Raw genomic sequence first — 71,202 nt, forward strand, 5'->3', positions numbered from 1 at the left:
ATAAATAAGTAAATAAATCTTTTAGAAATGGTTCTAAAACACCAAGAGTAAACTCTAAATATATTTCTTTTTAGAGCTGTCATGTGGAAGGAACTCAGAGGGAGGTGTGATCCCTCAGATGGCAGGAGTAGTTCAAGGCACTCCGGAGAAGGAACCATTTGAGTTCGGCCTTGAAGAATGACTGAGAGTCCATGAGACAGAGAGGGATTTGGAGGTGTCTGGGTGCAGAAGTGAAGGAGCCTAGGGCCTCCAGGCTGTGGCTGGAACAGGGGAAGCCGGGGAAGGGTAGAAGCCAGCTGGATCGCAGTGATGGACAGCCAGGAAGCTTCAGAGTCAAGGAGTAGAAGGAGGAGGAGGAAGAGAAGGGAAACCCCCTCCCCCCAAAAACCACTATGCATGGATCTCAGAACTTTCCCGCACCAAAATAAAACACTATTTCTTTCTTTCTTTCTTTTTTTTTTTTTTACAAAAATAAACTTGCAATTGCATTTTCCCATGAACCCTCTGAAGCATTTCCGTATAGTGGGTCACCCTTGGGGGGTCTTGGAGGAGTACTTAGGAATTTGGATTTGAAGTTGGAGGTGGTGGAGAAGCCGTGGGAGCTTGAGGCTCTGGTATCTCAGAGTGCTGAGAAGGTTGGCCAAAGGACACGTGCAGTGTCCAGTGGATCAGGGGCTGTATCAGGGGCTCCAGCAGAGGGGTTCCCAGAACTCACATGGATATGCTGACGCTGCTGTTGCTTCATGTCCTTTGGGCCAGGGAACCTGGAGACCAAGACTTGGGAAATACGCCATGGGGAAGGAGGAGTGGGGGAAGGAAGGAGAAAGAGCCTCAACTCCACCTGTGCCGATTTATGAGATGAAAGAGTAGGCACTTCCTAGTTAAACAGTCACAAAAATAAAGGTCTGTTTGTGCAGGGTGGACCGACCGGGGCAGGAGAACCATAAATGATCAAAGAGCAACAGAATAGAAAAAATAAGCAAAAGAGGGAAGAATATTAGGGAAGAGAACAGAAAAACAGGAAGACAGCAGGCAGTGGTTCCCCCATGGGCCACTGGCAAAGAACCAGGGCCAAGGCGCTCCTGGGACTGAGGAAGTTGGGCTGCAAGTAGGTGTTTCTCTTATTGTCTTGGGCACTGAAACAGGCAGAACGCAGGAGCAAAGCCAGACACACCTGGAAAATTCCAGCAACTGCTTCCATCTGTGGGGTGTGTGGGGTGATGCTAAGGCTGCCAGGCTGGACCTAGGGAGGAGAGGCAGAGGCAGGGGGCTGGTTTCACGTTTGGAAGCTCAGTCCCAAGTCAGGCTGTGCTGCTCAAGACCCTATGACCTTGGTCAAGGCCTTACACCTTTCCTGGGGTCTATGTCTCCAATCTGGGGTGCATGCAATTGGCCAGCTCTGCCACCCTCAGTCCCCCAGTGTACAGATGGCTGGAGATGTGATGGCCCAGGCACACACCAAGCCCCTCTGACAGTCCTCCACTGAGGCTGACCCCCTAGCTACCCAGAGGGAGCAGTTCCATTCACCCCAGACCTGGGGGGGGACTAACACCTGTGGGGGGAGTTGGATGGGGTGGATTTGCAGCAGGGTAAGATCTGAAATAGGAAGCAGGTACCAATATATTTCTGAGTTGCTCCCTAAAACCTGGGCCACAGGTGCCATGGTTCCTATGGCCTCTCTCAGGAACAGCTTGATGCCCGAGTTCATGTACATCTTGTGTGACCAGCTCAGGAGTTCACTGCTTTCCTGCCCGTACGTTCACTGCGCTAGGGCCAATAGCCTCTTTCATGAAGCTTGGGGAAACGGGCCAAGCCACCTGGCTCATGGTGACACAGAGCTCAAGCTAGCTTGCTGACCTAGCGAAGCTGGTTACACCGACAATGTGACTTTTCCTGTTCCTGGTGTGGTAAGACACACCCCTACCCATGTGAAGATTTGGACAATAGAATCAAGAGGGCGTGGAGTCTCAGGGTCTGACGCTATCACTCAGTAGAGGTGAACCAGGGCCAGCACCATGGTGTAGTAGGTTAAACCTCAGCCGGTAGCGCCTGCTTGCTAAATGGATGCTGCTTCAAGTCCCAAACCATTGAAAGTGGCTGCTCCACTTTCAATCCAGCTCCCTGCTTTTGGCCTGGGAAAGCAAAAAAAAAAAAAAAATAGCTTAAGTGCTTGGGAGCCCGTACCCGTGTGGGAGACCCAGAAGAATGTCCTGGCTGTGGCTTTGCACCGGTCCAGCTGCAGCCATTGTGGGGTGAACCAGTTGGGAAGTGAATCAGCAAGTGGAAGACTACTCTCTATCTTGTCTCTATAACTCTGCCAATCAAATAAAAAAAAATAAATCATTCTAAGAGAGAGAGAGAAGGGACAACAGCTTGGTCTTTCATTCCACGTTTCTTCCTTCCTTCCTTCCTTCCTTTCCTTCTTTTTTTTTTTTTTAAGGTGACCTATTTATTTGAAAGGTAGAGTTGGAGGAAGAGGGGGAGGAAAAGAGATGTCTTCCATCACCTGGTTCGCTCCCCAAATGATCACAATGGCTGGGGATGGGTCAGGTCAGAGCCAGGAGCCAGGAGCTTCTTCTGGCTCTCCCATGTGAGTAAAGGGGCCTGGGCAGTTGTATGCCATCTTTTGCTGCTTTCCTGGGCGTAATAGCAGAGGATTAGCTCAGAACTGGAGTAGCTGGGGCTTGAACCAGCACCCCTGTGGAATGCTCGGCATTCCATGCCGCAACACCAGCCTCAACAGCTTGATTTCCCCAACCCTGAGCTTCCTCACCTCGAGACATGATTAAAACTCAGCATGCGGAGCTGATGGTGATCAAATCAAGCAGGCAACGACTGTAGGTTGCTTAGCACTCCCCTGGCTGCCCAGAAAGAGTACAGGCGATACTCTTCTTGCTGTAACTGTGAGGGAGTCGGACAAAGAGGTACCCAGGAGGTCTTGAAGTTGGCACCCTGATAATGGCCATAGCAGAGAGAGATGCGCTCCGGCCCATGGGAGGGGCGTGACTGTGGCAGCCATGGCCTGCTTTCTCCTGTTCTGGCCTTAGCAGGACACACAAAACTGGTCCTGTCCTTATGTAGCAAACTAGTGTGTGCTTGGCCCAAACCTATCTTTTTGCCATAGCAAGTGTTCAGCCTTCTGGTATACAAGGAGCAGAGCACGTTTACAGTGTCCTCATCTTAAAGTTTTATGATGCTCTCACATTCAAAGATAAGGGGATGAAGATAAGAGCCAGGAAAAGCTCCCCAAGGCTGGGTTTTCTGTGTGTTGGCAGAATCCTGTTCTGTAGAGCTCAGGTATGTCGCCATCTCGTGGTGGAAGTGGGTACCTGCCTTTTTACCGTGTCTCATTATTTCAACCAAGGCTGTTGGTCACCTCTTCATGTCATGGTAGTAACTGCTATGCCAGTCTTTTCACAGTGGCTCCCTCGTGTGGGATTCTAAAACCTCCACTCCCCACCTCCAACCCTATTTTAGGTTTCACCCAGAGTCATGGGACCCTGCTGCCTTGTGCTGCAGAATTCATGTCAGGTGCAACACCACACCATCTCTGACAACTACGCTCATTTCCACTCCAAGCCAAGTCCCCCGCAGATGGTGCTGGTGCAGTGATGTGCTGCCAGGACTGAAAGATGCTGTGAAAGTTAGGCCGCAGGGGCCAGACATCACCACTTTATATTACTGTGGTCACTGGAAGAATGACCCCAAGCTTCTGAGGCAAGCTGAGGACCACATGGCACACCCTTTAAGAACTTCATTGCGGGCCCGGCGGCGTGGCCTAGCGGCTAAAGTCCTCGCCTTGAAAGCCCCGGGATCCCATATGGGCTCCGGTTCTAATCCCGGCAGCTCCACTTCCCATCCAGCTCCCTGCTTGTGGCCTGGGAAAGCAGTCGAGGACGGCCCAATGCATTGGGACACTGCACCCATGTGGGAGACCCGGAAGAGGTTCCAGGTTCCCGGCTTCGGATCGGCGCGCATTGGCCCGTTGCGGCTCACTTGGGGAGTGAAACATCGGACGGAAGATCTTCCTCTCTGTCTCTCCTCCTCTGTGTATATCTGGCTGTAATAAAATGAATAAATCTTTAAAAAAAAAAAAAAAAAAAGAACTTCATTGCAACTTCACTCTTTGAATGCTGGCATCTTCTCTGAGCGCCGGTCCCTTCCCCAGATGCTCCACTTTTTTTTTTTTAAAGATTTATTCATTTTATTACAGCCAGACATACACAGAGGAGGAGAGACAGAGAGGAAGATCTTCCGTCCGATGATTCACTCCCGGGCCGATGCGCACCGATCCGAAGCCGGGAACCAGGAACCTCTTCCAGGTCTCCCACGCGGGTACAGGGTCCCAATGCATTGGGCCGTCCTCAACTGCTTTCCCAGGCCACAAGCAGGGAGCTGGATGGGAAGTGGAGCTGCCGGGATCAGAACCGGCGCCCATATGGGATCCTGGGGCTTTCAAGGCGAGGACTTTAGCCGCTAGGCCACGCCGCGGGGCCCAGATGCTCTACTTCTAATCCAACTCTTGGTTACCTCACCTGGCAGAACAAGGGATAATGTCGTGATGGCAGGCACCCCTACTGTCCACATGGGAGACCCTAACAGGGAGTTCCAGGCCCCTGGCTTCAGCCTGTTCCAACCAAGCTCTTTGTCTCTGTCTGTCTCTCTGCCCCGCTCCCTCGAACTCTGCCTTTCAGATAAAATTAATAAGTTAAAAAACTTGATTTCTCTCCCACGTTACAAACAACACGGGAAAGGTCATATTTATTCCAAACACACAGGCCGACACAAAAGCAGTCATTCAGGTTACAGCACACAGTTCTCTACTTTGTAGATAACAGTGAGGGATTGTGGTTTTGACAGCAGCTGGCTGTTCAAGTGACAACTTCCTCTAGCCCAGGGGACAAGTATGTGTGGGATGTGTGTGTGTGTGTGTGTGTGTGCGCGCGTGCTGGGGGAGGGGGAGTCCTTTAAAAAGTTCATAGAAAATACAGATCCTGCAAAACTACTGGTAGTTTTCACACTTTATTTTTAGCACCCAAAGAAACATGCTCTGTTAATTCCATCATTCTGTGGGATTTCTGGAATGTCCTCTTCGTACATGGCAAAAAGAAAGCAAAACATTTCAAAGCACCTGGGTCATGCAGGCCCTGCAGGCATAGCCATAGAGAGCTAGACTACGCTCCAGCCCTGTGTGCTGGGCTCAGAGGGGTGGCGGAGACTACCAGTGTCCCCAGGCCTGCAGAATAATTCCACCTGTGGCCCACGGCTTGACCCCACCTCTCCAGATTGTTGCCAGAATCTGGCTTTTGTTTTCGATTTTCCCAGGTGTGGTGTGGGTTCCGGTCATTTGAGCACTGACCACACTGACCCTGAGAGGCAGCCCGTGGGAAATGCTGGGAGACTCACGCTTTTCACTGTGGAGTTTCTGGTTGCCAGCAAAAGATCAGTTTCGTTATCTTCTTTTTCGGGAATGACCCATGTTTGTGTAGGCAGAGGGCTAAATTCTCCCTTCTGTTTCAGTTTTATTCAAAGACTTCAGGAACTACCTGGGCAAGGGGTATCAAATGGTTTGCATTTAAAAGGCAACTTGAAGTTAAGCCATGGAGCTTGGCTGCGATCCTTGGGCTGAGGGATTCTGACAGAGGCAAGGGCCCCACACTTTCACTGGGACATGTTTTCCTATGACCGAGGTGACCGGGGCTTTGACACAGACAGAAGAGGTTGGTTTCTTGCTTTCTCTCCACCGTACTCCCCTACCCCGACACCCTGCCCCTATGGATTAACACTCATGCAGCCATTTAGCTAATCCAGACCTGGGTCTCTGAGTTGGCTGCTTTGCTTCCAGCCGAAAGGTGCAGCAAGCAGACACCTGTTTGGAGCTCAGGTATCACTGTTTCTACAGCACCAGCTATTCTCCAGGCTCAGACTTGGCCACCTAGGAGACCCTGTGCTCTGTAGTTACACTTCCTTGGTCCACCTGGAGTTCACATGGCATGCGCAGCGGTGATGGGAGGTGCCTCCATGCACCCAGACCTCCTCCTGGGTATGCTGATGGCAGTATGGGCCGTGCTGAAGCCTGGAGCCGGGAGCTGGGAGCCAGCTGGCCACAGGACTCAGGCCTGGATCATGTCACCCTGCACCTGGGACTCTGTGCTTGCTTGCTCTGAGTCCAGGAGAAACACTGGGAAACAGCCAGGCAGACAGACCAACAGGGCTGTTTAAACCACATTTTAAAGCAAAAACTGTTTTTCTTCTCCCCCATCCACCCCAGGTCTCATCTGGTGTACAATGTTCCATGTGTTTGTGTCTCTGGTTTTGAGATGCGATAACTTTCCCACTTCCCGCTTTGCTTTAAAAATGAAAATAAATAAATCTATAAATAAAATAAAATAAAAATGAGAAAGTGCTTTTCCCACAATTCACTTTTGTGGCACATTGGCTCTCCACATGGCAGCACGGATTCCTCTTCATGCTTCCAAAACACCAGGGCTAGCCCAGCCCGCCTCTCTGTTCTCCTGTGGACACCCCTCTACCTGGTTGTGGGATACTGCCCCCTCCATCCTTCACTGTGGGGTGTATCACCCCAACTCACTGTGAGACACACACCCCTCAACACACACTGTGGGATACTCCTACCTTGCCTCATTGTGGGACACTGCCCCCACCTCACTGTGGGACACTCCCCCCACCTCACTGTGGGACACTCCCCCCACCTCACTGTGAGAAACTGCGCCCGCCTCACTGTGGGACACTCCCCCCGCCTCACTGTGAGACACTCCCCCTGCCTCACTGTGAGACACTGCCCCCAACTCAATGTGGGATACTCCCCCCACCTCACTGTAGGACACTCCCCCCACCTCACTGTGGGACACTCCCCCCGCCTCACTGTGAGACACTGCCCCCAACTCACTGTGAGACACTGCCCCCGCCTCACTGTGAGACACTGCCCCCAACTCAATGTGGGACGCTGCCCCCACCTCAATGTGGGACACTGCCCCCAACTCACTGTGGGACACTGCCCCTGCCTCACTGTGGGACACTGCCACCGCCTCACTGTGGGACACTGCCTCCGCCTCACTGTGAGACACTGCCCCCGCCTCACTGTGAGATACTCCCCCCACCTCAATGTGAGACACTGCCCCCACCTCAATGTGAGACACTGCCCCCACCTCACTGTGGGACACTCCCCCCACCTCACTGTGGGACACTGCCCCCGCCTCACTGTGGGACACTGCCCCCACCTTGATGTGTTACACTCCCAACTCCTGGTTTTGGTGTGGAACACTGTCCCCTACCTCCTGCTCCCACTGGGGCACACTCCTTTCATCTCTGACTCACTGTGAGATACTCTCCCCCAGGTCTTTGAGTTCCTAAGACAATGACCTTTGGTTCAGCCAGCAAGCACTCTAGAGTCTGGGATTTCATAAGAACATCAGACTACACACTTGCCAAACCTACCTCTGTTTTTTTGCTACATTTAAGTTTTCATAAACAGCTCTTGCTATGTGCTGATCTGTAGGGCATATTATAAGCATGGATTCTGCTACCTGAGTGATTTGCAGTTGGGGACAGTTTTTAATAATTTTACTAGAATCATTTGTATGTAGTTTTTAGTTATCTGTAATAAATGCAGACAAATAGGATTGCTGGGTCAAATGGGAAGAATGTGTTTGCTTTTTGTAAGAAAATGCCAAACTTTTTCCCAGAATGCTTACCTTGAAGCATAATTGCTATTCTTGTCAGGATGTGGATGACTTATACAGTCACTGCAATTTGTGTGGTTTTTTACACAATTTTTTATACCAATGATTTAATTTTTTTTTTAATTTCAAATTTTATGGTACAATTCCATAGGGTCTGGGGTTCTCCCCCAACAAATTCCCACCCCTGACTGATTTTCCCCATATTATTACGATAGTATAGTCCTTATAAGGAGCTGTGGTTTTAGCAGTCTATTATTTAAGCGTGTCCCAATGTTGCTGATACAGACAATGTTAGTCCAGCATCCCCATTGTCTAGATAGGTCCAACGATTTCACTAGGAGTCCATCTTCAATTTGGAAGTAGGGATGTATATTGCCTTATATCTTCACATCTGGATATGGTAGTCTCTATTACTTCATCACTATACATTCTCTTAAATTGGAAGCCATGAAACAAAGTCAACAACAGGTATGAACCTGAAACAACAACAAAATCACAACACCATAGAGTCAAAAATGTGTCACTACATACCCAACGCATGGGTGATGAAGAGGAAATGCTAAAGTCTCTTGGGTAAAATGATGCCACTGTCCGATCCTTGAGCCAGCAATGAATTCGACAAGAGAAAAGAAACTATTTGCAAAAAAAAAAAAAAATGGAAAAGAAACCAAAAATATCAAGACACATAGGATGCAGCAAAAGCAGCATGGAAAGCATTATTGAGCTTACAACTTGCATGATCAGCCACAGTAATTTGTTTGGAATAAGAGCTCATGGTTCTCAACCCAGCAAGTGCAACCACCAGCTGAATGGGGAGATGGACTGTGCCAAGTCCCGTACTTGCTAGTACATATAGGATTCTGGTCTGGGAACACCTCAAAGTTTCTTTGGGGACCCCCTCAACCGCAATAGCGGACTTAGAACCTTAACCAAGAAAAGATGGAAGATAGATTAGGTCAGCCAACCACCTCAGCTATATGTTGGCAGCGAAACACTGGACAAAGGGAGACTCTATGATGGACTATGTCAATCAGTAGATTATTCAACAGCCTCATCGTGTCTGGAGTGGCGAGCTTGGCAGCAATGCGTAACTGGTGAAATACTGGGACCACTTGAGCAAGGATCTCAGAGCATGCCCTACATCCGGAACCTGGGGTGGATGGGAGACTGGGTGGGGCTTCTCCTCAATATCCCCTTTAACCCTTGTAACTTTTTACCCTAATCAACAATGTAAAGATTGCCAAAATATATGTTAAAAAAAAGAGCTCATGGTTCTTAAATTGACCTTTCCTAATAACTGGTGATATTGAACAGTTATTCTTTTTTATATGTGCATATCTTTATTTTGATAATCTTTACATAGTTGATTAGGGCACAAAGGGTCCAAGGGCTACAGGAAAGTGGGTAAGACCACTGTTTCCTCATTAATGTTATTATTTTTTTTTCCTGTGTCTGAGGTAAGGGGAGAGATAAAGGGAAAAGACCCACACAGCCTCAAAGCCATCCCAGGTCCCCAGTGTGGAGCACGCTCCAAGGGTCCTGCTCAAACAGTTTTGATAGTTCAACATTTCTGGATTGCTGCCAATCTCACCATTCCAAGCACAATGAAATCTCTTCAGAATCCACTGGCTGATATAGTCTCTTCATGGTTGGGGTTCTGAGATCAGCAGTTCAGTTGGAGGGATCCCCAGAGAAACTTAGTCTGGGATCATCCCCAGACCTGATTCTAATGTGTGTTTGCCAGTACAGGGTCTGGCACAGTCCGTCTCACCAATCAGCTTATGTATATGCTGGTTGTTGCAATTGCTACAATCGGTTCTGTTTCCAGACCTGTGTTCCACAAGAACCAATGGTTATTGCAGTCCAGTCCGAGCCTACCCACTTCACACTTGGCCTTCATGCAAACCAGTGGGAGCTGCAACCTAGTCGGGGCGACCCACAATAACTCCCACCAGGCCTGCCCCTACCCTGGTATGTACCTCAGACTTGTTCAGTCTGTCCCACATCCCATTCACCTCTCCTACATGTCAATGGGCATTGAAGCCTAGTTCAACCCAACCAGCCCTACTTTCCAGCCCACACACATGCTGGTGGGTGCCATTATGTCTAGCCACCCTTGCCCCAGTCCTGGTTCTCATGCTGTCTAGTGTGAATGGTAACCCAAGAGGGAGCTGCCAACTATTTCTCTCCTGAGACCACTCGCAGTCCTGGATCATGCACTCTCCAGGTTGTTTAGCAGTTTAATTTGACAGAATTAGCCCCCAGTGTAAGCCTCTGCCAGCTGATGCTGTGGAAAAACCCACTCTGACTTATGCTTGCACCAGTCGGAACAATCAGCCCAACCTGGCTTTTCCCTGATCTAGCTCACATGAGGTCCACAGGTGTTGTAGCCCTGCCTGGTCTGGTCTGCCCCATCCCAAATCACGCTGTCCAGTGGGAGTGGTGGTCAGGCAGGTGAGCCCTACACATTCCCCTTGCTGGCTTTGCCCCCATCCCTCCTTGGTTCTCAAGTATGCTGGTTGGATGCTGCGTTCCAGTCTGGTACAGTCCACCTCACTTTGGCATTTGCCAGTGGGTGCTGTAACCTGGCCCGGCCCACCCCTCAATTCTAGCTGGTGGGGATTACAGCCTAGCCCAGTCCAGCCAACACCCCATCCTAGCTGTAATGTGCACCGGTATGTGTTGACACCGAACCTGGCCTGACCCACACTCTGTTCTGGTGCTTGAATTTGTCAGCGGGTGATGTCAACTGGTTCAGCCTGTTCCACCCCTGACCCATGCCAAATGTATGCCGGTGGGTACCATTCCCTGGTCTGGTCTGGGCTTTTCCCTCTCATGCTTCTTATGCGTACTTGCAGGGACTGTGCCCCAACACAGGAGTTTCCCAGGCTCCTCCATCAGAACCTCTCCCAATGCCAGATCTTGCGCATACCGGTGCATCCATGACCCAGCCCTACTTAGTCCACCTCCTGTCCTGGCAGGAACTGTGACCTTTTCTGACTGGCCTTCAACCCATTCCAGCTGTTACTGTTGGATGTTTCAGCCCAGCCAAGGCTCATCCATACCCAGAGACTGCTCACACATGGCTCAGTAGGGGCAGAGACCTAGCCTTGTCCATCCCACATCTACCCTGGTCCTCCAGAGCACCAGATGGTGCTGGAGTCTAGCCCGACTTGGTGTGCCCAGCCCCACCCCACACTTGTGCCAAGGAAAACTGTACCCATATCCAGACCAGAACACACCCCTGAATCCAGCTCATGCACCCCTCAGTGGGAACCCCAACACAGCTAGGATGTTTCCTTAGCTCCCCAAACATGCCTGTTCCCAGCCATGGATCATGTGCGTGCCAATGCTTGCGCTGACTCAGCTTGGCCTAGCCCCTCACCTGTCTTGGTCTTTGCCTTAGATGCTGTGTCTAAGTGTCCCTGGCTCATGCAGGGCAGTAAGTGTAAGAGCCTAGTTCGGCATGACCTGTGCTTCATCCTGATTTCTGTTCCTGCTTGTGAGCTAAGGTTTGCTCGGCCCTGCCCAATCCACCCACTTCCATAACCAATCCACACATTAGCCAGCCTTTGGAGCTACTATGTCCTGTTTGCCCGACCCCCATGTCTGGACCATATGATCATCAGTGAGAGTTCTAACCCACCAGGGGAGTTTTCCAAGTTCCCCCACTTGACCCACTCCTAGATCCAGATCTCATACATGCCAGTGGGTGTTAGGCAGGTGCTCGGCACAGTCTGCCCTTCCATTTTGGTCTTGTCTGAGCTGGTGAATGTTGCAGCCTGGTCCATCCCACTTTGCTATAGAATGTACATTCGGGTGCTGCTGCCTTGACCAGCCCAGACTGTTGTCAGTTCCTTTACCAGTGAGTGATGGCAGGCTTCTTGGTCACATCCAGCTCAGCCCATCACCACCCCAACTTATGAGCTAACCAGCAGGATTTGTATTTCCACAGGGTTTGGCCCACACATCCCCCACAGAATCTCCCCCTGGACCTGGTTCTCTCGTGTGCTGGTTAGTGTCTTGACCCTGCCAATTGTGACCTGTCCGCTGTTCCACCACTCAGGTACTGGTACCTAGCCCTGCCAGACAGGCACCCAGCCATAGCTTTCATGTGGACTGGTGTGTGGCAGTCAGTGATGCCCTACACTAACAGTCAATCTCAGGATTTCCATTTGGGCTGGTGGATCAGTCTGGGCCAAATAGATCTTATGGGACTCTCCCCTCCAAACCACCAAGTCTCAGTCTCCACACTTGCCAGCAATTTCCATGACCCCATCGCTGGAAGTCACATAGGGTTCATCCCTCACCTACACTCACATTGACCTTATCCATGGCTGTCCCTAGGAAGCAATTACATGCCCTAAAACCCTAGAGTTTGCCCTTGGGCAACAAGCAGGCAGAGCCTTGTGCCCATTGGGCACACTGGCCACCCAACAATCTAGGACTCGTTCACCATGTGCAACGGTGTCCTTGGCCCAAGTCCGAAGCATTGGGTCTGACCTGGCTCAGGTACCCTTCGCAGCTGCCACATCACAGAGTTCCTTTTGTCCCAGCTCCCCACCTGCCGAACACTACCCAGACTCTTCCTGCCGCAAGATCACAGTTATTCTCATATTTGTTTGCCTTTGTCCATCTCTTTCATGAAGTATGTATTTATGTCTTCAGCCCATTTTTTAAAAATTAGATTGCTTTCTTACCATGGAGTTTGGCAAGCTCTTTGTGTATTCTGGGTACAAGTGCCTGGTCAGATATGTGGTCGACAAAAAATGAATTCTTCCTCTAAGTCTAAAGTACATCATTTTAATAAGATTTATCAGCATCTTTGACACACAAAGGCTTTTAATTCAATTAATTCCAATTCTTTTTTTTTTTTTCATTTAAGGATCCCATATGGGCACTGGTTCATGTCCTGGCTGCACTTCCCATCCGGCTCCCTGTTTGTGGCCTGGGAAAGCAGTAGAGGACGGCCCAAAGGTTTGGGACCCTGCACCTGCGTGGGAGACCCGGAAGAAGCTCCTATCTCCTGGTTTTGGATCGGCTCATCTCTGGCCATTGCGGCCACTTGTAGAGTGAACCAGAGGATGAAAGATCTTTGTCTCTGTCTCTCCTTCTCTCTGCAAATCGATCTTTCCAATAAAAATAAATCGTAAAGAAAAAAAGAAATGAATTTAGTTGTCTGTCTCCTTTACTTTCTTGACTGTGAGTGTGTGGACTGGTGGTATTAGAAGAATAACTTCTGGATAAAGGGTTATTTGTGCTGTGACAGTCATGGTCTCTTGTTGGCTGAAGTGGACCACAGGGTCAGTTTGAGATGATAAGCTGCAGTCAAGTACATGTGTATAATTATACTCATGTGTGCACTTGGGAATTGCTTGGAAGTGTGTTCCAGATCCTTCAGGATGGGACCATCACTCTTGCTTTATACATGAGAGGGGCAGTGTAGGGGTCTCCTGGGCCCTGACCTTCGAGAGGGCTCAGAGCTTGGCCCTCCCCGCTGCAAACTTTTCCCAGGTTCCTTTGCCACACTTTATGATGAGTCCTGGGATGCCCCACAGTGCATTGCAGAATAGAGAGAAGTGGCCAAGAAATGCCAGTTAAAGGAGCCTGCGTATGGGTTTGTAGGGATGGGCCCAGTGCAGTAGACTAACAGCTAAAGTCCTCACTTTGAATGCGCCAGCATCCCATTTGGGCACCGGTTCTAATCCCAGCGGCTTCGCTTCCCAACCAGCTCCCTGCTTGTGGCCTGGGAAAGCAATAGAAGATGTCCCAAAGCCTTGGGACTTTTCACCTGCACGGGAGAGCTGGAAGAGGCTCTGGGCTCCTGGCTTCAGATCGGATCAGTTCAGCTTGGACTGCTGCAGCCGCTTTGGGAGCGAATCATCGGATGCAATATCTTCCTCTTTGTCTCTCCTCCTCTCTGTGTGTCTGATTTTCCAATAAAAATTAAAATAAATCTTAAAAAAAAAAAGTCTGTAGGGAAAGTTGGCAGCACTAACCAAGGGCAAGACACTGTTAAGAGGTGTTGAGATACATGGTCCCCGGCCACATGGTTGTAATCCCATTAAAGAAATGGGTCCTAAATGATTGATGTAGCATGCCAGGATGGGGAGACCGATCTAGAGGGCTGGCTTTCCCACCCCGCTTAGGAGAACAAGTGAGAGCAGATGCGCAAACAGGGTCTCGCTGCCCACCCACAGGTGTGCCCGCTCTAGCGTCGGGTTCCCATGCACTTGGACACTAGAGGGCGGCGCAGGGCAGAAGCTGTGGGAGGGGAGGAGGGAGTGGACTTCCAGAGCTCCTCACCCTTCCTGAGCCACACAGCACCCGGGCTTCCCAAATTCGGTCCGAAGGATGCAATGCCTGGGAGTCTGGATCCTGGTGCCTTGTGTCTGAGCCCCTGGCAAACAGTGCATCTCTGACCCAAGGCGCTCCACGAGCCTGCACGGGCCTGGACAAGCCTCCTATGCTCACCACTCAGGCCAACTCCAGCCAGGGGTCGCGCTCCAGGTGCCCGCAGCGAGGTCCGACAAGTGCCCCCCGCGACCCGCTTCACCAGGCTATTCTTCCATTGGGGAAACTGGGAAGCCAGGCCAGTCCTTGCGCCTCAAACGTCACTCCCGCCCCCTATCTTAGAGCTTTGTGTTGAATTTTCTTAGAGTGCCTAAGGAACAAAGCGCATAGGTAAACATGACTGGAAAGAACCAGCCAGCTCCTGTCATTTGGGGGTTAAGTGTGTTTCCAAATCCTCGCAGAACCAAGTGTCCTCAAAGAATGCTCACCCGCCCTGCGTTCACGTGTTGTGCGTGGGAGAGACCAAGACAGCTTTCCACCCAGCTCCGCCCTGGAGTGACGCAACACAGGAGACAGAAGCAGGCTGCGTTCCTGGGAAGCCGGCTGCCACCCACCAGTCTGTGCTCAGAGGCGCATTGGCTCAACTGCCTGGCCACAGGAGGGCGCTCCCTCCCAGGTGCACAGCACAAGGAACAGGCATTGCGCGGGAATTGATCCATTTAAATCTCAGACATGGCAGCAGGGAAACTGAGACGTGGAGGTTACTTCTGTCAGAGGTCCCTAGGACTCCACCACCTGTCCTCCTTATACTCAGCAGACCCCAGAGAGCCAGGTGCGTGTGGGGGATGGGGCAGAGGCTTGAGTTGGCAGTTGGGGGTGCTCTCTCAGCACCTCGAGGGTAAGGGCATCAGTGGGTTCCATGTCCCAGCCTGGAGAGGGAGCTGGCAACCATTAAAAGTACTAGAACATCTGGGAAAATAGCAAAACATCTGTAAAACATTATACTGGCTGAGTTCCCTCGTCTAGTCATTCAACAGAGGCAAACAGGAAGCTGGCGCCCAAGCTGAGGCTTGGCCCGAGACGCACAGCGTAGGTTCATCCAAAGGGTGCTGGGATCCCTGGAACATGGCAGCCATCACCTGGAGAAAGAGGCATGGGGACAGCCAAGGCCAGTCTCACAACAGGGGCAGGGGACAGCTGTCCCCAGGAACCTAGGCTCCCTGCAAAACTCAAACAGGAGCAGCCTGGGAGGGCCACCAGCAGCTTTGGAAGGCTGTGAGGCCAGGTGATGGGGAGGGCCTTTCTCGAGGTGGAGGAGAGACTGTTGAGTAAGGATCACCATGCAGTTCATAAAGAGGGTGTGACCTAAGGGACACACCTGTCTGATCTAACATGACCATCACCCATTGATTGGTAGGGAATCCAGGGGCCAGAGAGAAAGGAGCCTTGACTGGAGAAACCTCTGTGAGAATTCAGATCTAGGGGTCCTCAATTAGGTACCCCTCCTCTTACTATGGCTCTTACATCAAGGTGAGAACGTAGGCAAGCGTGACCCATAGGGTTCATCTGAAACAAGTGCAATGTACGCCCTTGGAAAGCATGCTTGGCCAGAAACCAGGAAGGCTGGGGTGGAACCTGGGTGTCCAGACAGCAAGCCACAGCAGGAGGGGGTCCAGGCAGCCAAGGTTCAGGCCTGGGGTCTGCACTCCAGGTCCCCATGACAGCAACCTCACAGTGCTGACCGGGGCAAAGCCAACCAGATTTCTGGAGGCACTTTTTTTTTCCAGTTACAAACCCATCTTACACACCTGACAGTAATCACCTGCCAATTTCTGGACAGCAGTGCACACACATCACCTCCTTTCTCCTTACCTGGTGGGAGGCATTATTGACAAAACATCAAGGGGAACCACAGGGGATAAAGCAATGTGTCTAGCAAGATACCGAACACACGAGAATGTGCTGAGCAAATGTTAGTGCCTCCTGGAGGGGTTTCTTTGTGTGTGTTTAAGCAGAGTTACAGAGAGAGGGAGAAATGGAGGGAGATCTTGCATCATCTGGTTCATCCCCCAGATGTTTGTAATGGCGAGCCAAGCTGAAAGCAGCAGCCAGGAATCATGAACTTCTTCCAGGTCTCCCACATGGATGCAGAAGTCCAAGCACGTGGGCTGTCTTCCGCTGCTTTGCCAGGTGCAGTGGCAGGGAGCTGGATCAGATGTGGGGTGGCCAGGAATTGAACCACCATCTATATGGGATGCAGCAGGTGGAAGTTTAAAATGCATCGCCACAGTGCTGGCTCCTCCCTTATGTTTTCTAAAGATTTATGTGTGTATGTATGTATGTATGTATTGGAGGAGTTCATACACACACACACACACACACACACCTTCCATCCATTGGTTTACTCCCCCAAATGCTGGCAACAGCCAGCGTGAAGTCCGGCTGAAATCAGGAGCCTGGAACTCCAGTTCCCCATGTGAGTGGCAGGTACCCATCTTCTGCTGCCTTTCCAGGTACAGTCACAGGGAGCTGGATTGGAGGCAGTGCAGCTGGGACTCTAACCAGCACAGTCTGATATGGGCCAGTGGTTCACGGGGTGGCTTAATGCATTGTGTCACGGCGTGGGCCTCTTGTGTGCATGTGTGAACGCAATGAGGTTCAGAAACGCTTAGCACTCGGCAGCAGCCTGGACTGTGAGCCCCCCTAGTGCCAGCTGAGGAACTAGGACATATCAGCTGTACATGTGGGATTCTGCTGCTTCAGCAGGAGAGAGACACAGGTGCCCACTGCTGCCCTTGGGGTCCACCACTCTGACTTCAGTGAGGGTCAGAATCACCCGCAGGGCTTGTTCCCTGGAGTTTCCCGCTCAATAGGACCAGGGTGGGCCCTGGGAACCAGCATTATTCTAGCCCATTCCTAGTGAAGGCGATGCTGATGTAACCTGGAGAGTTACAGGCTTCTACTGAGCTGTTCCCCTTGCCTGGTGGAGTTCTCAGACAGCCAGCGGCCCAAGGAACAGCCTCTATTCCCCCTGGGGCCTTGTGGACCCCCCAGGCGTAGCGTGTGACCCCTCAGCCAGCACTCTCTGTCAGTTGTTTTATTATTTATTCACTTGACGGGTAAGGGAAATCTGGTCCAAAGGACAGGAAGCTTAGCTTTTGCCTCCCTTCCATGTGGCACAGTGGAATTCTGGGCTCTGGGAAGCCCTCCCACCAGGTCTGTCCATCAGGGACAGCACAGTCACTGCATGAGAAACACCCCACCCTGAGATGACACAGGCTTGCCCCAGGGAGACACAGCTGCTGCTCGCACAGGCCAGGCACCGCTCACACCAGCCATGCCGCAAGGCAGGCCTCCTGAATGTGGGTGGACCACACAATATACAGACATGACAAATATATAAATTAATGAGGTCTACACGTATACAAAAGACTTCAAAGGGGACGTATTGCCATTCCAGGTCATGCCAGGCGTCTGTCCGAACCAGGGGAAGGGAACTCGGATGTCTCCTCCTGTGCAGGGCGTAAAGTCACACACAGACCCTGCTCCGGGCACGGCCACCCTGGAATCCCCGGGTGCTGTCCGGACCCCTGGGCAGCCTCAGCACTCCCACAGGCAGGCCATCTGCAGTCTGCACCTTCCCAGACAGCAGGGGACTGGCTCCAGGGCTCTTCTCCTGGGTCCCCATCTCAGCTTGGCGTCGCCGCCGGCGGACCCAGGGACTGCCGGATGGGGTGATGCTGCTGTCGGAGGAGTAATCCACCCCCGTGCGTGGAGCTTCAGGGCCAGTGCTGCAGCCTGACCGGCCCTCCTCGGCCAATGGGGACTTCCTGGACACACCCTTGCGCTGTGCCGAGGGGCTGCTCCAAGGGCTGGAGCTTGGAGAAGCATTGGGGCTCAGGAAGAGATTCTGCGGGCCGGAAGGGCTGAGCCTGCTGGTGGCCGCATGCCGCCGGCCAGCCATGGGGGACGTGGGGTTGCTCTCTGGGTCGGAGGAGCTGTTGGCGGAAGATTCGTCCCCTGCGTACTGCAGCTCTTCTACCCGTTTGTTGAGGGATCTGTTCATTGGGGCTCCGGCGGGGTGCTCCCTATCCTGGGGCTTCTCCTTGGCAGGTTTCTTTTTCGGGGGCTTCATCCCAATCAGGAGGGCCTTCATGTGGTCTTTGCCCTGAGACTCGGTAGCCATGAAGCCATGGGCTCTGACGGCCGCCTCCACCTCCTCGAACTCCACAATGGCACACTCCTGGGTGCCCACCTGGCTGTAGCGGCTGCTGAGCCTACGGATGTCGGGGGGCAGCTCCCGGTCTGGCTTCAGGATTCGCACGGAGGAGATGACCCCAAAGGTCCCGAAGAGTTGGAGCAAGTGCTCCATGACCCTCTCTTGTACCCTGCCATTCTGAGGGTTGGGCGCTAGGTGGAGATCGTAGACCAGGAGCATCTTGCTGGGAAGATTCTCGTTGGGAAACAGTGGGACCGGGGTGGTCCGCCTCACCTTCCGTTGATCCTCATTCAGTTCCAGGATCCCCGAGAACTTCAAGGCGTGAGCTGTGGTTCTCCAGTCTCGAGTAAGATGTTTTACCTGAAGGACAGAAGCGAGCACGCCTGAGATGGTGCCCAGAGCCTAGTCTGCATGGCGTAGTGACAGCCCCTTCCCTCTCCTTAGCATGCACTACTACTGGTTCCTGGAACCACAGGGACACAAACAGCAGAGCTTCCCCCAGGTTAAGAGCCAGGCCACTGCAATCCACAGCAGCACATCCAACACAGCTCTCCCTGGCAGCCAGAAGATTGGATCCAGCACAAGTTCAGCGGTTAGAGCTGCAGGTTCTGGGGATGCATGTAGCCCAGGTCAGATTTCCTTGACTCAAGTCTCGATTCCAGCTCGCTGTTAATGCACGCCCTGGGAGGCAGGCAACAGGTGATGCCTCAATGCCTGCCACTCATGTGGGAGACCTGGACTGAGTCCCAGCTCCCAGCTCTGGTGTGACTCAGCCCCGGCTGCCGGGGGATGGGAGGCTGTTCTCCCATTCTTTGCCTTTCCAACAGATAAGAAACAAATGAGCCCTGCAGGTTTGGGAAGAAACCCGTGTACTAACAAAGCCACTGCCCACCTCAAACTGGCAGTAAGACCTGCCAGGTTGTTCAGGAGAGCCAGGATGGTAACCACAGGGTGGCCCAGGCTTCAGGGAGGCAGGGAGAGCTCTAGGTGGGAAACAAGGTGCTGCCACAACCGGAAGTAACAGAGGACACCCAAAAGGACCCAGTGACGTCAGCGTGGAAAGGAAAGGGACACAGGCTGTCCCCCCTGGGTACTTGCAGGTGGGATGGCTCCTCACCCTGGCTGCCTCACGAGGGGAACCCTCCACGTGCCTGCCCCCTCACTGTTCTCTGCGCGTGACATGCCCTTGCCCGCTTCTGCAATTCCTGCTCACCCTCCTGTGCCCATGTCACCACCTCAGGGAAGCCCTCTCAGCTCTCAGGCAGGGACCATATGAACCAACTGCCCCAGTAGGACTTAGGTCTCTTAAGCTGCAAGACCCACCACAGAAAGTCCCCTGCCCCCAATCTCTGCTATTCCAGACTGTGGTTCTGTTGATGGGTAGGCAGTTCCATACTCATGAGGGACACCCTGTGCCAGATGTAGCATCCAGCCAACAGAACCGGTGCCTTCGTGATGGAGAGAGGGGACAGAGTGCAGGCTGGGAAAGGCGGCGATGCTTTCCCTTCATAGACACCTGTAGTAACACAGTGCATTGGCAATGCCACTGGGACCCACTGGGTCCTATTTTGTGTCACATGCACATGGTCATTTCCACCCCCAGTGGATGCCCAGCCCTAAAGGACTCACTTGTTTTGGCTGTGCTGCCAGACCTTGGATCAGTAGGGAGGACATAGCCCAGTTAGTGCCCAGGTAAGGGGCTGGCAGCAATCATAGTGGGCAGGCCACCAAGAAGGCTCAGCCCTGCTTCTGGGGTGAGGGAGGGGCTCATTCCCTCCTCACAGCTTTATCATCTGACTAATGAAAAATGTACATTTTGTATAATTCCTGGCCTCCCAGGTGTCTGTCTCTCAAGACCTCAAGTTCCCTTGTCTTGGCATTGCATCCTCTCAGGCACCCTACACCTGGCAAAGCAGCTGGCACCTATGAGTGGCAGCCAACAGCGGCACCTGGGCCTCGTCCCCCAGGCACATCCTCACCAGTCACCCACATCCCTTCATGCTTCCAGCCCCCAACCCTCCCCGCCGGCCCCGAGCGCACCTTTTTGAGTGACGTGAGCAGCTTGACGCTCACATAGCCCAGGCGGTTCCGGCGCACGTGCTTCAGCAGGAAGGCGTCCCTCTCCAGGTTCTCATCGGACAGGTAGAACTCAATCTGCTCCACCAGCTTCCTCACCAGCTCTGCGTCCGGCGGCGTCCACTCTCCCTCCGGGCCCTCATGCTCTTTCTCATCCCCGCTTATGGTGCCACTGAGAGAGGAGGCGAGAGCATCATGCTGTAGCTGCATCTCTCCCCCAGCCCCACCGAGGTCCTGCCACCAAGGCCCCAAGGCACAGGTGTCCCCGACCGTCAGGTAGCTAAGCAGTCAGGTGTGGGAAACCAGGAAGGTCCCAAGCTCTGACCCAATGCGGTCATGGGATGCTTTGCGAAAGCTCTCCACAGGAACCATCGTCTTCACGGCTCCCCGCCCGATTCCCAGCAGGTGGAGCAGCACCTTGGAACAAGACTCCCTGCAGCAAACCTGACTTCTCAGCTGGCTGGGAACAAAGCCTGTCCTTTGGTGGCTGTAAGTCTAGATTGGAGGTGGCTCCAGTGCTGCCAGCTCTGAGGACTTCAGCACGGGTCATGCCCCTGTTCTTTTTTTTTTTTTTTCACCCCCTCGTTCTAATGTTGGTGCTGCCACTCAGCCGGGGGGGGGGGGGGAGTTCAGAGTCACCATGCTTTGGCCGTTTTCCTGCAAATCAACAACTCTGACAGGGCGGGAATCATGGCAGTCCCTGGCCTAGGATACAACCAAATCAATGGGTGAATGTGTGGAAATTTCCAGCAGAATGCCCGGTGTGATTTGAGAACTCAGGCATTAGCAGGTAAATGCCTCTGCTTACTCCTAAGAGGCAGGAATAGAGCTTGAAGTCAAACCTTCTGTCTCCAAGGCTAGCGCACAGAATCACCTTGAGGATGATTCGGATGAATCAGAAACACACAGGCCTTCCCAAGTCCTTCTGCGTGTCACCTGGGAGCAGCAGCAGCTCACAGGGACAGACAGCCTTGCTCTCCCTGACAACGGGGAATATGGCACAGCCAGGGGGACTGCTCTGTGATAAAGCCATGGATATTCAGGGAATTTGTGATTATTCACTTTGCAGTGGATGTGTTTTTATAGTAAAGATGAGTTTCCTGCTTAACCAACACACCAAGTTAAATATTACATCAGGATTATATGTTGTTTAGGAGTACAGCCAGTTAAGCCACATCTTACGGTGCCAGCATTCCATATGGGCTCTGGTTGAAGTCCTGGCTTCTCCACCTCAGATCCAGCTCCCTGCTAATGCTACTGAAAAAGCAGCAAAGATGTCCTGGATTCTTAGGCCCTTGCACCCATGCAGGGGACTTGGATGAAGGTCCTGGCTCTTGGCTTCAGTCAGACCCAGACCTGGCTGCTGTGACCATTTGGGGTCATAGTGACCATTTAAACAGATAAAATTCATCTTTTTTTTAAAAGATGATATTTTGGGCCCGGCGGTGTGGCCTAGCGGCTAAAGTCCTCGCCTTGAAAGCCCTGGGATCCCATATGGGCGCCGGTTCTAATCCCGGCAGCTCCACTTCCCATCCAGCTCCCTGTTTGTGGTCTGGGAAAGCAGTCGAGGACGGCCCAATGCTTTGGGACCCTGCACCCATGTGGGAGACCTGGAAGAGGTTCCTGGTTCCCGGCTTTGGATCAGCGCAGCACCAGCCATTGCGGTCACTTGGGGAGTGAATCATCGGATGGAAGATCTTCCTCTCTGTCTCTCCTCCTCTCTGTATGTCTGCCTTTCCAATAAAATAAATCAATCTTAAAAAAAAAAAGATGATATGTTGTTCAGTAGAGGCTGATGTGGAGTTTCGTGACCACGAGGCCTGGAGCCCCACTAACTTGCTCTGACCAAGAGATAGCAACCTGGGCGTGGCACACTCCTAGCTCTCATGTCCACCCATGCAGCCAGGGCTGGGAGAGCTCACCTGCTCCCCCAATGCCCACCAAAAAAAAGGCTCAGAATGTTCATAGCAGCCAATGGGTGAAGAGCCCGAGACCCATGCCGGGTGAGAACAGGGAAACAACAGGCTGAAGGTGCATGGGAGGGGATTCAGGCACAGAATGCAGCATGCGTGGATCTGAGGGCCTGTACTGGGGGACGGAAGCTGAACAGCACAGCACTGTGTTTCCTAACCACAGTCATATAACAGCAACAGCATGACGGTGGGGAGCGACGAGGAAAATGACCTGCACACATGTGGAGTTTGGATGGGAAGAAGGAAAAGCAGCACCAATGATATACCAGCTAGGAGTGTGTCACTACCACACTAAGGGGCACGGTTATACTATGGTACTAACCAGGACAGTAGTAAGGCTACAGTACTAACTAGGAAGGTAATGTTAGGGTACTAACTGGACAGTAACACCACAGTCCTAACAAGGAGGGTAATGTTACAGTACTGCAGTACTAACTAGCCGAGTAACACTGCAGCAATAGGGAGGAGATGGATGCTACAGCATTAACGAAGGTATTACTACAGTAATGAGCAGTAGAAATGCTGCAGTGCTAACCGGCACACCAACTGCAGCAATAAGAGTAATGCTGCACCAGGAACCAGGAGAGTAGCGCCAACTCACAAATGAGGGCCTCAAACATGCCAAAGGATGTGCAAAGGGGGCACAGATGATGCAATCGGCCTCCCCTGCACCAGGGAAAGTCGACACTGTAGTAGCTGGGATCGACTGCACGGCGGCAGACAGGGCCGTCACCTGCGAGGAGTTCCGGGAGGAGGGGGGAGGGCAGATAGGTGACGGCCACCGCAGAGTTGGACAGACCAAAGGGACCCACAGACCGGTGTGTCCTACCTCTGAGCGCAGCTGACGCCAGTGTGAACACAAGCCAAACGTGGTGGGGTGCAGGCTGTTCGACCTCTTCGTTTGTCCTCTCTACAGCAAAGCATCTCTGAGCAACTCCCCAAGCCCTGTGCTCTGCCTCTCCCAACATCCACGACAGGCCCAGTCATCCACCCAGTGTCCCTGCCCCAGCAGGGTCAACACGGCTGCCTCCCTTTGTCTCGGAGCTCTTCCTAGACTCTCAGGATTTGCTCATTCTTTTCCCTCTGCTTTTTCAAATAAGTTCGAGAAAATTCATTTGAGTGAGACACAGAGGAAGAAAGCACTAGCTTCATCCACTGGCTCGTGTGGTCTTGGGATGGGCCAGGACCCTGCCGCTCAGTGCAGCTCTCCCGTGTGGCTGGCAGGCACCCATCCACTTGGCTGTCACCTGCTGCCTCCCAGGGAGCTGGGGTCAGGAGCCAGAGGCCACCAGTAACATGGCAGTCTTAAGAGCTAGGTCAAGTGCCAGTCCTCATCGCTCCACTGACTAACTGCCCCATCAGCCTGCTCTCTCTCCCCAGCTCAGACACAAGGATACTGCAAACATCTGTGCCTGACTCTGCTGCCTGTTAACCCGGGTAAACTCACCTCAGCTACATCTCCCCTGGTTGCCCACCTTTCTCTCCCCAAGCTCCAGCCTTCATTTCTTAACTGCTTGCCAGACACTCCCTCAATGGGAATCTGATGTCACTTCAAATGTGCCACAACCTCAATTGCACCTGTCACTTCCTGTGAAGCCCCATAGCACACAAGACTGAAACCTGGGGCTGCCACGAAGCATTTCTTTTGGAATGCCAACCTCGCTTTCACCGCCTCACAGGAAACGGCACATACAATGTGCTCATCACTATCTAACCCTTTCTTCTCCTTTCCAACTAGATTTTATCAGAGGCATGTTTATTCCATTTTGCGGTGGCTCTTAATGTTTTATTCTGTTCTGTAACTAATACTGCACATCTGATTGATAGATATCAATGACTGAAAGTCAACTCATTGTGTTTTATTGCTTTGCAAACATTGTACCCTGAGGGCAAAACCATTTCCTAGGATTCTAAGAGGGCACTTCAAAAAGTTTGCAGAAGATAAAATGAACAGCTTGTTTTGGCCCAAATGGTGTTCAAATTCATGTGTACTTTTTCCACAATGCGCCTTTGTCTTAAGCGCATCATTTGCATGAACTTCAAACAGTTTTGCACCAAACTAAATCCTGAGCTTAGCTTCATTATTTATGAACAATGTGAAATTCATATGTATTTCTTTTCTTAGAAGTGTATTATTTAATGGGCCCACCTTTCTGGGTCTTCTCTGTTCAGCTTCTCACTCAACTGATCTGTTCATGCTTTGCATTTATGAGTCGCAGGATTTTATTGGTGCTACCTCCCAACTTGTCCCAGTGAATTTTATTTTGTATTTATTTTTTAAACATTATTATTATCAGGGCCCAGCATGGTAGCCTAGTGGCTAAAGTCCTCACCTTGAAAGCTCCGGGATCCCATATGGATACTGGTTCTAATCCTGGTGGCCCCACTTCTTCTCTGTCTCTCCTCTTCTCTGTGTATCTGACTTTCCAAAAAAAAAAAAAAAAACACCCACAATAAATTTAAAAATAGATTATTATTATTTTAAAGATTTATATATTTTTTATTGGAAAGTCATATTTACAGAGAGAAGGAGAGACAGAGAGAGAGATCTTCTATCTGGTTCATTCCCCAAGTGACCACAATGGTTGGAGCTAAGTTGATCTGAAGCCAGGAGTCCGGAGTTTCTTCCAGGTCTCCCACACGGGTGCAGGGTCCCAAGGCTTTGGACATCCTCAACTACTCTCCCAGGCCATAGGTAGGGAACTGGATGGGAAGTGGAGCAGCTGGGACATGAACCAGCACCCATCTGGGATCCCGGCATGTAGACTTCAGCCACTAGGCTACCATGCCCGGTCCCCAGTGAATTTTAAATCTCAGTAGGTTTTGATTCTCAGACGGTTCCCTTTTCCAAGGACCCTATTCTTGCCTTCCCCCTCCTTGAATCCCTTACTCCTTCCCTCTCTTCCCTTTGCCTGTCTGTCATTCAAGGCAAATAAAAACTTCTTTTCCCAAAAGCATTGTATATTGGGAGTGGTGGTCTGTTGTCTGATTCTAGCTTAAACAAGCTAGAGATGGAAACCAAGGGCAGAAACAAGGGAGGACACGGTGTATGTCTCAGAGCAGAACACTGGTCTCCACCAGTCAATGTGTAAATAGCTACCGTAATCTCACATGAAGATTGCGGGGAAAAAGTGCCTTTTCTGCATAAAACATCTAGAGCAGTTTTTCTTGTACCAACACCAGCTGATCTGAAGGGGCTGCCTGAGCGCTAACCAAAGGAAACGCTACGCAACAAGGCACACACACTAACACAGCAGAGCCACAAGACCCTCGCTGTGCTGGGGACCCATCAGCCACCCCTGCAAGGGTCTAACACGACGCCTGGCTGTCAGGGTCAGAAAGCAGTGGACAGCAACAGGAGCATCTGCCACACAGCACAGAACAGACAGTGGTCCAGAAATGGTTTCCAAGGGGCCGCCCAACTGCAACTGCAACGCAAACATTTGACGGCATGCTCCAAAGGTAACAGCTCCTTCTTTGGGACAGGCTGAAATGAAAACAGGTTCCTGACACAAGAGAAGGAGTTCAGGAAACCATTGTATCTCGGAGGCCACTTAGCTCAGGCTGGGTACCGCCTCCCTACGCCCAGGCTCTCACAATGAAGAATCCTCCTTTCTGCCCCAACACCTCCTGTGGGAATGCCTGGCTGATTCTCCTTGTGGCATGGAGCACAGATGAGGCATAGAAGAATCTGCTTCCATCCCCCACAAACACAAGGCCGGAACTCACAATGGGGACTCCCACTGCCAGCAGCCAGCAGCCAGGGCAGGCATGGAGCAGGCCTGTCCCTGAAATGCCTAGAAGAGGAGGAACTTGACATTACTCGTTGCACTGACAACAAGGAAGCAGGTGTGCTCCCGGTCAGCGTTAAGGTTCTGAATCATCTGGACACACTACAAGGCAAAGAAAACAAGTCCGCATGGTAATGCTCTTAGGAACAAAGCTTTTCCATGTTTAAAAAAATGAGAAAAATACTGCAGTTTTCTTAAATATGAACTGGAATGATCCATTTTACCTTTAAAAAAAAAACATACTTCTTAGGCCTGTCCTTTCTAAGGCCCTAAAAGCAGCTATATTCAGTAGTACTCTGAATTCTTTATTAAAAATTAAAAAAGATTGATTTACTTGAAAGGAAGAGTTACAGAGAGAGACGGAGATAGGGCTGCTAAGACCCAAGAACCTCCTTTGGGTCTCCCATATGAGTTCAGGGCCCCAAGGTCTTGGGCCATCTTCCACTGTTTTCCTAAGCCATTACATTAGCAGGGAGCTGGATTGGAAGTGGAGCAGCTGGGGCTTGAACTGGCACTCATACAGGATGCCAGCACTGGCAGGTGGCAGCTCAACTTTGCCACAGAGTTGGCCCCATCACTCTAAATTTTGAATGTTTGCATCTAAATACTTTCTCACATGCATTTGAGAAATCAGGGACCCTGTGGAAACATCTGGGTTCTGTGACTGCAGCAGGATTTCTGGGAGCAGGAACCTCAAAGATTTTATTTTTCCACAAAGATGTACTGATGCCATCTTAGTGGGGATCCCTTGGCCATACTGTAGATGCCAAGGCACCAAAAATAAGGACTGCCATGATGATGGGAAGAAATAAAATGGAAAACCACACCAACGGGACTTTCTGAACATTGGGACCACAGGAGGAAGCACTAGGGATCCATTTCCTCTTGCCTTTCTGGGGTCCTTCAATGATGATGACCTAATGACAGGCAGAGTTCTGAATGTCAATTGAAAAAGGTTACAAAGAATGAAAGAATTAGCAAGCCACAACAGCTCAATCCCCAAGAAGTAACTGACTCAGGCAAGCTCAGCCAAGTAGAACTGCAGGGACTGGGCACACCAAGTGACTCACTCCTATAATGACCACCTCTGATGCTCTGACGACCCAACACATTAGTTTTGTAAAATGCACTTTTCCATTTTCCCCATCTCAATTGGAGCTCTTTACATGTGCTCCACAATTGGACAATTTTTGGGGTGGGGAGAACCCAAATAAATTCCTGAAAATGATCTACCAAGACAAACTCTGAAGACACAGAAAGTCTGAACAGACCAACAGTAAGTGAGGAGAGGGGGTTAGTCACCAGAGCTCCCCCATCAACAAGCCCAGGATCAGAGGACTGGGTCACTGCTGGGTGAGAATCAAGCCAATCCCTTCCAGGTCCGATGCACAGAACTGCAGAACAGAGAGGTGCTTCCAGATTCATCTCACTGCCCTGATATCAAAGCCAAAGGAGGACCCTGTGAGAAACTCATAGATCACTGTCCCTCGTGACCACACAGAGGGGAATTCAGAACATCCGTGCATAAATGGAATTACTGTTCATTTTATTTGGAAGCCAGAGAGCATTCTCCCATCTGCTGACTCAACCCCCAAATGCCCACCATGGCCAGGATTGGGCCAACCTCAAGTCAGGAGCCTGGAACTCAGCCAATGGGTTCAACAGACACTGATGAGCAACAGCGAGATCAGACAGGGCTTGGCAATCATGAAGAAAAGGATGCAACCTGTGAGACAAAGACATCTCCCCACCCAAATGGTCAAACCCAACACCACCAACATTGGGGGCATCCCAAATGTAGAGTTCGGGCATGTGTGTACCACGAAGTAGTCTCATCAAGATTTTATCAACTTCCCATCCAGCTCCCTGTTTGTCACCTGGGTAGGTAGTAGAAGATCGCCCAAAGCCTAGGGACTCTGCACCCATTGGTGAGGGACCCAGAGGAAGCTCCTGGCTCCTGGAATTGGATCGGCTCAGCTCTGGCCATGGTGGCCACTTGGGGAATGAACCAACGGATGGAAGATCTTTGTCTCTTCTTTGAATTTGATCTGCCTTTCCAATAAAAATAAATAAATTAAAAAAAATGTTTAGGCCTGGTTCCTACCTCCAGTTTATGGGCGGTACTTGGAGCAAAAATAGTTAAAGCAGACAGCATGAACATAACCACATAATCTTAAAAGCAAGCGTGCAGTAAAAGTCTGGCCTCTGAGAGGCAAAACATCATGGGTGGGGGTGGGGCACAGAAAGAGAATGTTCTAGATGAAGATATCTGAGTGACACAAAATGTAAACTCCTGAACTTGGACTGTGAGAAGAAAAGGCAGCAGCTCCAAAGACAAATGGGGATTTTGCCAGGTGATTCTGAGGGAACTGCTGCCAAGTATTACTATTATTATTTTTTTTTCTAATTGCAATAATAGTATTGCTGTTTCACAGGGAACATCATTCTGAAGAATGACAAAGTATTCAGGTGTTAGTCCTACCAGCAAGAGACTTGCAGGTGACTTGGAATGAACCACACACCTATACAAGGATACTCTGAAGACCCACGCATGGGGCAGGCATTGTGGCACACCTGTTCCGCAACCCCACGGGACACCTACATCCCATGCTGCAGTGCCAGATGGAGTCCTCGTTGCTCTGCTTTGAACCCAGCTTTCCAGGAGCGCAATGGGAGACAGTGGATGACGCCTCCAGTGACTAGGCTGGCACCCAGTGCCAGGCCCCTGGGCTTAGCCCGCCTGCTGTAGGTATTTGGGAGGAATGAATCAATAGATGGAACATTCACGATGCCTTTTGCTCACACTTTCTTCACTTGAGAATTTTTGTTTAAAAGGTGACGATAAAAGGAAAATTAATGGGACCAGCACAGTGACATAGTAGGCTAATCTCCTGCTTGCTAATGCCGCCATCCCATAAGGGCACCGGTTTGTGTCCTGGCTGCTCCGCTTCTGACCCAGCTCCCTGCTAATGGCCTGGGAAAGCAACGTAGGATGGTTCAGGTCCTTTGGTTCCTGCATCAAGCTGGGAGGCCAAAAGAAGAAGATTTATTTATTTTATTACAAAGTCAGATATACAGAGAGGAAGATCTTCCTTCCGATGTTTCACTCCCCAAGTGAGCTGCAACGGTCGGTGCTGCGCCGATCCAAAGCCAGGAACCTGGAACCTCTTCCGGGTCTCCCACACGGGTGCAGGGTCTCAAGGCTTTGGGCTGTCCTCAACTGCTTTCCCAGGCCACAAGCAGGGAGCTGGATGGGAAGCAGGGCTGCCGGGATTAGAACCGGCGCCCATATGGGATCCTGGGGCGTTCAAGGTGACGACTTGAGCCGCTAGGCCACGTCGCCAGGCCCAAAAATAAATAAATCTTTTTAAAAATTACAAAAAAAGAAAGTCATTTTAAAAAGTATGTGAAATATAGGGAGAAGGCTAATGAACATTCTGGAAACCTTGTGTTCATTTTCCTATGGTCCCCCTGGAGTTAGCCAGGAGCTGGCATTGGGGGCAGGGGGAAGACAGGGCCGCTGCTCCAAGCCCCTCGCTCACTGCCTGGCACAGGGCAGTGACAAATCCATGCATTTATTCCACAGATATTTCTAGAACAGCCCCTGAGAACTGGGCGATGTGCTGGGTGTTTAGAGTTACCTAGCAGCAGCGCCACTTGAGCCCAGCAGCCAGAGCTCACGTTCCTGTGAGGCAAACAAAACTGCAAAACCACAGTTGTGAAAAGGGCAGGCCTCAGAAGGAGAGCCGTGAGAACCCCAGAGATGAGCCCACCCAGGCCGCTGGGCAGGCAGCCTGCCACACCACCAGAAGCCAGCAGGCCAGAGGACCCCAAGCAGCGCCAGCTCTCCCGAAGCAGGAGAGGCTGCTGCCCAGTCTGGGCTGCCCCTCCGCCCTGGAGAGTCACCTGCTCAGCCAGCCTCAGCTCCACCGGGGGGTGAGCTACAGGAAGTGACAGCACCGGGTGCTTCAGACCTAACACTCCCAAGATTCCCCAAGTCTCTAGGAGCTGGAAATGGGGACAGAAACTTGGTGTTAGGGAAGGGTGAGGGGGCTGGTCAAAGGTCAGTCACACAGGGACCAGCTTGTCCTGGACCTCCACACAAGGTCTGCCCAGGCTCCAGGTCCTGGGCAGCATCCGCAGGCCAATGCACTCGGGGCTGTCTGCAGAACATCTGAAATGACCCGGTTGCTGGCCGCCTTCTTAGGACAGGCAGCGGTCAGGGGCTGTGACTCCTCCTTCTTATCACATACACCCAGTGCCTGGCACCAGGCTGAGCACACAAGGGGCTGATTCTGTCTCTACTGCGGCTATGATGCGATGCGCTGACCCTCCAGGACAGACTGTCTGTTTGCAACTTTCCTGCTGCAAGCTGCTGGGTCGCACTCTACCCCCTAACAGCTGTCTTCACTGCTGAGGGTTCCATCCCCAAGCCAAGGGGGGTTATCCCTACAACTCCAGTGATGGGAGCATCCAAAGGCAGCGCACAGAGCCCTAACAGACGCCCGCTGACCATTCCCAGGTCCCTAATGTCCTGTTCTCTCTAGGGATGCTCTGCAGGGCCATTCCCCTCCACCCCCAGTCGCAACACACAGCCACTCTCCGCAAAGGCCCACGCTACCGCCGCTCGTTTGGCCCAGGCCAGGTCGAGGGCCCAGGCAAGTGCCCACCCCAGGACCCTGCCCCAGGATCCAGACAAGCCCACCCCAAAACATGAACCCAAGACCTGTGGCCACGGGGAGCCAGGGGCGACGCGACCTCCGCTTCTGGTGGGCCGCACGAAAATGGGAATGCCCCCGGAACCGGGAAGAAAGGGGACCAGCGGGCCCAAACCCCAGGGCGACCCCTCCTCCAGAGTCTCCACAAGCACAGTCCCCCACCCCAGCAGGGCAGGCTGCGAAGTCGGGGTCCGGGAGCGGGTTGGGGAGCGGGAACGCGGGTTAGGACCTGGCTCAGCCCAGGAACGAGAACCGGGTCTCCCAGGGCGCCTCAACAGAGGGGCGCGCAGGCCCGGGCTTCCGTCCCCACCACCTACCTGCGCCCGCGGCCCGCCTCGTCCTCGCCGCCGCTGCCCCAGCCGGGGCTCAGGAACCGCGCCGGGCTCCCCACGCGCCGCTCCCCGTCCGCCGTCCGCTCCTCATCCTCGGCCTCTTGGATGGCAACGCGGATCTGTACCGGCGGCCCGGGCCAGGGCGCGGCCTCCCCGCCCGGCTCGGCCATGGCTCCCGGGGCCGAACTGCAGCGGGCGGGGGCGGCAGGACCGCGGCGGGGAGCCGGCGGGGTGCGGAGGGGGCGGGGTGAAGGAGGCGGGACCATCGGCGGCCCGCCCCGCGCCCCCGCCCCGAGGCCCACCCCAATGCCTCCCCAGCCCCCAACGCCTCCCCAACCCTCGCCCCACCAGGCAGCTGGCGAGTCCCCGGTTCCTCGCCTTCTGCCAGTCGCGGGATTCTGAGCTCCTAGACACCCCCGAGAAGGGGTTTCCCGACCCCCGCGAGTGGCCCCATCTCAGCTGCACCTGCATAGAGTGTTCCCCTAGCTGGGGACTTGGCCAGGGCCAACCCAGTAGTTCTGAGTGGGATCCGCGGCTCCGTGCATTCTGCTAAGCCTGGAAAGTTGCAGGTGAGAGTACCGGATTTGGCTGAGCACCGGATTTGGACTCCGTGTGTGGGGTGTTCAGTGTCCTGGAAACTCCAAGGATCACAAGAACCTTACAGAGCAAGGCGGGCACACAGCGTACCCGCAGACCCAAGTGGAGCAGACAACCTGCACGTAACGTGCCATCAGGCAGGCCTGGAACAAGTCAGGCAGATCCTGAATCACCAGCGGTTCTGCCTTCACTGTCACCCTTTGGCACTTAGCTGCAAATTGAGTTCCATTTCTGTCTCCTATCTCTGGGGACAGGCATGGAGAGGACTAAGCCTTGAATCTGTCCTTGGGAAGCTTTCAACATGATTTACCCTAATAGTCTCTGTACGGGGATCCGAAGGAACAGGACTCCAGAACAATTGGAAATTTTGAGATTGGACGGTGATCGGAAATGGGAGTGCCCTATGAGAGCTCTGATAGGCAAGTGTGCCTTTTCTCTGCCAGATTTCTCTCTCGATACAACTCACCCTAGAGTGCAAGCAGGAGAGAAGGAGCCCCAGTTGTGTTGGCACCCCAGAATAGCTCTCAGCCCTGTGTCTATCCAAGAGGCTACAGCTTCCCTGGAGGAGAGGGGAGGATTTTCTGCAAAATACACCTGAGTGTGTAGTGTGAGAACCGACCCCAGGGAGTGAATCTGGCGTGCAGAAGTGTGTCGTTGGATTTGAGATTGGAGAAAAAAAAACTGAATTTATGTGCTCCTAGACTACAGAATACTCATCTATGCTGTTTCTGAAATGATCTCTGACTCCCTTTAAAGAAATGTTTGGATCTAAAAAGGGTGTCAGATACCATCCAGCTCTGGGCGCTCTACATACATAGGCGGTGGTACCCTAAGAATACAAAACCTTGCTAGCAGGGCCTCCACAAAGTCATTGGGAAAATATGGGTGTCTTTCTGGGATATTGATTTAATTGAAATGTTTGAGAGAAGATTGAAAGAGTGTATGTTAAAAACAACCCAAAACAGGGCCAGGCGTGGTAGCCTAGCAGCTAAAGTCCTTGCCTTGAATGTGCCAGGATCCCATCATGGGCACCGGTTCTACCTCTGGCACCCCGCTTCCCATCCAGCTCCCTGCTTGTGGCCTGGGAAAGCAGTCGAGAACAGCCGTAAGCCTTGGGACCCTGTATCTGCATGGGAGACCTGGAAGAGGCTCCAGGCTCCTGGATTCAGATCCGCTCAGCTCCAGCTGTCGCAGCCACTTGGGCAGTGAATCAATGGGCAGAAGACCTTCCTCTCTGTCTCTCCTCTTCTCTGTGTATCTGACTTTCCAATAAAAATAAATTAAATCCTAAAAAACAAAAACAAAAACAATGTGAAGTTTTGAATAAAAAATTGACATGGAATGGAGGGAGCTGGATGGGAAGTGGAGCAGCCGGGACACGAACCAGCACCCATATGGCATCCTAGTGCATGTAAGGCAATGATTTAGCCACTAGGCTACCGTGCCAGGCCCAAGGCAAAGAAAATTTTAAGACAGCCTCACAGGGGATCTCGTGGATAGTAGCTGATGGCTGGGGGTGGGTGTATCCAGGGCACTCCAGGGATGGAAGCCAACCTATCTCATCTCACAGTGGAGCCCGAGTCCCAGCCCTATCTGCAGGAGCGGCCTTGCCTTCCACGTGTGTGTGTGTGTGTTAGAAAGCTTTCATCTGAGAACACACATGGGTTTGAGTTGCTTAGTGCTTTCCCTACAGACCTTCCAGTGTGTTATAGAGAAGGCTCCCGCTCCTCCGCCTTCCTGGAACCTGTGATGGGAGAAGTTGCTGGGAGGTGTAGGAGCAGCAGGCCAGATCCCGAGAGCAGTCACCTCAAGGGGTCTGGAAGCGTGACCTTAGCCTGAGATTGGTACCTTTCCTTTCCCTAGAATCTGCAGGGCTTTTTCACAGGAATGTGCATTGGATGAGAACTTCTTCTTTTTTTTTTTTTTTTTTAAAGATTTTTATTGGAAAGGCGGATATACAGAGAGGAAGATCTTCCGTCTGAGGGTTCACTCCTCAAGTGGCCACAACGGCTGGAGCTGAGCCAATCCGAAGCCAGGAGCCTCTTCCGGGTCTCCCACGCGGGTGCAGGGGCCCAAAGCCTTGGGCCGTCCTCGACTGCTTTCCCAGGCCACAGGCAGGGAGCTGGATGGGAAGTGGGGCTGCCGGGATTAGAACCGGCACCCATATGGGGTCCCAGCGCGTGCAAGGTGAGGACTTTAACCACTACGCCATCACGCCGGGCCCTGGACGAGAACTTCTTCTGTCACAGCTCCCAAAGATGGTTGGAAGTATTTTTTGAGTGTGCCTGCCTCTCAAGTGTGCAGGGCATCTGAGGAGGGAGGCCCAAGGAGCTGTGTCTTCAACAGTGTCCCAAGTGATTTCCGTCAAGCTGAGGTCTGGTGACCACTGGCCCAAGATCTGTTAGAATGATGCGTCAGCACTTCCTACAAACCCCATTCAGACCAAGCTCTGGGATGCAAGAGAAGCAGGACTCCAGCCCCTCTTCAGGAGTTCTGATCCTGCTGAAGACCAAAGACACGAATCTCAGGAGGAGCACCCAGTGGACCCCTACGAGGTCATTCTGAACTAAGTACCAGGAGACTGGGCTGGGGCAGCCAAAGCTCCTCCCAGGAGGAATGTCACTTCAGGGCTGTGAGAGCCAGGCACGGCGAGCCTGACCTCACGGACAAAGCCACCACTGTCTGACAGGCAGGCAAGTGACCCGCAGGTCAGGCTTGTGTCTGATGTGTTTGCTTGGCTGCATGCAAGGCCCTACACAGCCCTCAGCACCTGTGGTGAACATGTGTGACTCCCAAGGGAAGTAAAGAGCCGTGCACTGAAATGGAAACAACCTTTTCCTTGTGGCCCAGTGAGGACGATATGATTGGAAGGAATGTGATGGTGGGTGGAATGCTATTGCCTGAGCCTGCATCTTTAGGAGGAAGTCCTGTCTGGGTGTCACCGAGCAATGTCACACAGACTTAGGAACCACTCACCCCTACCTCACGCTCCTTGTCAGCCTCAGAGGGACTCGGAGTTGCCCAACAGCCATAGCTCTGTCAGGGGACGGGCATTGTCTATTAGAGGAAAAATCCCCTGCAGGCATTGGGGGGTGACAGGTTGGACTTGGCTGGGAATACTGTGGGGACCCCTTGGGGAATGCCCCCTCTGTGCCTGGCAATGCTATGGGTGGATATTGGTGCCTTGCCTGGGTGAAAGGACAGAGGGAAAGAGCCTGGCACGTGTGGGTGACAGGATCAGAAAACACTCCTTCACCTCGTCTGGCACCTGTTTGCACCAGGAACTTTGTGCAGAATCAGGGTGATTGTGTTGGGAACCCTGGCTAAATGTCTGGAGAAATGAGCAGCCCTGTGGGCATAGGCTCAAGGCAGGATCAGGGTGTTGAGAAGGAAGTAGCAAGGCCCTGGCATGTGCAAAGGGAGGGGGCAGGGCCACTGGGGCTGGTCTGGGTTGGTCTGCTGCCTCCTGCTCTGGCACACCTCCCACTTCCACTCAGGTCACTCTTATCCTCTCTGATCATCTCTGTCCACTGCTAGATATCAACTTTTGCCCTCTGCACATGCTAGAAATGTCTGTCCTCCTTCTTACCCAGTTAGCTCCCACTGATCATCTCTGGGCTTCAGCCAGAAGGTCGCTAGGGTGGGCCTTTCTGTACGCAGAGGGTTTAGTTCAGGGCCCTCGATACAGGCTGCAAGCTCAGAGGGGGACAAAGTGATGGAGTCTGGCTTTCCATCGGGCTCCTCCCATTGAGGCTTGGGTTACCCACACATCACCAGTCAGGGCCATGTTGGCATGTATCCAGGGGCACTTGCTTTCTTCCTTGACCCCAGGTGCCTGACACTGGCCCTGAAGACACAGAGTCCCTGTTTTCCTTCTGTTCCCCTGTGCTGGTTCATGCAGAAGTCTTTGTTGACTTAAACCCTCCTTTGTGTTTGGTTCTTCCTCCCTTAAGCTATTCATGATATTCCTAAGTACAGAAAGCTTGAACAATAAAACACCCTTAAACACATTGCTGGATCCTGAAATGGTTAAACATTTATCACTTCTAAATACTTCCACTGATATCTTCTTGAAATGAGGACATTTGCAAACATCACTGCAATACCATGGATGCATCTACTACATGAAAGTTTTTCATGCTTAAAAAACAAAATCCAGCTGAGAGTCATGAATCATGCTTGTTCTTATGTCTTTCTAGTTTACTTTTCATCTAAAATCGCTGCCCCATTTTTAGAAGCTGCTGTCTTTACGCTTGACCGCATTGGCTCTCTCTGAAGCATTCTTATTCATAATTTTTAAGAAACAAGACTTTGGAAAATAAAACCCAGGGGACTCCCCCCAAACTTTCCCGGAGGCAAGAAGGATACTGGAGTAAGTCACAGGAAGAGACACAGGGTTAGTAGTGGTGCCGGTCCTGGATATTCCACTTCTGATCCAGCTGATGTGTCTGGGAAAGCAGCAGAAGGTGTCCCAAGTGTTTGAATCCTTGTCACCTATGTGGGAGACCAGGGGCAGCCCCAACCTCTCTCCACCTTCATATGGATAGCTAGCTAGCTAGATAGCTAGATAGATAGATAAAATGAGTTGTCTCTGAAACGCCAGGGTTAGGATGAGGTTGGAAAGGTTGATATGTGCTGTGACTTTGGATGGCCTGAGTTCCAGGTTCTGGAACCTTCTTGTCTGGGGCCTTGAGGGCAAAATTGTAAGGATCTATCAAATGCTGTTCTGGGCTGGGTGGAACCTTGAAGGTCAGATACCAAGGAAGACACTGCATCCCAGTGTACGCTATCTGCTTCTGATCTCCCTGCCTGAGAAAGGCTTGGCCAGGATAGCAACCTGCGGGACTGGTAACACCCCAGGACTGCACAGTCCAATGCAGCAGCCCTGTGCCCAGAGCTGGCATAGTATGTATAACCTGTACCAGAGCCACAGTGGCTAAGGTGTCTCTGGGACATTGGGGATCAGTGTACACGGAGTGACTTGGGGGAGGTGACAGGGCTGGGCATGGACAGGCTTGCCGCTAAAACCCAAGACACCTTTCCCACTGGACACACAATGGGAGAAGCACAAGGTCTGAGCACTTCCCAGACTGCAGTTGGTCCTGTCGGGGTGAGGGAGTATGCTATGCAGGACCTTGGAAAGATGTTTTCTTTCCTCAGTACTCTCTGAGGCACCACCCCAGTCCCTAACATAGGGCTTGGCTTGTACTGCCTTACAAGGGGCCCTGGGGCCAGGCCTTTCAGGCTGCACCCATGCGAGCCTGTGTGACCCACAGTAGAGGGCAGGTACATGACTAGCTCTCTTGCACCTCCCTCCTGGTGCACATGGCTGCTCCAACAGTTCCGTGAACTTGAACTTGTTTACTCTTGTCTTTGGCCTGATTGTCCTTTTACCATGGGATAGGGTGGAAGGATTGCTAAGAAATAGAAAGTGGCCAGAACAATCTCGTTTAGCCATTCCTCGGTCCAGCTGCAAAGCAAACTTCTATTGTGTGTTCACTCAGCAGGGAAAACACATTTTGTTTTGCTTTCTTGCATAACCATCAAACAGCTGGGATAAGTTAGCTTAAAAATGTCTTTCCAGAGTCACATTTGGGCTAAATGGTGAAGGAGGATTTCACTTGCAATGCAAGCTGTTACAGCATGACTGTTCAGTGTAACATGTGTGGTTGCTCAACTAACAGGGAGGCATCCAGGGCTGACAATTAAGGCCCTTGAACTAAAACCTCTTAACCTTAGGTGACTTCACACTGTCCCTTGTAAATGAGTGGCTGGGGCCTTGAAATTGCTGTTTGGAGTCTCACAAGTGGGGAAACATTGTGGGGGCTTAGAAGAGATTACAATGCTTTCCATCTAAGCTTTTCAGTGAAGGTCAGTATCTCCTGGAGTGCTTGTCTTCAGGATCCAGTTGCCTAGTCCCATCTCCTGAAGTTCTGATCCAGTAGGGCTAGAGTGAAACCCAAGAACTTACATTTCCAAGAACTTCCCAGGTAACTCTGAAGCTGCTCCTTTAGGGACTCTGTGTTGGGAACATACGCTTCAAATCTGGTAGACCTAAGGAAGAAATAAAGTACAGTGCATAGACCTGACAAGGGGACAGCACAGGGTCCACTTTTGGGCATTGTTAATGTTTCTCTAACTGAGTAAAGGGGTAATACTACAATGAGAGGATCACATTGACCTTTATTGCTAGTGGGAGTGGGCTTTCAGGGGTCTCTAGAAAGCAGATTGACTTATTTTTTCAGGCATTGATTTATAAATCCTTCTTTCAGTAACCTCTAAAGAAATAATCAGAAATATGTACAAAGATTAGGGATCAGGGATGTTTTACATACGTCCGGCAGTCCATAGAATATGCTGCCTACATGGTGGAGCGTTATACCACCATTTAGTTTCTTTGGGGAGAAATGCAATGTTAAGGGAAATGCTGAGTATGTATTCCTAAGCCAAAAGCTCAAGGTTCTGAGCTACATACACATCAACTGTATAACATGCATGTTCTCAAGTGCTGTAAACAGCATATCCACTAAGCAAACTTGGAGCTATTAGCAGTGAGGAGGTCTGGATGGTATCGTGTCTGTATTACAGGTGTCAGCCATTTCTTTCTTGTGCAGTCTTCCGGCATATTCTGTCCCACATGCAGCCTCGCCCCTCAGGAATCCTCCTCTGACAGATGATTCTTAGGCCACTGTGCTTGTACCAGTGAGAAAGTGGAAGGTGATTGGATGTTGAATGGGCCCCTAATCAAAGCTGAGCCCCTCAGAGACACCGTTACAAATAAGACTCTGAGGGGCAGGCACTGAGGTGCAGCTGGTTAGACTTTCACTTGGGATGCCCACCTTCTGTTTGGATAGCTTGATTTGTGTCTGGTCTCTACTTTCAACTCAGCTTCCTGCTAACAAGCACCACGTAGTCCTGCCACTCATATAGGAGACCTGGACGAAATGCTGAGCTCCTAGCTTTCAGCTTGACCCAGCCCTAACTGTTATGGGCATTTAGGGGGCATGAATCAGTGGATGGGAGCTCATGCCATCTCTCTCTGTCTCTCCTCTGTGTTGCTCTGCATTTCAAAATAAGTAAAGCAATGACTGAGGCTGTTGGTTAAGTACTCTGTTACAAAAAACAAACAAACAAACAGAAACTATTTAGGCTGTGGGAGGCATTAATGTGGATTCAGGGCTGGGAGCTATCCCAGGAGTGCCAAGTGCAGGAGCCAAGTGCAGATCTGCCAACTTGTTGGTTGGAAGTCAGTAACCCCTCCTTACCCAGCAGGGCGGGAAAGATGGCAAATGGCAACCACAGCACTGATGCCCCTGACATGCCTTCAACCATCACTCCTTTGCCCCAGGCAAACAATAACGGGGTTCTGCTCCTCACAGTTTGTCCCAGATTAGTTTTTGACTTTTGTTGATTTGTACATATTTATTTTCTCCCCATCTTCCGGTCTGAGAGTTCTTCTGCCTCTAAGACCTGGGAAAGATCGTTAAACCTCTGCTAGTCTTTCTGATCCCGATCTTCACCCACTTAAAAGGGTCTCTTCGTTTGCCTTTGCTTTGGTTCAGCATCCAGGAGATGGTTTATTTCAGGTCTGGAAAGCGTCCATGCAAAGTTCTTTTTTTTTTTTTTTTTTTTCCTTCCACCGGGTTGAGAGGATTCCAGCAGCAAAGCATAATGCAGGATCAGAAATGGAGTGTGTGGTTTTCCCCAGTGATTTATAGATGTGGAGACTGGAATGGATGAGTCACAGCAACCTGAATGGGAGGGGCTGCTGCCCACATGGCTATAAATTCTGCCGCCTTGCAATGGCTCTGGTTTGCCATTTTTAGAAACAAAGACTGCAGTGTCTTTGCTCCCAGTTTTCTGTGGTGTTCCAGGTAAGAGTGATGAAATGCAGGGTAGCAACTATTTGGGAATGCTCATTCCTCTCAAATTCATCATCTATTCTCCACTCCACCTTCCACCACCAGGGGAGTCGAATTCTAACTGACAAGGGTAAGAATTATTTAAAAGACTTTGAACCGACCTAAGATCTCCAAAGGCAGCGAGTGATTTTCATTTCAGCTTCTTGATCGACTGACAAAGTATTCATTTTGCTACTGAGAGGTGAATGTTGGAGTGAGTGTTCTGAAGAAACTTCTAAAAGGTCTCGTTGTGGATTCAGATTTGGGATTTAGATTCTTGGGGTGGTGCTGGGGTTCAACTCTGATATGATTTTGAGGTTTCTTTCTCTGTCCAAAAGGATGAAAAACTGTCAAGGAGAAGATGTTGACATCATTGAAAAAGTATTTTCAGGCCTAAATAGAATCTGAGGAAGCGGTTATGTTCATAAATCAAATAGGGAGTGATCTGGACCTGAATGGAGTATGGGGACAGAATGGGGGTCTCCCTTGAGGGGTTCCAGGAACCGTGAGGGAAATTACTCTGGCTTGACAGCGTTTATACCTTCAACAGAAGTCTTGATTGTTAATTCATTGATTTATTTGAGGGAAAGAAAGGAAGAAAAAGAGAGAGAGCTGGTTCACTGTACAAAGCTTCACAACTGGGTTAGGCCCATGCCATGAGCTGGAGACCCAGTCAGGGGCTCCAGGTCCATACCACGAGCTGGAGACCCAATCAGGGGCTCCAGGTCCATGCCACGAGCTGGCGACCCAGTCAGGGGCTCCAGCTCCATACCACGAGCTGGAGACCCAATCAGGGGCTCCAGGCCCATGCCACGAGCTGGAGACCCAGTCAGGGGATCTTGGGTAGGTTGCAGGAATCCAAGTGCCTGAACCATTACTTACTGCCTTCCAGGTTCTTCATGATCAAGAAGTTGCTGTCAGGAGCTGAGCTTGAAATTGATTCTAGTTACTCCAGTGTGGGATGTGGCCATCACAGTTGGCAACTTAACCAGCAGGCCAAAGGCCCACCCTAACCTTAAAGGTAGATTGCCCAGGTGAGGCAATTGAAATCTGCACCTGCAGTTGATCTGATTTTATCTAACAGTTATATCCTGCTATCTCTTACTGAAGGGAAACACTGCAGAGCATCGCATCCTTATGGGATAGGAAGGCGGGAGTTAAGACGAGAGGGAATAGGAAACAGTGATTGCCTCTTTCTTAGAGCGTTTTAATCCTTGGACATCAGGTAATGCCTGTTACAGACCAACCCCGCACATCAATTCATCTGGGTTTAATGGGTTGGCCAGTTGGTTCTGTCTGGACTGGCTTGGCTGGCCCACAGGGTTCCTTTCTCTCTTCCCATTAGCCAGCACATTGGCCTTGGACAGCAGATCTGGCATGGCCTCACGCACAGGCAGAGCTGTTGTTCAGTTCTTTGCTGACACTGCTTCTCTGTGTGGCCAGCTGGGGCTAGCTGTGTGTGGCGGTACAGGAGTTGCAAACACAGTGAGCGGACAAATCCCATGCTTGGGCACTTTGAAAACCTCAGCCCATGGCAGTGTTGCTAGTGTCCTGTTGACCAAAGTGAGCCATACTACCCCTAGGGTCAAGGAACAGAGAGAAAGATGATATATTTTGGGAGGAAGAAGTCTGGGCCATTTTTACCACCACATTGTTATCCACCACAGTAGATGACAGAGTTGGGACAGGAATGAAGCAGCGGGCCCACAGAACTGTAGAGAAGGGATGGGCCACAAGGTCTTGTTTGTAGTTCCCTGCTGCTTCCTTTTGGCCCAGCCAGGGATCCCCTGTTGAGGGCTTGCCTTGGGCCGTGTGATTCCTGGGCTAAGTAGGACCACTGGACTCTGGCTTGAACTACAAATGGCATCTTGGGACAAACATGGAATGTCTTTAATGTCTGGGATCCTTCAGTTCTGAGGCTAACATTTGATGACAGACTCCTTGGAGAGCCCACAAGCCACCCCTTGCTGGGTTAAATGGGAGATAAGGACCTGTATTTTCTTTCTCCAGTACTAGGCTGAAGAGCTGGGAAATGCACAGGATGGATGAAGCTTGCAGTGACAGATAGGTTGGTTACTTGAACATGGATCAGATAAAGGAAGGGTGTGAATGGGAAGTCTACTTCCAGGATACATAATCAAATCCAGTAATGAATGGGAAATGTGACCAAGAAAAGACCACGGACATATGAAGGACAAGAGGAAAAAGCTACAATCTTTATTTTTGGTAAGAAATAGCAGTTTCCAGTCTCTGCTCTGCTCTAGCCCAGTGGGTAAGTATGGACAGATAGTCTCACTTAACCAACTTGTTGACAAGAGGCCTTCAATTCCAAGGAGGTTAGAAAAAGAAGGGAGTGGAGCCTGTGTCAGAATGAATCCTCCTCTGAGAGTGCAGGGGCAAGGACCGAGAGACTTGCTATGTCAGTTTCAGCAAGGTCGTGGATGTCATTTATGCATTCAACAAACAGAAGCATAGCATCTGCTGTGTAAGCAGTGTGATGGCAGCTTGCTCCTGCCCTGTGGAGCTTACTGGGTCTGCTTCATTCAATCCAAGAATGTCCTAGCAGGTCACTCAGTCAGTCTCAGAGGGACGGGTAGCTCCAGTGTTCAGCCGTCTCTGAGGGGCGTGTGTGTGTGTGTGTGTGTGTGAAGAAGGGGCCACCGCCCGGCTGAGGAAGCTGCAAGCAGGCATTGCGTCATCCAGCTTCTCTGACCTTCCACTTTTGCATCTGCACAATCAGACAAGGAAGGCAAGGACCGGATCATCAAAAGCCCGGACTTGGCTGCAGCATAGTGCTGAGGGGCTACAGCTCAACAACCCCACCCAGCGTCTCTGAACCTCAGCAGAGGACATAAGCAAGCACCCACCGAAGGGAGAGACCAGCAGAGGGGGGACACAGTTCAGGAGGTTCCAGCTAGCACTCAGCACCACGTCTATCATGTGCCCGGCATTGTTCCAAGTGGTGACATTTAGTCATCACCAAAGACCTGTGGCAGAGGCAGCAATAGTACCCCTTCTGCATGGATACAGAAACGGCTCCAAAAGGTGGCTAAGTCAGCGCCCAAATCCATCCTGCCACCTATGATGCCTTTCTGCTCCAGGTCGAAGGGTACAGGGTGTCCACCATGTGCCAGACACCCTTCAAAGGAGGCTACATTCTGTTACTCACTCAGTCCTCTCTACAGAAATGGAGTGTAGATGCTAGTATCACAGTTTGGACATAGGCCCAGAGAGATGAAGCAAGCTGTCTAAGCTTACAGAGCTGGATTCACACTTTAGGGCCCAGTCAGGGTGAAAGAAGTGCCAGGAAAGACAAACCCAAGCTGATTCCATGTTCCCAGGATTTCTTCTCCAATTTTCCTTAAGTGCTGTCGCTTTGTTCATTATGCTTTGTACAGAGGAGGGAAGAAGATGTAGGCATCGAACGCCAGATAAGTTAGTATTCTTTCTTTCTTTCTTTTTTTTTTTTACCCATCTCCTTCAGAGCCAACTCCTGAATGTTGACAACTTGTTAATCTTATTAACGGGTGTTCCAGGCTTGTATGCTTAGATGCTCCTGATCTTAATTTTGGAGCAGGTTTGTGTTTGTGTGTGTGTGTGTGTGTGTGTGTGTATGTGTATAAATAATGAAGATGAAAATGCTACAGGAGTTTTATAAGCCTTTTTAGGGCATCTATCATTTTTCTGTGTGTCTTTGAGGACAATGTCTCTATTTCTAGCTATTCTGTTTTTTAAATGTCTTGTTTATTTACTTGAAAGATAGACAGAAAGACTCCATTTGCTGGCTCACTTCCTTAATGATCACACGAGCCAGGATTGGGCCAGGTAGAAGCCAGCAGGTACAACTTAGCCTAAGTCTCCCATGTGAGTGATAGGGACCCAACCACCTGAGGCTGTGTGTCAGCAGGAAGCTGTGCTCAAACGCAGGTGCTCGTTCTCTCTTACCTCTCTCTTTAGATCTATTTTATTTTTACTTGAGATAAAGTAAGAGAGAGAGAGAGGGAGACATCTTCCATCTTCTGGTTCACTCCCCAAATGCCTGCAACAGACAGAGCTGGTCTGGTCTGAAGTCAGGATTCAGGAGCTTCTTTCAGGACTCCCGCATGGGCACAAGAACCCAAGCACTTGGGTCATCATCTTCTGCCTTTTTTAGGTCACTAGCAGGAAGCTGGGTTGAAAGTGAAACAGCTGGGGCTTATACTGGCACTCACATGGGATCCCAGAACTGCAGGCTGAAGCTTAACCTGATGTATCATGGCACTGGCTCCAACACACTCTTATATGGGGTGCAGGGTCCCAAGCGGCAGCATCTATAGCAAGCCCTATGGCAATCCCCAGTGAGACACTGACTGGCTTTATTGCTCCATTATCCTTGTAAACTCGATGTTCAGTATTGTTTTAGCAAATGCATATAAACACTTACTTTGTGCCAAGAAGAAATGGAAAATTCCTAGAGACTTGGAACAGCGTGTGTCCTGTGGGAGTGACAGGGGAACAGTCCTGATTTGAAGATGTGCAGAGCCTCATGGGGAGAGGCTCTGTAAAGGAGAGAGTAGGTCATGCATTCACAGCACAGGCAATCAATGCTCTGATGAGCTCTGTGTGACACGTGTAGGTGGCAGCAACATTTCTGCAAGTCAAAACAGCGGTTAATCCGGGGTCCTCAAACTTCTGACTCCTAACATCAGAATCCATCCCTTTCTTCGTAAACTCGTTCCTTCTTCTCTCATGGTACTACCTTTGCTTGTTATTTAGGCCCTAAAATGTAGTCATTGCTTGCTCTTTTCTTGCTCACAAATCTAACATTTAAATTATTCATTACCACATCCCATCAGTTCTTCAATAGCTCCTCCATTGTAGCCTTCCCACTCCAGGTCAATCTTATCCCTTCTCAAGCCAGGACTACTGCAGATACACATATCACAACCCTCACGAACACTTCCCGTCTGGTTCTTCCTGCAGCAGCTCCAGAACAAGTTTCTTTGTTGCTGAAGAGCTGTTTTGGTGCCCGATGACTAAAGATTCTCCTTGAACTCCCTCATCCTGTCTAGGGGGACTGCAATCCTCAGGCATCAGAAGTAGGCACCTTCACACTGGACCTTCACCTATCTCTTCCTAATAGATCATTGCAGTTTTACCTCCTTTGTGAAAAACTACAGACGCTATTATTTGAACTTCTCACTTAGTATTTGCATGCACTACCTCATCTCTAATCAACGCCACAGAGATGTGACCTACACTGAACTGTGGTGGATGTGTCAAAGAAACCATCCTGACATGGAACCTTATGCCACCTCCAGACTCTCCTCTTGCCCCTTGTCCCAGTCCTGTAGTTTCTGTTTCCACTTTCTGCCTTCTTGGGTCAGGCTGGGTACACAAAACGGACCTTCTACCCCACCGGCTGCTTTCAGCTGGTTGGGGGGGAACGCAGCCTAGCATCCCGATCTGGGAATTCCACTGTGATGGCTGCTTAAATGTGACTGGCACCATCTTGGATCAGCCAGTCAGGATGCCAATGACGCTGGGCGAAGCCCACTGGCTGCCTGGCAATGAGCTCTGGGGACTTGGGGGTTTGGGCTTATAAGGGGTCTGGTGGTTGGCACTGGTGGGTGTATGTAGGAACCTGAGAGTTCATGTCCAGGTGATGAATGATTTCCAAAGGACATCCATGGAAATTGCTACTGTTCTAGCAGGTGAGGAATTACTGTGTAGGGTCATATATGATAAGGCCACTATAGTATAGGTAAGGAATGACTCCTGAGAAACTCCCAATGACAGGCCACTGTATTTGCAGGTAAGTGAGTAGACTGAGATATGGTGGTTTGGAGGGGAGAGTTCAGAACACATGTATGGGTAAGTCAATGCACCAACCCACATGGGCTCGTTAGCACAGAACGTGGCTGATCACCACATGGCAGCCCACATGAAAGCTAGGCCTGGGGAACCTGTCTAGCAGGGCTAGATCCTGGTATCTGACTGTGAGTGTCAGAACAAGGGATGGGTCACATTAGGCTGGGCTATGACATCAACCAGCATGCAACAGCCAGGTCTGGGGGTAGATTCTCTGGGAGATATATGGGTCCAATCCTGTGGAATTATAAGTCCTACTGGTTAGCTTAAGAGTTGGGGTGGAGATGGGCTGAGCTAGATGTGACCATGGAACCCACAACACCCCCACAGGTACTGGGCCTGGGAACAGGCTGGGTATATCCAGGCTGCAGCACCCACATGCACACCCTAAAACAGGGTGTGGGGTGGGCTGGGCCGCAACATCTACCAGCTCATACAAAGGCCAGGATGGAGGGGCAGGCTATGCTGGGTAAGGGCCTAGCACCCACTGGCATGAGTGAGATCTGGGTCTGGGAGTAAGCTGAGTGAGGGAACTTGGGAAGCTCCCGAAGTGGGTCATAGCTACTGCTGGTGAGCACATGGTCCAGGTTTGGGGTTTGGGCAGGCTGGGCAAGGTAGCTCCAACTGTTGGCAAGTGTGAAGTTTGGTTTTGGAAGAGAGCAGACCAGGCAGGTTGAGCAAACCTTAGCTCACTGGAAAATGCAGAAACCAGGATGGAGTACTGGTTTGCATGAGCCAGGGATGGGAGGAGACTGACCAGCGCCAGGTTCCAGCACCCACCAGCAAGTGTTGGGACTGAGGGCAGGCTGGGTCAGGCCAGGCTAAAACATCTAAAGGCAAAGGGCAAGACAGGTGAGGGGCTATGCCAAGCTGGGTCAGAGCAACCACTGGCACACGTGAAATCTATAGCTGGGACAGACCTGGTTGGGGAGCCAAGGGGATGCTCTAGCTGGGTTGTGGTTCCCACTGGTGAGCACGGGGGTTAGAATGGGGACTGCATTCTGATCTGATATGGCTGCAGTGTCCCTTGGCACATGAGTGGGCTGGATCTGGGGTGTGCCAGTCTGGGCTAGACTCCAGCACCCTCTGGTACTCATGAGAACCAGGGTGAGTATAGGACAGGCTAGGCTAGGTCTCTGCCTCTGCTTAGAATGTGTGAGCTGTGCCTGGGTGTGAATCAGGTTTGGCTGGGCTGTAACACCAGCAGTAAAAACTGGAATGGGTGAAGGCCAGTCGGTTAAGGCCACTTCCTGCTAGGACAGGAAGGGAACTAAGAAGGGCTAGCTCATGGATCTATCGGTGGGCGCAAGATCTGGCGCTGAGAGAGGTTCTGATGGAGAAGCTTGGGGAACTCCTCTGTCAGGACATAGTCCCTGAAGGTGAGCGCAAGAACTACAATAAGGAGCAGCCCAGACTAGACCAGGGAATGGTACCCACTGGCATACCTTTGGCTCAGGTCTGGGGCAAACTAGGCTGTACCAGTTCATATCACTCACTGGTAAATCTGAGAACTAGAATAGAGTGTGGGTCATGTCGGGTCAGGCCACAATACCAGCCAGTCCACATTAGGGCTGGGACTGGGGGCTGGCTGGGCTGAGCTAGGCTGTAGCCCCCACCAGTGTAAGCTGGAATTGGGGGTGGGCCGGGCAGGACCAGGCTACGGTACCCACTGGCAAATGCCGAGGTGAGGCGGGTCAGACTAGATCAGGCCGCAGCACTCAATCAGCACATATGAAACCCAGGGGGGAAGGAACAAACCCGGCAGGGGGGCTGCGAGGGGCTCCTATGCTAGACCACTACTCCCACTGACGAGCATGAGAGCTGGGATGGGGACAGATCAAGTGTTATAGCCCTGCCTGGCCTGGTCTGTCCCCATCCCTGTATGTAAGCTGGATTGGGAGAAAGCCAGGCTAGGTTGACTGAACACATTGGTACATGCATAAGCCAGAGTGGGTGTGGGTGGGTTGGGCTTTGCCCCAGTATCAGCTTGGAAATGCTGGCATGGGGGCAAATTCTGTTAAGCTAAACTGTCAAACCACCTGCTCTCTGCTAGTGTTCTGGGAAACCTGTGAAAATTGGACCAAGTGCTTAGACCCCATCACCCATTTGGGAGACTCAGAGGGAGTTCCAGGTTCTTGGCCTCAGCCTGGAACAAGATGTTTTGGCCTTTTGGGGTGTGAAGCAGCACTTGGGAGGTGTCTGTCTCTCTCCCTGTTACTATGCCTTTCAAATAAGTATGTGACTAGGAAAAAATACAGATTAAATGCTCTTATTGGAATCTGGATTTTTAAAAGATCCATTCATTGTTATTGGAGAGACAGATTTACAGAGAGAAGGAGAGACAGAGAGAAAGATCTTTCTGCTGATTCATTGCTCAGATGACCACAACAGTCAGAGCTGAGCCTATCAGGAGCCAGGAAGCCAAGAGCTTCTTCTTGTTGGTACAGGGTCGCAAGGTTTTGGCTGTCCTTCACAGCTTTTCCAGGCCTCAAGCAGGGAGCTGGATGGGAAGTGGGGCAGCCAGGACAGAGAAAGCACCCAAATGGGACCCCAGTGCTTGCAAGGTGAGGATTTAGCCACTGAGCTATTACATCAGACCCATAACACATTATTTTTATAATGCATGGCAGGATATGTTCTCTGATTATTGAGGATTTTCACCACCATGTTCAGAGGGACACAGGTTTGGAAGTTCTTACCTCAGCATCTTTGTCTCACTTTGGGAACCAGGTGATTGTGACCTTAGGACACAAAGTGCTCCTTAGTCCTTCACTCTGGGAAATGCCTGGCCATGAGTGGGCATTTCTGTTTGTGTTTGGTAGGATTCGTAAGTCAGGTCTTCTGGGCCCCTGGAATTTTCTTTGTGGAAAGTATGACTGGACTCAAACTCCACATCTGAGTTTCCCTGTGAAGACTGGCAGTTAAGCCAAAGCCTCTGACTGCTCTCTTGTCCTGGATCTTTGAGGTGAGAGACTGTCAGAAGTCTGGTAGCGATGGGGGTACCCCCTGTCTCCCTGACCTCTTGCCTCTGGAAACCCTCATGTTCTCACCTTTCACTCCTCACCAAGATGACTGCAGCTTCACTAACTCCCCTTCTTGGGTAGCTTTGGGCAGAATATATTTCCTATTTACACTCTTGATGTATAACTCTTTTCTTGATTAATGTCCAGTGATTTCTCATGCATTCAAGATTTTAAGACAGGGCCCGGTGGCGTAGCCTAGCTGCTGAAGTCCTCTCCTTGAACGCACCGGGATCCCATATGGGCGCCGGTTCTAATCCCGGCAGCTCCACTTCCCATCCAGCTCCCTGCTTGTGGCCTGGGAAAGCAGTCGAGGACGGCCCAATGCATTGGGACCCTGCACCCGCGTGGGAGACCTGGAAGAGGTTCGTGGTTCCCGGCTTTGGATTGGCATGTACCGGCCCGTTGCGGCTCACTTGGGGAGTAAACATCGGATGGAAGATCTTCCTCTCTGTCTCTCCTCCTCTCTGTATATCCTGCTTTCCAATAATAATAAAATCTTAAAAAAAAAAAAAAAGATTTTAAGACAAACATCTTCCATTCACTAGTTCAATACCCAAGTGGCTGAAGGACCAGAGATGGTCTAGGCAGAAATCAGGTTCCAGGAACTCTATACAGGTCTCCCACATAACCCAAAAAACTTGAGTTGTCTTCTACTGCTCCCCCAGATACATTTACAGGGCCTGGGTCAGGAGCAGAGCAGCCGGGACTGGAACTAACACTCTGATACGGGATGCTGGCATCACAAGTGGTAGCTTAACTCACTGTGACACAACACTGGTCCTCTAGTTAGGTTTCTTAAGTATAAGAAATAAATACTGGTAGATAAATAAGCCAGGTATCAGTACACAAAAATAGAACTTAAATAAGATGAACATGCATGATCTGTTCTCACATCCTGCAGCAACCTAACTCTTGCTGACTTCTACCTATTTCATCTGTGGCTGCTTCAGCCTTCTTGCAGAAGGGCACTGGCACCCTCTGCACCTGCTGCCGCTAGAGTCGGGCTGGCTGTCTCCCAGGCCACCCAGATCTCAGTTCTCGGAATCTCCTCCAAGGCCCTCTCTGATGACTGTATCTGAAAGAATTCATCATCGGCTCTCCACCCCCACTTCTGTTCTCACATTTTAGCCTGCTGTATCTTATTAACATTATCCCTTTTCTTAAATTTAAGATTATACTGTTCAAACTGACTCAGAAATGAAATGAACTTTGGAGAAAAGTCACTTTGTTCTGTTCTTTAAACCTTAGAGGATCAAATTTATGTAAGTTTCCTCAAACAGTGTGGAACTAACAAGGCTTGGGATAGATAAAATGGCATTTTTTTTTTTTTTATTCCCAGTACAAACAAGGTCAGAGTTGTAGTGTTTCTATCAAACCCCTGTAACTTTTTTTTTTTTTTAACGTCACTGTATCGCCATGGAAATTTTCCTTGTAACAGATGGGGCAGATAATCCTAATGGGCTTATCTCCAGGGAAAAATTGACTTCTGCCATAGGAACATGGCATAAATGCGATACCTTTCTGCACGGTGATAGAATTCCAACTTCATCAATTCACGTGTTGCTCTAGAAACTGACATGGATGATTTCATTAACACAGCAATCTAGGGATGTGCATCTCTTCCGCTCTCTGATTCTTCTCAGAAATTTCCTGCCAGAGCAATTGGCTTCAGGAAAAACACTCACAGGACTGAGTTGTGAATCTCCTGGTGATTCCAATGAAGACACTAAGAAACAACAACTCGGGAGATGCGTAGTTAAGGATAAACGTCCCAGCGTCACTTCTAAGTCATTTAATTACATCGGTGATATCCTAAGCAGCAAACATCAAATCTGCCTTGTGGGAATGCTCCTTATGGTTTCAGTGGCCGTGAGGTACAGGGAGAGGCTGCAGGCATTTGGACTCCATGGCTTAGCATCTGCATCATCGGGACACAATTGGAACTAGTGATTAGGTCGCTTGTATCCCATATCAGACGGCCTGGTTAAGTCTCCAATCCTTTTCTGCTCCACTTTCCTGCTAACACAGGTCCTGGGAGGCAGCGGGTGATAGGTCCAGTTAGTTGGGTACCTGCCTCTCATATGGGAGACTTAGTAGGTTCCTGGCTCCTGGCTTCAGCCTGGCAATGTCCAAGTGTTGCAAGCAATTGGCAAATGAACTGGCAGATTTTATTTTATTTTTAAAGATCTCTCTCTGCTTAAAATGATCTCTGTTTGCTTTTTAAAATTAAAAAAAAGTAATCAAAATTTAGGGGTCGTTTAGCCTAGCATTTTAGATTCTGACATGCCGTATCCATGTGCCTTGGCTTGATACCATTTCCAACTCTCGAATCCACCCTCCTGCTAACGCAGAGCCGGGGAAGCAACAGCGATGACTCAAGTAATTGGGTTTCTGCCACACATGGGGGAGACGTGGATGGAGTTTCTAGCTCTGAGCCCCAGCCAGGCCAAGCCCTTAGCTGTTGTGGGTATTTGGGGAGTGACTCAGTAGATGGGAACTCAGCCCCTGGCACATTCTCAAATAAATTAAAAATTTTTAAAAATTCAACGCTTAATCTTCCTCTGAAAACATTCTTACTTATGCCAAAGGCTAAAAAAAAAAAAAAAAGGTAAAGGTGGGGTAGTCAGAATCATCTTCATTATCTTACCAAGTGGACACATGTTTGCCTTAGAAATTAACAAAATGTGCTGATACTCAACTATCTATCTTGAGAGATTTACAATATCAGATATTTATGGGACTCAAAGATCTGACATTCTATAGAATGCTTGAGAACATATGATGTTGTGTTTTCCAGCATACCTCTTCCTTTAGTGCACAGCTATAGGTGACACCTCTTTTCTCCCTTGGCATCCCACCTGCACCCATGGCTGAGTCTCTGTAGCGAATGTCACGGAAAGGCCACTGCCAACCTCAAGCTGTCTGTCCGAGCAGGTACATCCCACAGGCGGGCACAGACGCTTTCCCTTTGGCCTGAATACCTGTGAGAGAACAAACTCAAGTAGCCAGTTAGTTCCTGCTTTTCATGTGTCTTCAGTAGATAAAGACCAGTTCCATGGATCCATCAAGGTGCCATTTTAAAATCAGTTCTTGTAACTGTATTAGCACTATACGCCTAATAGCATAGCTTCAACATCTGTGACACAAAAACTATTGGAATTGTGCACAGATGCCTGTAGCTAGGCCATGTGCTGCCCTGGGGGAGGGGCTCACATGGTAGGCCTTCAAAACACCAGCTTGGAGGCTTTTTGACCTTGGTGCATGTACGAACCGCCGAGCACACTGGCTTCCTTGTGGGGGAGGGAGGCTCAGTGGGTTTCCAGGAACACTCCGTCCTGGAGGTTAGATTTTTTTGACCCTCTCACGTGCCTGTAGCTGAGCAGCCTGGGCGCTAAAGGTGCGGGGTGAAGCCCCTTGGGTCACCTTGGAGGTGCACCTTCACGGTTAGAGGGTCTTGACTTACAGGGGGATGATGGGATTGCACAGGTGGCAGTAAGAGATGACCTTTGGTTTTTATGCCCAGGTTAGGAATTATAGCTGAGGGACATGACATGTGTATGTGTGTATGGGACTCACACCAAAGTGGTTTGGAAGGGACAACAAGAGTGAGAGAGGTTGGTCTGATAGCAGAATCTGTGAGGGAAATGTGGGCTCACCCCTGGGGAACTGCAATCTCTTCTGGCTCCTCCAAGAGCTGCAGATGGGGTCAGGCCTTACTGGGGAGCTAAGGGGGCACCCCAGCTGGATTAGGGTTTCCACTGGCGAGAATGGGAGTAGGACTGAATGCAGCAGGCATGACTGTACATGACTACAGACTGCACAGGCACAGGTGTGCATTGGGACGGTGGTGCGACAGATTGGGCTCAACTCCAGTCCCCACTGATACTCGTGAGAGACAGTTTGGGTGTAGAACAGCCCAGACTATGTCTTGACTCCCGCTGAACTATGTGAAAGCTATGTCTGGGCATGGACCCTTTAGCTCTGGGCTACAACAACCAACAACAAGAACCAGAATAGGTGTGGGCGGCTGAACAAGACCACTGTTCTCGCCAGGACAGGAGGTGAACAGAATCAATCTGGGCCAAAGACCCACTGGTGTGCGTGAGAACTGCTACTGGGAGGTGACTCAATGGAGGAGTTTGGGAAACTCCATCATTGGGATGCAGACTCTGCAGGAGAGCACAAGAAGCAAGGCAGGGAGCAGCCCAGATCATGCCAGGTTACAGTTCCTGCTGGCATACATGTGGGTCAAGTCTGGGACAGACCAGTCTGGGCCAGCATATAATACCCATTGGCAGATCTGAGAACCAGGACAGTGGGCAGGAGGAGCCAGATCAGGCAACAGTTCACATAAGGATCAAGGCAGAAATCAGGCTGGGCTGGGATAGGCTGCAGCACCCACCAGCAGGAGCTGGAACAAGGGGCCGACTAGACTAGGCTAAGCAGCACAGTATGACTATGGACGTTGAGGTGAGGGGAGTCATGCCAGCCTGGGCCCAGCGGGGGCCAGGTATATGAATCTCAGGGACAGGGGATATGACAGGGCTTGGGTAGATTGGCTCAGGTCATGGGGCTCACATGTGTGGTAGGGGATGGGTTCTTGAGCCCTGGGGACAGGAGAACTGGTGGAGTGTGGGTTTCCTGGGGTCTGCCTTCTCAGTGGGTGTTGGTTTCATGAACCCCAGGGTGGGGAATCCAATGGGACTTGGGTTTACTGGCCCAGGTCCCAGAACCCACATACTAGGTGGGAGTCAAGTTCGTGAGCCTCAGGGATGGGGTATCCAGCAGGGCTTAGGTCTCCTGGCCTGAGTATCAGGGCTCTCCTCTAGGTGGGTGCTGGGATTTTGAGCCTTAGGGGTGGGGGATTTGGTGATGCTTGGGACACCTGGCCCAGGTACTTAGACTTGCCTGCAAGAACATGTGCTACATAATGAAAAGGGTGGAGCAGTGGACACAGGTCCTGTTGTAAAAGGAGAATATACCAGCACATTTGGTGCTGTAGCAGCAGAAGAACAGAACAAACTGGACAACAATCCCAAACAAATGATGACAGCAAAAAATCCTGGTGAATGGAGCCAATGGACATTGGGAGAGTGACATCATCCTTGATTGGTGAAGCGAGCAGCATTTCAGAAATCTCCAAACCACTTGGACATAGCTGTCAGAATATGAACATGAACACACTGGGTTGATATGAGGTGGCGGTTCCTCATCCCTGGGTACTGGGATGTGTGGAAAGTCATCAGTCACATTCCCCTTTGTTTCTCCCCTTCCCCAGAAACAAGAAGAAAAAGCAAATTTGGAAGCAAAGAATTCACCAAAGTTTCCCTAAACCTTGATCCTGCCCACTCTGGTAGTTCATGTAACATTATTTTTAATTAATTATTAATTAAAAATAAAAAACAAATAAAATCTACTGGAATTGGGAGACTAAGTATGTAAATTTAAAATTGCTATGAAATATTGTAATTTATATCTCTTAGCAATTAATCAAATAAGCAAACAAATTTTTGTAAGGATATAGTTTATATAGTATCACCAACAGGCCTGCATAGAATATTGTATTACCTGTAGAATACACCTTCACTTCATGTACAGATAGAACATTTTAAAAAACCTGACCATGTTGAGTCCAATAAAAGTTTCAGTAAATTAAAGGATTTAAATCTGTATATTGTATTTCTCTGGCCAGTGCAATTGACCTAGAAATCTCTTATGTATGTTTATCAGCTTAGAAATACACTCCTAAACAGCACACAAGTATGAAAAAATTAGAAGATATTTTATATTAAATGAGGAAAATGCTCCGTATAAAATGCTTGTGGGATTCAGTGAAGCTTTGCTTAGGTTGGGATTGACAGTTTTCAGCACACACAGCAGTAAATAGAAATGAATCCCCTTGATTAAATTGGAACTGCTAATGTCACACAAAATATTTCCCACACAGTACTTCAAACATATCCCCATTTTAAAGACTTGTTTTTCCTCTGTCAACACCAGTCTTCTAAATTCTACATTTGGGAAATAAGAATTTAGGATTTCACTGCCCCATCTACCATTCTCCATGAGCACCATGAACATCAGTGATTGAACTTAACTTCTCACAAAGTTAAGGAACAAACAGAAGAATTTTTCAAAGCAGAGGTAAGAAAATAATAAATAATAGAGACAAATGAAAAAGAGAAAATTCAACAAGAATTATTCTTTGAAGATAAAAAAAAACAGATGGCAAAGTTGATGATGAAAAAGATGAAACAGCCAACGTTTTTATGGCCTCTACACAACTTGGAAAAAACCAAAATATTATCATGAACAGTTTTGTGTCTATATATCAGAAAACTTAAATGGAATGTATACATTTTTAGAAAATATAATTTATGGGTGACGTTGGGAGTCTCATGGGTAAAACTTTCAACAGCCTGTTGGCTGTTAACAGGTCCCAGGCCTGTCTCCCTGCTCAGAGCCCTGATTTCAGCTACCACGAACATGTGGTGAGCTCTCCTCGGGCAGCCAGTATGCCATTTGGCACCAGGCTCTGCCTGCCGGCCACCTGGCAGTGAGCGAGCTCTGGGGTCTTGGGGCTATGAATTGCTGCTTAGGCACCTCCATGTTGAGCCCTTTGCTTCTGGGTTGCGAATCAATCCTGGAGACTCTTAACGACAGAGTAACTTTCCCTTTGAAGGTAAGCAAGGGTACTGAAACCTGGTAGTTTGGAGGAGAGGGACCGGATGATCTTTATAGGTCAGACTGATATGCCAACCTCCTTTGAGCCCTGTGAAGAACTTGTTATCACCGAACAATGCTGACCACTGTACACAAGTCCATGCAAAAGCTAAGGCTGGGGACTTGTCTAGCAGAACCATATCCTAGTACCCGACAGAATGATGGATCAGGAGACGGGTCACATTAGGCAGGGCCATGACAGCAACAAGCACACGAGAGAACCATTTCCAAGCGGAGATTCTATGGGGGATGTGTGGGCCAAACCCTGTGGAAATACTCGTCCCACTGGTTAGCTCATTAGTTGGGAGTGGTGATGGACTCAGCTAAGTGTGACCAAGAAGCCTGCCATCACTCACGGGTAAAGGAACTGACAACAGTCTGGGCTGGTCAAGGCAGCAGCACCCGAATGTACATCCTATAGCAAAGTGTCACTTGGATGAGGCTGCAGCATTCATCAGCTCAGACAAGACCAAAATGGAAGGCCTAACACCCACCGGCATGTATGAGATCTGGATCTGGGAGTGGGTCAAGTGGGGGAACTTGGAAAACTCCCCTAGTGGGTCACAACTCTCACTGATGATCACATGGTCCAGACATGGGGATCGGGCAAACGGCATAGGAGCTCCAAAGGCTGGCTAATGTGTAGATTGATTATGGAAGTGGGTGGATTGGGCAGGGCCGAGCAAACCTTAGCTCACAAGCAAGAACAGAAATCAGGATGGAGCAAAGGTCATGCCGAACTAGGCTCTAACATCTACTGCCCTGCATGAGCCAGGGACACTTAGACACAGCATCTAAGGCAAAGACCAAGACAGGTGAGGGGCTAGGCCAAGCTGAGTCAGCGCAAGCATTGGCACGCACATGATCCATGGCTGGGAACAGAGCTGGTTGGGGAGCTAAGGGGACATCCTAGCTGGATTGGGGTTCCCACTGAGGGGTGCATGAGCTGGATTTGGGGCTGTGTTCTGGTCTGGATATGGGTGCGATTTTTCTTGGCACAAGTGTGGGGTGGGGCTGGGCACACCAAGTCGGGCTAGACTCCAGCACCATCTGGTGCTCTGGAGGACCAGGGTAGATGTGGGATGGACAAGGCTAGGTCTCTGCCCCTACTGAGCCATGTGTGAGCTGTGTCTGGGTATGGATGAGCCTTGGCTGGGCTGAAACATTCAACAGTAAGAACCGGAATGGGTTGAAGGCCAGTCAGGAAAGGCCACAGTTCCTGCCAGGACAGGAGGTGGACTAAGTAGGGCTGGGTAATGGATGCACCGGTATGCGCAAGATCTGGCATTGGGAGAGGTTCTGATGGAGGAGCCTGGAAAACTCCTGTGTTGGGGCACAGTCCCTGCAGATAAGCATAAGAAGCATGATAGGGAAAAGCCCAGACCAGACCAGGGAATGGTACCCACCAGCATACATTTGGCATGGGTTGGGGGCAGACCAGGCTGAACCAGTTGACATCACCCACTGGCGAATCCAAGCACCAGAACAGAGTGTGGGTCAGGTCTGGTTTGGTCACAATACAAACCAGTGCACATTACAGAATGCTAAGGTGAGTTGGACTGTACCAGACTGGGATGCAGCATCCAACCAGCTTACTTGAGAACCAGAGAAGGAGGGGGCAAAGCCGGCAGGGGGAATGTGGGCTCTCTTGCTGGACAACCATTCCCACTGGAGAGCATGATTGGGATGGGGGCAGACCAGACCAGGCAGGGCTACAACACCTGTGGACCTCATGTGAGCTAGATCAGGGAAAAGCCAGGTTGGGCTGATTGTTCCGACTGGTGCAAGCAAAAATTAGAATGAGTGTGGGTTCGTTGAGTTTTGCTGCAGTTTTAGCTGGCAGAGCCTGGCACAGGGGGCAAAACTTTCAAGTTAAACTGCAGAATCACCTGTAAAACACATAATTCGGGAGTAGGAGTGGCCTAGAAAAGAAATAGTTGGCAGCTCCCTCTTGGGTTACCATTCACACTGGAGAACATGAGAACCAGGACTGGGGCAGGGGTGGATAGACAGAAAGGCACCCAACATCATGTGTGTGGGCTGGATGATGGAGCTGGTTAGGTTGAACTAGGCTTCAATGCTCATTGATTTGTATGAGAGCTGAATGGGATGTGGGACAGACTCGAGTAGTCTGCTGTACATACTGGCTAGTATGGGAAACAGAGCAGGGGGCAGGCCTGGTGGAGATTATTGCGGGTCGCTCCCTGACTAGGCTGCAGCTCCCCTTGGTTTATGTGAGGGCTGAATGTGTGCGGGACAGAATCATGCTGGACTGCAACACTCATTTGTTCATGTGGAAAAGAGTGCTGGAAATAGAACCGACCCAGTAAATGCAACCACCAGCTGATTGGGGTGATGGACTGTGCCGGACCCTGTACTGGCAAGCACACACAAGAATCTGGTCTGGGATCACCTCAGACAAAGTTTCTTCTGGGATTTCCCCATTCGATCTGCCGGACTCAGAACCCTAACCATGAAGAGAAGTTCAGGTTCCATGGTCTACCATGGAGTGCAAGTGTCAAAGCCGAGCCTCCTCAGAGGCTTAGACAGAGCAGTGGAGAGCATAACCAGGTGCCCATGGAGGATATGGCAGTCTGTCGGAACCTGCAGAAGAAGATTCCTGGCGCCACAACAGAGGACAGAACAAATCAATCAACTACCCTAACCATATGTTGGCAGTGAAAAACTGAGCAAACGGAGACTCTAAGGTGGACTATGTCAGCCAGTGGATTCTGGAGAGATTTCATCATGCTTGGAATGGTGAGATTGGCAGCAATTCAGAACTGTTGAACTATCAAAACCACTTGAGCAGTGCCCTCGGAGCATGCCTCATGTCAGGGACCTGGGATGATGGGGCTTCTCCCTTTATCTCCCCTTTTGCCCCAGATACAGAAAAAAATGTGGAAATAATAGTCTTACCCACTTTCCTGTAGCCCTTGAACCTTTGTGTCCTAATTAACTATGTAAAGATAATAAAAAATAAAGAAAAAGTGAAAAAATATATAATTTGTAAAAATGGACACAGAAACAAGAAAATGTTGAATAACCTTGTAACTATCAAGAAACTGAGTTTTTCCTTAGAATGCATTTTGCAATGAAAACCCTAGGACTAAGTGCCTTCAAGAGTGAATTCTATCATATATGAATACCAAGCAGTGAGCTCTAATGTCACTTATATACATAAATATTTCTGGAGGATAAAAAAAGAGCGAATAATTCCAAACTGACTAGCATGGTCTTCACACTAAAACCCAAGAAAGACAAGTTCCAGAGCCATTTCATTTACTCACACAGCTGCACAACTCCTAAATGAAATATTCGCAAATTAAATTAAACGGCATATAAAAAGAATGATAATTTGGGCCAAATTAGGTTTATGTCAATCATTCAAGTATGAATCAATATTTCAAAACCATGCTATGTAATTTAATAGAATAATGTATGATAGGTTCAGGAAAAAATCTTTGGATAAAACTAAAAATTATTTAGTGTTTTTTGAAGATTCATTTTATTTATAATGAAAAGGCAGAGTAGAAAGGATAGATAGATAGAGATCTTTCATCTGCTGGTTCACTCCCCAAGTGACCACAGTGATTGGAACTGAGCCAATCCAAAGCCAAGAGCCAGGAGTTTCTTCTGAATCTCCCATGAAGGTGCAGGGACCCAAGTACTTGGGCCATTCTCTGCTGTTTTCCTAGGCCACCAACAGTGGAGTAGCTGGCACTTGAACCATTTGCCTACTGTGCCACGGCACTGGCACCCAAATAATGTTTTTTTTTTTTTCTTTTGAAAAGCAGATCCACAAAGAGAAGGAGGCACAGAGACACAGAGAGAAAGATCCTCCATCTGCTGGTTCACTTCACAAATGGCTCTAATAGCCAAAGCTGAGCTGATACGAAGCCAGGAGCCAGGAACTTCCTCTGGGTCCTCCACATGGTTGCAAGGTCCCAAGGGTCTGGGCCATTCTCTACTGCTTTCCCAGGCCACAAGCTTGGGAATGGATGTGAAGTGGAGCAGCTGGGACTTGAACCAGTCTCCACAATAGATCCTGGAGCATGCAAAGTGAGTGTTTAGCCACTGGGCCATTGCGCCGGGCTCTAAGAAACTCTTCATAGTGAAGAAGCTGGTGCTGCAGTGCAGCACGTTAAATGGCTGCCTTCAGTGCTCACAACCTGTGTGGACGCTGGTTCAAGTCCATGATGCTTCACTTCTCAAACAACTCTCTGGTAATGGCCTTGGAAAACAGTGGAGACTGGCCCAAGTTCTTGGGCCGCTGCATCCACGTGAGAGATTTAGAAGCAGCTCCTGACTCCTGGCTTTGGCCTAACCTAGCCTCAGCTGTTGCAGCCACCTGGGGGTGAGGGGAGCTGTGAACCAGTGGATGCAAGATCACTCTTTCTTCTCTTTCTATAACTCTGCCTTTCAAATAAATAAGCAAATAAAAATTTTTAAAGGAGGAAGCAAGCCACTGTGAGAGAAAGATATTTTAAAATTTTAACTAACAAAGGACCCAAAGGCAGGATTTATGAAAAATTCCATTTAAAAAATTTTATATATTTTATTGGGAAGGCAGATGTACAGAGAGGAGGAGAGACAGAGAGGAAGATCTTCCGTCCGTCGATTCATTCCCCAAGTGGCCGTAACAGCCGATGTTGTGCCGATCCAAAGGCAGGAGCCAGGAACTTCTTTTCCGGGTCTCCCACGCGGGTGCAGGGTCCCAAGGCATTGGGCCATCCTCAACTGTTTCCCCAGGCCACAAGCAGGGAGCTGGATGGGAAGTGGAGTTGCTGGGATTAGAACCAGCACCCATATGAGATCCCAGGTGCGTTCAAGGCGAGAACCTTAACCATTACACTATCGCGCTGGACTCAAAAAAATTCCATTTTTAAAAGATTTATTTATTTAAAGCACAGAGAGAGAGAGAGAGAGAGAGAGAGAAATATCTTCCATCTGCTGGCTTGCTCCCTAGTTGGCTGCAACTGCTGGGGCTGGACTAGGCCAAAGCCAGGAACTTCATCAGGGTCTCCCACATGGCTGGCAGGTGTGCAAGTAGTTGGGTCATCTTCTGCTGCTTTCCTAGGAGTGTTAGAAGAGAGCTGGATCAGAAATGCAGTAATGGGGATTCAAACTGGTGCCTGTGCAGGATGGCAGTTCAACTCATTATGCCACAATGCTCGTCCTATGCAAAGAATTTCCAATCATTGTTCCCTTATTAATTGATTAATAATCAGGGAATGCAAAATAAAGCCACCACTCCACAACCTGCAAATGGACTTCGGTGTGAGAGAGCCGGTAGAAGCAAGATGCATGCAACTATTTTTGTATTATCTGCTCAAATATAATACCCTACATCAGCAATTCTAGGTACTTCCCATAAGAAATATGTGCATGAAAGCCAAAGACAGGTTCAAGAATATTTACAGCAGTATCACTTACACCATACCCCAGGAAGCAACAATTTGAATATTCAACAACAGCAGACAGGGAAATCAATTTTGGCATATTCATACAATAGAAGCCCACAGAACAATGAGAGCAAACTGTTGTTGCATACAACAGCAAGAATGAATCTGAGTATAATGTTGGAGAAAAGAAGCCAGACACGAAAATTCCTGCAGCATGATTTTAGTTATGGGAAATCCATAAAAAAGCAGACTTGGTTACTTGTATGGAAAGGGGTGAGACTGGAGTGGTGTGGGGACTCTTGGGGTGCTAATCATCTTCCATTTCATTGGCCCAGGTTGTGGTTACACATATTTAGTTCATAATGATTTAATGACTTGTCCACTTAAGATTTCTTCACTTTACATTCACTTTGCATTTGATAGACTTCAGTTAAAGTTAACTTTCAGTTAGTCATTGGGATGCTATTAAAAAGAAAGAGGACACAAGATTAAGTGTTAAGTAAAAACACTTAAGTAAAAAAACAGCATTAATGGGGCAAAATATTATCACCTAGAGCAAAACCTAAACTCCCTAGTTAACATTCTACCTCCATCATAACTCTTGCTTCTTTTTGAGGCAGGGTCTTTGTAGCCAAAAGTTCCTCCTTAGTGAAACCAAGGAGAGATACAACTGTTTGCTATCTTGTTGGTGCAGTGGGTTAGGCCTCTGTTTTCTTGCCAGTATCTAAGAGCTGATAGAGTGCTTACTTATGTCCCAGTGGCTCTGCTTCTGATCTCCCTGCTAATTATCTCTGGGAAAGCAACGAGAAAACTGCCCAAGTGCTTGGGATCCAGCCATCCAAGAAAGAGATCCGTCTGGCCCAGCCCCAGCCACTGTAGCCATTTGGGGAGTGAACCAGTAGATGTAAGATCTCTTTCTGTGTCTCCCTTTCACAGTGTCACTCTGCCTTCCAATTCAATAGATCTTAAAAATAATGGCTGATTGAGTCATCTTTCTAATGCCCAAGGCTTCATTGTATCTCATTTGCAATCTAATTGATACTCCCACCAGCACTGGGACAGTTAACAATCACCATGGCAACAGCCAGGCATAGCCACAAAAGGATCTAACAGAAGGCAGTGCCTTGATTCCAAGAAATAAGCCACTCCTGTCCCAGAAAAGCCACGAGTGTCCCTCTTCCTCCCTCTGTTTGCCCTAGCTATGGCTCCTGAGCCCCAGCAGCCTAAGAGTCCTTAGTTAGCGTTTCACGTCTTCAGTCTCTAGCTACTAAACAAAGCTTACACTGTGCACAAAGGATGCTGTTTTGCAGTCCATCTGTTTTGCAGGTTTCCAAAGGGAAAGTAACAAAGTCAGGCGGTATGCGGTGTTCCTTAGAACAAGGTCTCTAAAAACAGGGGACATTCACACTCACACCTACCTGCACAATACACTAACTACGGCACTAAACAGTGTCTGCAGGGACTCCTCAATACATGTTGTAGTGTGACAGGAGACGGTTTAGCTAGTTGGTTCTGAGACTGGGAAGAAAAACCTGAAATGGTGGGAAGGTATGAGATGTGATATAAGATAACTTCCTCAGCTATGTTATTAGGGCTTTCTTGTTGGACTAGCCTAAACATTTATTTCAACTAGAAATTTAAAAATCTTTTTATAACCTTATGTACTCTAAGCATGACTTTTGTGATAACCCAGTTTCCTATGAACTCAGTGCATGTTTGAAAGTAATAGAGATGGCTGGAACCATGTAGTTACTGATTGGAAAACAGAGTTGAGATGTACTCTGCACCTGTTTCTCCACGGCTAGGACTTGTTGCATTATGAAATCCTTGGGTGTTTACTATCCTAGCATTGCTCCTCCCAGGTTTTCACTAAGTACAGTTATGGTGAAGGAAAGCAGCGTAGGGGCATTTCATGTTTCTCTTATTATATAATTATGCTTCCCTAATACTCGGTTATACAGATCTAGGCAATGTTCAAATAGATATTGCTGGTGGATAGACGGTTCAGAGAAAGAACAACCACCATCAAAGGCAGAGAATGAAAGATTTATTTCAATGCAAAAAAAAAAAAAATTCTTACATAATCATCCCATAAATATTTATGGGATTCCCTAAACTTACAGAATAGCCTCCCAGGCAGTGACAATAGAATGGCGAAGAGATCAGATAAGATCCTTGTTTTGTCAGAGCTAAGGTTCTACTAGCTGAATTTTCAAGAAAATGGCATAATCGGTGGTGAGAGGAAACGGGCAGGGTCTGGTATCAGCGTGTTGTATGGAACCAGGAACACAACCAACTTGAGAGGGCAAAAGTTCATCAGGAAGCACAGTGAGCAATGCTAGAAAGAAGCTGGTGTAGACAGAAAAGAGGCATGTCGGGATATGTAAACCATGTTATTCATCTTAACCCTTTGGCCTAACAATGTCATCAGCTCCCCTGTCCATGTAGGAAGCAGGTTGCTAAGCAGAAGGAGTTGGACCTGGCAAAGGCTCTTCAGGTGAGGACTTCAGGCCCACGAAGCAACTGCTCACTTCCGGATAGGTTTACACTGGATGAGCACAGCTGTTTCCCTCAGCTCTAAAATTCTATTAGTGTCCTATGCTGAAAGCCCAAATGTCAATTCCAGGTCATTGGGAGAACCGCGAGCATCAGGTGATAAGCCAGCATTTCATCATGGGGAGAAGGTGGAAATGCTCAGACACCAATGCAGGTAGTCAGGACGTGCAGAGGGCATTGGGATGTCCCCCCAGGACGTGCAGGGGACAGGAGGGCCTTGGCAGCTCCTGTCTCCTTCCCTCCGCCCGTAAGATTTGCTCCACTGTGATTCTTTCCAGGGACAGAGCGAAGACTGAGTTTGGGGTGGAATGAATTAACCGGTTCGGCCAATTGAATTCCAATTGCTAGTGTTAAGTGGGAATCTCTGACTTCTCATGTCTAATTTTACGGATGAGAAAAACAGAGCAAAACACAAGTAAACAGAGGCAACTGAGAGAGGAGAGAGAAAGAGACAGAGAGACAAAAGCAGGTGGACACCGGCCGAGGGAAACGAATTTCGCGCGGGCCGCGCTGGGGCGGGCCACAAACCCGGACGGACCGGAAGTGCCTGTTGTCCCTAGGTACCGAGGTGGCGGGCTTCTCGTTCCTCAAACTCTCCTCCGCCCGGCTCTCCGCGCGGCTTGTGTGTGTGTGTGTGGAGAGATCAGGAAGCGCCGACGCCTGCGCCCCGACAAACACAGCCCGAGGGCTGAGAAGATTGCACGGGTGCTGAGGCGGGTGAGGACCAAGGCGGAAGTGGTGGTCTCCATGGTAACCCGGGGCGGGTTGCCGGGGAGACGACCCCAGTCGGTGACTGAATCCCTCCGGTAGCGTCTCCTGGAAGACGGAGCCCGCAGTCCCCGGGCTGTCTTTGCCATGATTCCCGGGAAGTATCGCTCTGTTTCTGGCCGGACTGCAAACAACGTAGGTTGGGCTTCCTGGCTTTCTGTCTCTCACCATCCTTTCTGACAGGCGCCTTTTGTCCCAGGTGATGGGGCCGCGATCCCGCAGATCTCCCGGGATTGGACCGCTGGCTTCCCTCGAGCCATGGTGTGACCGGGCCCAGGGCTCGTGGGCCGGACCGAGCCCTGGGAGGGTGTGGGCTGCCGTGGGGTGGACGCGAGGACTTGTCCAAGGGCTGGCCTGTCCCGAAGGTGGAGCTGATCTACCGTGAAAAGCACGGGTTCATTTAAATTCCTGCAACCGCTGCGTCCCCTTTTCTTTCTTCCTTTTTCATTTTTTCTTAATTCAGAAAAGAATTTATTTTAGCTACTACCACCTCCTCACCTAATCTCCTCTGAGACATTTATTCAGACCTAAAATGGCAATGGCAGGCGTCAGAAGAAAGAAGGGCCCAGAGTGTGGCCGACGTATTGGAAGATAAATCAGTGAAACCTTTTCATTCTTAGTTGTGATTTTACTGTTTCCAACAAATGCCCAGAACATGATCAGTTACTGCAGACAGAGGCAGTTCGGGCATCCTAGTCCAATCTGGTTGTTTGCTGGATGTGTGTGTTTCTGTGCCATTTGGGTGAGTGTAGAGCAACATTTATGGCTCATTTTTCTTTTTCTTTTACATTTCAGGTGAACTGTGGGCTTCATCTGGTTATTCAAACCTCATCACTTCCTGAGAAGCACAAAGTAAGATTTTTGCAGATTGGTGTTCTGATGGGTGAGAACTGGTTTTGTATGGGACCCAAATAGCGTGACTTGAAGAGGAGATTTTTTTTAATTTTTTTTTTGAAAGATTTATTCATTTTATTACAGTCAGATATACACAGAGGAGGAAAGACAGAGAGGAAGATCTTCCGTCCGATGATTCACTCCCCAAGTGAGCCGCAATGGGCCGGTACGCGCCAACCCGATGCCGGGAACCTGGAACCTCTTCTGGGTCTCCCACACGGGTGCAGGGTCCCAATGCGTTGGGCCGTCCTCGACTGCTTTCCCAGACCACAAGCAGGGAACTGGATGGGAAGCGGAGCTGCCGGGATTAGAACCGGCGCTCATATGGGATCCCAGGGCTTTCAAGGCGAGGACTTTAGCCGCTAGGCCATGCCGCCGGGCCCGAAGAGGAGATTTGAACTGCCCATTTCAAGGATACATACTTTGGTCTGCGCTGTAAGGCTGCTGTTTACTTTCTGCCCACATACAGCCAAACTTTGACTTCTTTAAAATGAATGTTAGTTCATTGATTGCAAGAGATTAAGGCTTTTCCTTTTCTTGGACACACATTTCTGAAAGCAGAGTCCACCTTAAAGTTGATGGCATGCTCTAGTTTAGTAGGGAAATGGTTTTTCTTTCTTTCTTCATTGTGAATGTAAGGTGGTGTGCCCTATGGCAATGGGAAATGGTTAACCAAAAATCTGGTTGACCGAGAGGGGATATCTACAAATATTGCGAAAAGGAGGAATGGAAATACCTTAACAGCGGAACTACATTAGGCTTAATGTGACTTAAAAGGTAACGTGTGAACACGAGATTGCGTTTTCTGTAGATCATGTGCCTACATGATCTCGGGGATTTCTAGAATTTTGGTTTGATTTTGATTTGATTTGATTTTTGAGATATTGTAGATAACAGATGCTTTCTTCCCTGCTCTGTTGCATCTCCGCATTCAGATCTATTTACCTTCCTCCCGCCCAGCTGTGCCTCAAGACACAACTTCATGCTTCTGTCTCTGACCTAGTTGGATGGCGCCAGCCACCTAGTTGAGCTGATTCAGTTGTTAAGTAGGTGTCCCTGGAGGTGCTGATAACAGATCACAGCCAGAGGAGGCCAGAAGGGCATGAGGAGGCAAAGGGCAGGAGGCCAGCATGCAGATGTGTGCATCAAAGTGGGGAACCCAGGGCTGCAAACCTTTGCTCACCCCAGCAAACAGTGGGTAGCTGGCTCAATTGAAAATACGCTTCATTATAATTGAATTTGCTGCATCTCCAAAGCTCTCCTGATTAATTTCACTGGATAAATCCTCTTCCAACATTGTAGCATGTCTAGGAACTATGTGCCTCATCCAGCATATTTCCAAATCATTCACTTTGTCTTTGTTGAGCTGTGTTCTGAGAAGATCTCTTTAACTTATATCATTCGTCAGAATGCAATGTAAATGCAACGTGTTTTTAACACAGGTGAAGGGGAAGAATTGTGATTCTTTTAAGATGCTTATTTAGGACCTTTTGTGTGTACTTGTAAGAGGTTGTTTTATGATTGTTTTTCCTCAGTGCTCCTACCAGGCAATGATTTTGAACCTGAATTAGTAAAAACCCTTAATGGGTGATCAAAGTAGCCATGATCCTTTTCAGCAGCATTGAGCTGTGATTTTGCACTTTTGTACTTCTCAGACAAGTGATTCTTTTAATCACTGGGTTTTCGGAGAGGGTATGGAGGGATTGGGCGTTCCTCAGAATCTGACCTGAAGAGATGAACTGATTTTATGGATTATAAAATATGAATAATGTATGGCTTGCCATTTAAACCGTTTTAAAGTTCAGTGGCACTAAGTACATTCAAATGTGGTGTGGTCATCACTTCTTATTTGTGTCTGAACTCTTGCATCTAAACAAAATCCTCATAACCCATTACTTGGTTGCTTCTGTAAATTCCAGGTGCCACAAATACATTTTTGCTTTCTTTTCTGTTGTTGTTTTCCTAATTCTTTCCTTTTTTTTTTTTGGTTCAATTTCTTTCTTTCTCTCTCTTTCTATTTGCCTATTGTGAATATTCCAGCTAAGTGGAATTGTACAACATACAGCTTTCTTTTCTTTCATTTAGCGTGACATTCTCAAGCAGGAGATTATGGTGTGCTGTTTTATAATTAACTTCATTACTTAACACTATATGTTTTTCCAATTTTTCTTCAATGATGTTTTTCAGGTTGAATTCAAGCTAAATAGAGACACACCATCCTTCCCTGGTCGACTCTTACAACATGATCTTGAAAGAAACTATTCCAGTAGACAAGGTATTAACAGTGAGTAGCGATCAAATACGATTCATCTTTCTAGGGTAATAATATTTATTTAATGTTGGTCACTAGATATGAATAAACCTGAATTACAAATGACATATTTTGTTGGTCATCAAATCTGTTTAGAATTAGTTTAAGTCAGAATTGGAGTGGATCATTTCTAATAGTTTAGTTTGAGGGTGGGCTATATAAGAGAATGGGAAGGAATGTTGCAAATGTTTTGTTAGAACTAGGTAAAGTGGCTAGTTAGTGAGGTAACGGTATGGGAACACAAACATTTAGGAAATTGGGTGAAGAACAGAAAATCAGGAGCAGAAAAGAAGCAATCTTTCCCTTGACTGTGGCATATAATTAGATACTTTATATAACAGAGACCATAAAGATAGGATGTATTCCTTGGAATCTTTTTAAAAAGGCAGATTCTTAGCCATCCTATCCCCCCCATATATCTCATTCTGATCTGGGTAGAATCTGGAAATGTGCATTTTGGTCACGCCACAGGGGATTCTGATGGGTGAGAACCACTGTGATCGATGCTGTTTACATGAGCTGGTTATACTTCTGAAGCATATTTTCCCATCAAAGAAAAATGATCTCCAGCATGTGTGACTGTTAGTGGCTAGTAACTGAGGATCTGTAGTGTGCTGGTATCCTTCACTACCCTTTCCTGGAGGAGACCGTGTGAGGGCTGATGGGTACAGCCCCTCCAGATTGAGCAGCTAGTTACTGGGTGAGCGTGCAGCATTTTTTTTTTTTAAAGCACTCGAGTTTATTGAGTGCAAATATATTTTTCATTTTTTATTGATTTTTCTTATTTTATGATACAGTTTCATACTTTTCTTTTTTGATTTTGGTACCTTGGGGCCTTTATCTTGGGCCGAACGCAACTGACACGTCTCTTTCTTCCTATTTCCTCACTCTTGCCTTGGCCAGTTGCTGAGCAGGACCTCAGTCTAACTGTAGTTCCTCTGCACGGGGAGCATCTGTTGTCTTCCTTGGCACAGTACAATGTATGGATTTTACACCGTGTGCCTGCTACTGTTTTAGGTACGCAATTGTGGATGAGAAACTGGAAATGTTCAGCTCCGATATTTTTTGCTTGCATTGTAAATTTCCTTCATATTTTTAGGATAATATCTTTTTTTACACTAATATCTTAATTGTCCCTCTTAATCATAAATCAAGCTTAAATACTTTTCTCAACTTTTTCTTGAATTAGAGTAGGAAGTTGATAAGCATTTGTAAATGGCTGGCCAGGCAAATTTATTTCCGTGGTGAAGTATTACTAGATATTTGCTAATGGGAAAGAGTATGTATGTATGTATGAAATTTTGTGTAACTAGGTAATAAGTAATGTCTTCTAAATATTCAATTGACCCGCACAATACAAATAAACTCTACAGAAGAAAAGAAACTGATTTTTCTTTAAAATATTTTCTTCAAAACCATTCTGTGTGACAGGAGCCTCATTTAACGTGTGTTAAAATTGTGCCTGGTTGTTTCCAGAGTTCCTTCTCTGTTTCATGCAGAAAAGATCACACAACTTAGAGCCACTTTCTTGACTTTTGTACTCAACATTCTACCGCTAACAGTGCAACACATTGTGAAAATTTTAAGTAGCACTTCATCAGGACAATTTGGGGATCTGATGCAGTGCATCCAAAATACTCAGTTGTTATAATTAGTTTCAGCCTATTTCTTTTTTTTTTTTAAGATGTATTCATTTTATTACAGCCAGATATACACAGAGGAGGAGAGACAGAGAGGAAGATCTTCCGTCTGATGATTCACTCCCCAAGTGAGCCGCAACGGGCCGATGCGCGCCGATCCAAAGCCGGGAACCTGGAACCTCCTCCGGGTCTCCCACGCGGGTGCAGTGTCCCAAAGCATTGGGCCGTCCTCAACTGCTTTCCCAGGCCACAAGCAGGGAGCTGGATGGGAAGTGGAGCTGCCGGGATTAGAACCGGCGCCCATATGGGATCCCGGGGCTTTCAAGGCGAGGACTTTAGCCGCTAGGCCATGCCGCCGGGCCCACCCCAGTTTCAGCCTATTTCTTGTTTTCAAGGTCAGTGAAATAGTTCGTAGCTTGTGCACATAAATTGACCAGTGATAGTTCAGTGAAAAATAAAGTTGGCGTTTCATTTTAGCTGGTTAGTCTAAAACTTGGGAAGTGATTTCTTTTTATTATGATTATCATTTTAAACAATACAGTTTCTCACCTCCCACCATCCTCCCAGACCCATTATCACAGTAGTATAGTCACTTAGTAAAAGTTACAACTCTAACTTTCTGCTATTTAAATGTATCATGGCATGGGCCCTGCCCTGTAACCTAGTGGTCTCACCTTGCATCTGCCAGGATCCCATATGGGTGCTGATTGCATGTCCCAGCTGTTCCACTTCCCATCCAATTCCCTGCTTGTGGCCTGGGAAAGCAGTCAAGAATGGCCCAAAGCCTTGGGACCCTGCACCTGCATGCAGGACCCAGAAGAAGCTTCTGGCTTCAGATCAGCTGAGCTCTGGCTGTTGCGGCCACTTGGGGAATGAACCAGTGGATGGAAGTTCTTTTCCCTGTCATTCCTTCTCTGTGTAAATCTTACTTTCCAATAAAAATAATATACATCTTGAAAAGAAAGATAAATGTCTCATGGCATGGTAGGTATAGACAAAGATAAAAAAAATCTCATTTCATACTGTGAAATTATGTTTAAATATTTCCTTGGGAGTTCTACTTTTATTTGGGAGTAGAGACACGTACTGCAAAATATCTTTGCTTCCTGGTATGTTGGTCTCCGTTTGACAGGTTATCTATGCTGAGTTGTGATTTCTTTTAGGCTTTTTGAGGTAATGTTAAGAGTTAACCCATAGAGTCTTGTCTTTTTTTTTTTTTAAATATTTATTTATTTTTATTGGAAAGTCAGATATATATAGAGAAGGGGATATAGAGAGAAAGCTCTTCCATCTGCTGGGTTCACTCCCCAAGTGGCCATAATGACTGGTGCTAAGCAGATATGAAGCCTGGAGCCAGGAGCCTCTTCTAGGTTTCCTACACGGGTACAGGGTCCCAAGGCCTTGGGCGATCCTGTACTGCTTTCCCAGGCTAGAAGCAGGGAGCTGGATGGGAAGTGGAGCAGCTGGGACACGAATTAATACCCATATGGGATCCTAGCGGTTGCAAGGAGAGGAGTTAGCCACTAGGCTATCTTGCCAGGCCCCCAACCCTTTCATTCTTGGATTTGTTAAATGAGCCAGATAGTCTGAGGACTACTGTATAATAAATTTCAGTTAACCTAATATTGATTGATTCATTCCAAAGAAAAAAAATTTAAAAATATGTGTAGAATTTTATATAATGCTTGGCATTTAAGATCATGGTAGGTTGACTGGAATCCAAGAATCAAAATTTCCATGATCAGAAACATCCCCAAAATGAGTGAATACAGAGGAGGGAACTTCAAAGAGTTTGTAGAAAAGTAGAACTGAGAAGTAACTATATTTTGGTGCAAGGAAGTTTGAAGTCAGTGCATTGTTAAAGAGCTTTCATGTATGTGGATTTTAAACTCCTTTACACCAAAATAAAGTTATCCTGTAATTTCATTTTCTGTGAACTTTTTAGTTTGTTTTTTTTTTGAAGTGCCCTCATATATGACAATGCCTTATACTGTCTGTCCGTCTATCCATGGTATCCTGTTGCCAGGTGGTCATTTGATGAAGTCTGTCTTTTGATAAATATGATGCTTACACACATCATTGTATTATTCATTGTCTTGATGCTTCTGATGCTCAGAAACGTGGGATGTGATAATTATTTTGTGCAAGAAATTACATTTGGGATACTTCCATTTATGCTTTGTTGTCCTAGAGAAACTAGCAAATCCTTTGATATATTGTAAAGTAGCAAATTCTTTGCTATATTTATAAATATGTATATAGACTTGAATTCAAATTGTCATCATTTTGTGTGACAGCCTCCCAAAGAATGTTAATTCTCTAGATTTGTTTTTTCATGCTTTTACCTTGTTGAGTTTATGCAAAATTTTGTGGTGATCTTAGACTTTATTTTACCAGGAGTTTCTCCCTCAGGCACTTCAACATCAGT

At 49.1% G+C, this 71,202-nt stretch overlaps 2 protein-coding genes across 4 annotated transcripts in view; one reads left to right on the forward strand and one right to left on the reverse strand.

Annotated features, from left to right (window-relative positions):
• Positions 1-17,233: 17,233 nt before the first annotated feature.
• LARP6 (La ribonucleoprotein 6, translational regulator) lies at positions 17,234-31,344 on the reverse strand. Its single transcript, XM_004594720.4, has 3 exons — positions 31,092-31,344; positions 20,257-20,464; positions 17,234-18,576 (listed from the first exon to the last, which is right to left on the reverse strand). Exons 1-3 carry the CDS (start codon positions 31,274-31,276, stop codon positions 17,527-17,529), a joined length of 1,443 nt encoding a protein of 480 aa, XP_004594777.4. The 5' UTR covers positions 31,277-31,344; the 3' UTR covers positions 17,234-17,526.
• A 32,368-nt stretch (positions 31,345-63,712) lies between these two features.
• LRRC49 (leucine rich repeat containing 49) overlaps positions 63,713-71,202 on the forward strand; it is a 174,682-nt gene continuing 167,192 nt past the window's right edge. Inside the window, exons 1-3 of one of the 3 annotated variants that reach the window (XM_058665291.1) lie at positions 63,713-64,064; positions 64,725-64,781; positions 67,011-67,107. In XM_058665291.1, the coding sequence (XP_058521274.1) occupies positions 64,017-64,064; positions 64,725-64,781; positions 67,011-67,107 (202 nt within the window). In that variant the 5' untranslated portion in view covers positions 63,713-64,016. The remainder of the gene's footprint in view (positions 64,065-64,724; positions 64,782-67,010; positions 67,108-71,202) is intronic. The other 2 variants (XM_058665294.1, XM_058665293.1) reach the window with 2 other exon arrangements.

This window comes from Ochotona princeps, chromosome 6 (genome assembly GCF_030435755.1).
Source record: "Ochotona princeps isolate mOchPri1 chromosome 6, mOchPri1.hap1, whole genome shotgun sequence".
Lineage (NCBI taxonomy): Eukaryota > Metazoa > Chordata > Mammalia > Lagomorpha > Ochotonidae > Ochotona > Ochotona princeps.

What these genes read in the sequence shown, in the direction of transcription:
- LARP6 (XM_004594720.4), bottom strand. Translation starts at nt 31,276, where the DNA reads ATGGCCGAGCCGGGCGGGGAGGCCGCGCCCTGGCCCGGGCCGCCGGTA. An exon ending in GAGGCGGGCCGCGGGCGCAG is followed by an intron (nt 20,465 to 31,091) that starts GTAGGTGGTGGG and finishes CTCCTCTCTCAG; the next exon opens with TGGCACCATAAGCGGGGATG. An exon ending in TGCTCACGTCACTCAAAAAG is followed by an intron (nt 18,577 to 20,256) that starts GTGCGCTCGGGG and finishes TCTGTCCTTCAG; the next exon opens with GTAAAACATCTTACTCGAGA.